This window comes from Pleurodeles waltl, chromosome 8 (assembly GCF_031143425.1).
Source record: "Pleurodeles waltl isolate 20211129_DDA chromosome 8, aPleWal1.hap1.20221129, whole genome shotgun sequence".
NCBI lineage: Eukaryota > Metazoa > Chordata > Amphibia > Caudata > Salamandridae > Pleurodeles > Pleurodeles waltl.
The window spans coordinates 647698426-647770514 of record NC_090447.1 but is presented as its reverse complement, the minus strand read 5'-3'; positions in this window follow the sequence as shown (position 1 = coordinate 647770514).

The following is a 72089-nucleotide window of genomic DNA, read 5'->3' as shown; positions in this document are numbered from 1 at the left end:
GCTTCCCAACCTCTTTGGAATCAGATCGAGGAACTCATTTCGACAATGAGGTTCTGAAATTGTTGTGTGCAGCACTGCAAATGGGGCATAGATTGCACTGTAGTTATATAGACCAAAGGCTTCGGGTCTTGTTGAGCAAGTGAATGTCATACTGAAATCAAGATTGGCAAAGGTGTGTGCTTCAACATCCTTGAAATGACCTGAGGCTTTACCCTTTGTATTCGCTATAAAAGTAAGGGAGTGTTATGTATGCACTCAATTGCCTGCTTCTGTTTTAGGAAGACATTGCCTCTCATCGTATTCCTGTGATTTATGGGATTTCATGTAGTCTTTTATTGAGTTTGTTTTATGGGACAGGACATTATCAGTATTGTATTGCAAACTACAATTTAGTTCTTTCAGAGACCCCTAATATTGACCATTTGAACAGAAGTCTAGCTCCCATGGAAATAAAAATGATTGCAAGATTTTTCAAACCTGTTTCCACTCTAGACACAGTTTATGCACATCAACACAAATAAACTTGTATGTATCAGATGCTGAGAAGAAATTCCTGAATTTAGTTGAGGACAGAAGAAGAGGGTTTGAAGCCAGCTCACAGTTAGATCAGCATTTTCGGAGTCAAAATAAATGGATGAAGGAAGAAAAAGAAGATTGGTTAGCTGGAAACTTAGCTGCCTTAGCCCTTGATTGGGGACACAAAGGGAGATTGTGTATCTGGATGGAAAGGTCTGAGATTGATAATGTGTTTGTGGGAAAGAGTGAAAGTGAACACACTTTTGAAGTTTGAGGGAACTATAAGAGGTATTTGGATGGAGAAGACGCGGTTATCCCTGAAGTTTATTTTGTTTTGGAAAACATGCTTTTTGCAGATTGCCAAAAGGATGGTATGGAACGTGTTATTTGGGGATTGTTTTTCCCAAACTTTATCAATTGGAACACTCTGACAATTCTGTTTGGACTCAAGGTTCTAGATCTAAGCAAGGTGTGAGTGCAGGAGAAGTGGTAGAAGACATTTTTGGCTCTTTGGTCCCGTCTGTAGGGGTGATTTTGAATGATTTGAAAATTAGAAGGCTGTCTACTATATTGGATAAAATAGCCACTAGTATTGCTGAAGCATTACTGGTCATATATTTTGGGATGATTGCGAACAGATCAATGGTTTTGCAAAATCGTCTTGCATTAGACATGTTGCTCACAAAAAAGAGTGGAGTCTGTTGGATGCTTAAGGTCCAACAATGTTGTACCTTTATTCCAGATAAAAGTAAGGATTTGAAGCAGCATATCAGGAATAGTTAAGGGTTGACAAAGGATTTGGAAGACTTGGAAGCAACTGGTGCATAGGAAGCAATTGGAAATGGATTTTCTGCTGTAGGCAGATGGTTTGGAAATTTGGAAAGTGGAATTGTAGGGTATGTGTTGAGAACATTGCTGATTGTTTCCTTAGTGGGAATAGTTCTGTTTGTTGGATACAAAATGTTCCTAGGAATGAGGGTTCAGCAAAGAAGAAAATGAAAGAGAGCAGAAGTTGAGTTGAAAGATATCCAGTGTAAATATTACGATTACATAAAGCATTTAGAAAAATCAAGATGAAAGCTGTTCAACCAGGTTTTAGAGAGTCCCATTCAAGAAAAAGGTGGGTTTGTAATGACGTTATACGTCATCAGAGGGAGGGTTAAAGGAGCATAACCTGGCTGCACCAGCATGCTTCCTAAAACATGAAGAAGAAGGGATGGTTATTTTCCTTACATAACGTGTAAAACAAATTTGCTAAACCTGGTGCACTGAAATACATTACTAAAGGCACGCAATGAAAGTTAGGGCCAAATGTACGAAGCAATTTTCAAGTCGCAAACAGCGAATCGGCCCGTTTGCGACTTGAAAAATGCTATTTGGGATGTACAAAGCCCAAACTGAGATTCAGTAACTTGTTACCGAATCACAGTTTGGGTTTTGTGATTCATTATTAGGAAGATGTGTGACAATGGCGTCCCTTCCTAATACAAAATCCAGATGGTATATATGATTGTTTTGTGGCTGCGAATGCTGTCGCAAAACAATCACAATTAGCACCAGTTTCAAACTGGTGCTAACCTGTTCGTAAATGGAAAGGGGTCCCCATGGGACCCCTTCCCCTTTGTGAATGGTAGCAAAAATATTTTTTTAGAGCAGGCAGTGGTCCCACAGACCACTGCCTGCTTTTAAAAAATGAAAAGAAAACTTTTCATTTTTGATTTTAAAATGCATCTCGTTTTCCTTTAAGGAAAATGGGCTGCATTTTTTTTTTTTTAAATCCTTTATTTAAAAGCAGTCACAGACATGGTGGTCTGCTGTCTCCAGCAGGCCACCATCCCTGTGAGGGCGGCCATTCCCAATGGGGTCACAAATTGCGACCTTCCCTATGAATATTCATGAGGTAGGTCATTTGCGACCTCATTGGGAATCGCAAACAGTGTCATTGACACTGTTGTACATCAGGTTTTGTGACTTGCAAATTTCAAGTCGCTCTGACTCGCATTTTGCGAGTCGCAAAACCTGAGTTTTGTACATCTGGCCCTTAGTGTTTTGTGCAAGCCATATTAATTCTCGCTTCCAAGAATGTCAATGTTCTAGTTTTTTAGAGTTGTCACTCTTTATAATCATTTGATATTCAACAAGTTAGACTTTTAAAACATATTTGAGCTAAAAGTATATTGGTGTTAATTTTAGCTGGTCAAAGTGAAGGCTACATTCTTTTTGTATGCTCTAACCTTCAAAGTGATGCTTGTTTTTCCAAAGCTCTAGGTGCTGAAGGTAACAAGGAGCTCTTTGTGTACGAGATATAAGTGGGTCTGTGTGGAACGCTACAGGACGAAAGGAGTATACTGGCACCTTTAGCTTTTGAGATTCCTAAATATGAGGGTGTATCAAGGATGGGATTCAAAGACTTTGGAAGACTGAATTGTTAATTATAAATGCCTTACAGTGTTGTTTTTCAAATTATAGTTTTTGTCATGATGTCATCACAGCTGAAAAAGAAAGATTTTAGAGTACTTTAGCTGGTGAGGGATTGGGACTCTCTCTGCCCCTTGCTCAGAGCGGACCTTTTTGAGCTATAGACCTAATATTTTCCATGTGGCTTTATGCCGTCTCAACTCTCTTAGACACAATATTCTACTGAAGTTGTGTTTGCTAAACTTCCTTAGATACTACTTTAGCATCAGAATATTTAAGAGCTAGATTCAATGCTTAGGCAAGAGAACTTAATTTTAGAATCAAGACATCAAGTACTTTTCCTGATTTTCTGCATTGTTGCTATTGAAATTTTGGTCTTCTTTATGTTGCTTTGGTTTAATATTGTGCAATGCTTTGACTCTCTACTGGTGATTTTGTAGCTCTATACTATGGTTTTGGGACTCAACAATGTAACTTTGGCTTCAGGTTTGTAATAAAGCCCATTGGAACTTTAATTTGGACTCTGAGGTTTAATGTGTGACTATTGAGTTACACTGTAATCGACTTGAATGATTTGATAAATTATTTCTTCACCCCTTGGAACAGAGAAGGAATGAATGTTTGGACCCCAGATGAAAAGAGAGAGCCCCAAGCTCCATCAAATACTTTGAAATATTACATGCACCATGTACAGACATTATGGGGGTCATTCTGACCCTGGCGGTCATGGACCGCCAGGGCCAACGACCGCGGAAGCACCGCCAACAGGCTGGCGGTGCTTCCATGGGCATTCTGACTGCGGCGGTACAGCCGCGGTCAGAAACGGGAAACCAGCGGTGTCCCGCCGGTTTCCCGCTGCCCCTGGGAATCCTCCATGGCGGCGCTGCAAGCAGCGCCGCCATGGGGATTCCGACCCCCTTCCCGCCAGCCTGGTTCTGGCGGTTTCCACCGCCAGAACCTGGCTGGCGGGAACGGGTGTCGTGGGGCCCCTGGGGGCCCCTGCAGTGCCCATGCCATTGGCATGGGCACTGCAGGGGCCCCCTAACAGGGCCCCACATAGATTTTCAGTGTCTGCGTGGCAGACACTGAAAATCGCGACGGGTGCAACTGCACCCGTCGCACCCCTTCCACTCCGCCGGCTCCATTCAGAGCCGGCATCCTCGTGGAAATGGGTTTCCCGCTGGGCGGGCGGGCGGCTTTCTGGCGGTCGCACGCCAGCCCAGCGGGAAACTCAGAATGACCGCCGCGGTCTTTCGACCGCGGTACGGTCTTCTGGCGGTTCCCGGCAGGCCGGCGGCATCCACCGCCGGCGGGGGTCAGAATGACCCCCTATATCATTATTGGTAGAGCTAAAGCTGTGACTCTGGTTCTTTCAAAGTTCAAGGAGAGTCTTCATACAAGAGAGCTGTGGCACCTTCCCATAAAACAAAATAATGTAAATTGATCTGTTAGCTGTGTTAAACCATTTCCGTCATTAGTACGCACCCTTTGATACTAGATGATGCTCTGTTTCAAGATAATTTAATTTTTGCTTGGTTAGAACTCATTGATCTCAAAATATTGATCCATACCAGATAACAAAAATACTGTCAATCTTCTAACACAGAAAGAAAGCACTAGAGCTCCAACTAACATATTCTATTTGCATGTCCATGAGAAGTCTTTAAATCACCGTCCCTCAAACCCAAATGCTTATGTTACAAACCTTCAAGCTGTAATGGCAAAAACCAGGCTCAGTTGAAATTTAAATTTCTCCTGCATAATTAATGCAATTTTGGGAACTATGTTTTATGCTTGTTACGCATAATTCCTGAAACTCTGCTACTACACCATGTTGCACATTTGGTGTAAAAATTTACAGCGAATGGCTGTTGTTCAGTGTTTTTTTTTTGCACTATTTTTTAGCACACATGCATTCTCATGTCTAAAATATATTGCTAAATGACCGATTTGCATTTTATGTAATTACAGGTATATTTGCTGTAATCTCTACAAAAACACCCTATTCTGCAGAATATGGCAGAGCTGAAACAGATGATTGTATGCATGCAAGAGACCACCCCTGTAGCTCCATTTTTGTGGGTGTAATGTCAAGCCACTTAAGTGGTCGAGGTTCACTTTTGCAGAATATACATGTTCTAGAGTTAATAACCTTTCTGAAATAGCTACACACAAGCGCTCCATTGTAGACTTGCATTTGTCTTTGCTGCACTAAAGCTTCCATTAGCATTTAGGGGCCTTTTTACGAGAATGCCACGCAGTGCAACACAGAAAGTCGCCTTGCTGCGCTGCACTACGTGACAGGGAAAGGGCAGGAATGCATTGTATTTAAGGCACTACTGTGTATTTCTGCCTTTTCCCCTGTGCTGGCACCCTAGTGCCAACCCAGGAACCCATGCAAGGGGGACTGTGTTGCATGCAGGATTGTTTTTGTACAGGTAGGGACACCTTCCTGCACCAGAACAATCCTAAGAGGTATATCCCTCTTTCTATGCGTGCTGCAGAGTGTAGTACACATAGAAAGAGGAAGTAACAAGCAGAAATAAATATATTTTTTCTTGTTACTCCTCACCTGAAAATGTGTATCTTTTTGGCATGTTCCCAGGTCTACCACTTCTGGAAAATCTGGTAATGAGTCAAAAACCATTGGAGTTGTGTGGGAACACCCATGCAGTGCCCATGGAATGCCTTCTTTGGGCAGAGTAAGGCAACACAGCAATTTGCTAAGAGGCATTGCTTGGCTTCATAAATCACACTTAAGGTTTGCGTTGCTCTTGCACCTCGTTGCATGGTGCAAGGGCAACAAAAATCAGCTCATAAATAGGCCCCTTAGTCTCTGGCATTTTTTTTCTTGAGAAATGAGATCTCTCAATGCAGGTTTCATCTAACTGCGACCTGTGGCCAGGAGAGGTGAGCAATGCATACTACCTGCTGATTTTGCTGCTCTAAACAAACTTAGGGCCTGATTTAGAGTTTGGCAGACAGGGTACTTCTTTATTCATGTGATTGAGCACCAGGCCCACCAAAACCTTGGTTCACTGCTCCATTTTGACTTAGGCAGGCCATCAGTTTTCTCCTGGCAGCGCTCCTGCTGGCTCCAAAAAACTTACTCTAATGACCTGATAGACCATGGGGCATCACTGAAAGTGCATCAGCCCACCCTCCCTATTTGGAGAGAACAGTATAATGTTCCTTTTTCTATCGTAACTACCTGGCGCTCGAAAACAGAAAAGAAAAAAATAACGATCCTCACATTCTGGCAGAAAATGCCCATGGTGTTGGAGGCTTTATTTTTTGTTTTTCAGAAACAAATCTCCACTGTGGGAGTTTGGTTGTGAAAATCAAAACATTTGGTGCGCAATTGCCTAAAAGCACTGGTGGTTATCATGTAATTTGTCGGGCAAAAGCCCACCCAGGGTAGTGGGGAGATGACCTCTGCCATCCCGATGGACGGATTCCCGCCAGGGTCTAAATCAGTCCCTTAATCTTCGGAGCACCTAGTAAAGAACGTAGCACCATTAAGACAGAAGGGAACCCTGATCACAATTCCACGGCTTGTCATTCACCATCTGTATTCCAAGAATTGATAATTGCAGCAGGTCTTAATTTATGGTGTCTTTAGGTGCCTCTTGATTGATTTGTGTGTGGCACTTATGACCAAGCGCATGGAAAGTGAGTGATGAGTTCATGGAGGGAAGCATCTACACCCTTTGTCTCATTCTTTCATTCATCCATTCACCCAAGCACAATATAACGTACACTCGTACATACAACACCCAAACACTCACTATTAAATAACGAAGAGGCACTTTCATTTAATTAGCCATCCGCCAACCGAATTAACATCTTCACTGTTTTCATAAGAATATAGGAAACGCTGTAGTATAGGCCCATTGGCTAAGTCATTCAGTCCATTCATTCTGTGTGATGATGTTTCGCACTTGCAGGAATTGTTTTCGAAACACTTAAGCAACCTTTATACGCACATATAGAAAGTTAGAAAACTATGCCTGATCGAAATTGTATTTTATAGTTGCCCCTGGTTTAACGTTTAAAACTGTAATATTCTATCCAGAGATTAAATATTGCTATTTTTTTCAAACGTAGCCTCTTGTGGAGGTACACCATATTTGAGCAGACTATTTAAACAATATTGCAGGCCATATCATAATAATAATGCAAGCGGCTTTTGTCAGAAAATATTAATTCAAGTTAAAATACTGACTGAACACTGTGAAAGATATTTGCAAAGCCGCTTATTTTTGCATTATTCCCACGTTTCATGCAAGTAAAACTGAAAGTCATTGGAATTACGTTAGAAAACCGACTTGATTTTCATCGCTGCACAGTTGGTTTATTGATGACTAAGAATCGTCATTAGGGAAATACGTATGGCAGAGTTTGCAGCCTCTCTTCGCAGTGCAATACACATAGGTAATACCGAGCTACAGCAAAAGGCTTCGCACAAAGCATCCCATGCTTAAATGCAGTGTTTTATGTTTTTCTGATGGCACTGTCTCAAGGATGCAATACTGTTCAAGTGCATCTTTCAATTAATTTGTAGTTTCCCCTACCCTTGAATTGTGCCCTCCCAATAATATGTTTCCAGTTTGTTGCCTAAAGAGTGGCTAGGAATGTGACTGTTTAACCAGAACACCCCGGGAATGTACAAACAAGCATTGGTAAAGCCAATAGGTCGCATTGGCTGTGGCTTTTCGTATTTGTCAATGTTTGTTTTGGGTTTTAATAGATTTTGCAAAAATGTTCAGCTAGCTGTTGCGTCAGTTAAGAGTGCTCATCCGGTACAACAACATGAGTATTATGGTCCACAGTAGTGTGGTCTGCCACATATGCCCAAACACTGGAACACACAATGAAGGGCAAGACAGCCTATCTCTGTACAGTTACAGCTTTCATGTACGTTAAAAATGAGAGAAATGACACAAACACAGTTAAAGACAGATATTTTGACGCAAATGCGTAAAAAAAGATGCATGTGCATCAAAATTTGCCGCATATGCATTGAAACTGTCTAAAAGAAAAATTTGAAGACATTGATTTTCTGCTTAAACATCCCTTTAAGCAGACGTATTCTGTCCAAAACAGCATTATACTGTAATTTTTCTAGTTACTTCATAATTAACCCTCAGGAAGGGCAGATGATGGTACAATCCAGACCCCAGTGCATAGTTATCAGCCCACAATCTTTCAACGCAGTTGTATTGACATTCTATGGCCATTGACATGAGACATACATCACTAAGCTCCCTCACGGTTGATGTATCACATTACACAGAGACAAAGTGGTTGTGTAAGTGCTATTTATTTTAAAGTGCTGTAGTGCAATTTATTTACACAGTCTAGGTTTGTGAGTGCCTTAGTGTGACGCCTTCTATTGTGATACTACACAAGTGCAAAAGGACATGTCATTGGACATGCTGGGGTGAAGTGTCAAACAGTGCAGAGGAACATGAATTGCCAATGAAGTAGTGAGAGACAATCACAGAGCATAGTGTCAAGGGAAACAGTGTGCTGGAGAACAGTGCATGTGAGCAGCTTTTGCAAGACTGGCATGTTACGAAGCACAGGACCTTGGTTAAAAGTGCCCATTTGGCATGTACTTGTGCTACCGGGTACTCTTATGGGTGAAGGTGATCTGTTCCACATCTTCATCTTCTGATGTGTGTGTCGTCTCCTCTGCCCTTGGTGGTGGTGGGTTTGAAGGGGCAACACACACTTCAGTGTTTGAAGACGTGAAGTCAGAAATCCTGGTAGCTGCCAACTGTGGGGCTATTAAGGGCAGTACTGCAGCAAAGAGTAGCTGCTGGTTCTTAAGTATAGCAGCTACATCACTGTGGTAGGCAGAGAGTTCGGCCCTGAGGGGGTCAATATTGCATTTCTGCATGCAGTGAAAGGTTTGGTGTGCGAGGTGTTGTGGCACCTCCCTTACTGCTGTGCTGATTTCCTTCACACTCTGTTGAAGTTCTTGCAATGTTTGCACTTGCAGGGCTGCTGCCTGTTCTGCAGATGACATCATGCACAAACGCACCCCCTTTAGGCTGGCTGCCATATTTTGCATCCCCACCCGCACATCCTTGGCCAGCTCCTGCTGTACTCCAACTACAGTCCTCTCAAAGCTGTTGCCAGTGTTGTCAGAGTCCTCAGCTGGGTTGGAGCTGGCAGGTCGTACAATTGGGGTGGTGGGTGGTTCCTCTGTGATGGCAGCTACTTCTGTAATCCTCCTTGTGACTAAAGGTGGGGTCTGGAGGGTTCCAAGGACATCTTGGAGGGTCTGCTGGCTGATGTTTGTCAACTCGCCATCCATGTCATCAGGAAAGTCCAGGGTAGACATATTCCCAGGAGAGCCTTCGTCCTCTGCAATGAGATATTGTACAATTAGTGTGTCTGTGTTGTGGCATTTGTAATGTGAGTTTCCTGACTTCCTATTAGTTGCACATTGTGCTCTTGGTTCCTGTTCATTCTTACTGTCATCAATATTAGCATTCTCCCAGGCCTATGCCTCACCTGCATGTCACATGTAGTGTGGGCAGTTTGGGGAAATGTCTGCGTCACATCCTCTAGGTGTAGGTTCTGCCCAAATTGTATGTTGCCACCTTCTTGTCCTATCTAACCCTCCGTCTACTTCCATTATCATGGTGTGGCCTTGCAATGGCTGTGGGTGTTCTGATGGCACTTGCACCACACTTAACAATCTGGAACTGACCCAGTCTCAGGTATTTCACATCTAGCTCTATGTTGCTGAGACCTAGCATATACTATGTATAGCATTGGCATGGCACAATACAGGTGTCAGCATTGGTAGTGTGTAATGTTGATGTTGGGGAATGTGTGCTACATTGGATTGCACTGATGGTCCTAGCAGTGTTCCATTTCCTCTTCTGACTGTCTTAGCAGTATGACACGTGAGATGTTGCATGGTGGCATTGCAGCTATTGTGACCCAGCCACAGGGTAGACCCTGACATGTGCAGCATGGGTATGACATTACTGCTGTGTACCTCATAATGGTTATGACAATGCCTAATGTTTGTAGCGACTATGGAAATTAACATTTGACAGGATTAGAATTTTTTTATTGATTACAGGGGATTGATAACGTTGTCAAACCGAACCCTCTAATTTGGGTGTGTTTGATCCATGGACACGTAACTGCCATTTGCTACTTGACCTGCACACAAAGCAGAGATGGTAGTGGCAACTGTTGTCAATGTTAAATTCCACTTGCGGATATTGCCTGAGACTGTTAATTGAGCCCTAGTTCATAAGGCTACAATACCAGCTGTCGTGTGACAGCATACCAGTTTTACGTTGTACCCTACCCTCCTGGACTGGCTGTGCTTTTCCAACATCCTTGGCATGGAAGCATACCCCCATGCAAAGGTTGTTGGTGTAGTGTTGTGCCGTGCCCCAGGTTTGCTCTGCACAGCCCATGCCCTCAGGCCGTGCCCCTTTGCCCTTTCCACTACCTGATTATTATGGCTTACATGCATTGTGTAGTAAGTATGTCCCCTCCACTGCTTTCAGTTTACAATTAGGCATTTTAGTTCCCCATGCCACTTCCGTTGCATCTGTGTTGTTTCCTGGTAGTCTGCACTGTCCTGTCCTTGAATCCCTGTGACGATCTCCTCAGGGGTGACGGCTGACACCATCTCCTCCATGTGGTCTAGGGCCTCCTCCTGTGCTGGACTCCCACCTCCAGTCTGCAGTGCTGCCTTCCTGTTCCTGGCCATCTTTTCCTTGGTCCTTCACTTGCAGTCATGCCAGCGCTTCTTGCACTCGGTGACTGTTCTCCGTACTTCTGCCACACTGTTGATCTTATCAACAATTTGTTGCCAAATTGCCTCTCTCCTCCCAATTGGCAATTTTGAGGTGACAAAAAGTTGGTGTTGGTGTTCCGTCACTGCTTTCACCAGTATTTCATACTCCTCTGCAATGAACCGACACTTCCTTTTCTTCTTTTCCCTCTCCTGGGTCTTGTGTGGGTTCTCCTGGCTGGTTCCTGGTCGGTTGTCATCTTCCTGGGGTTCCTCATAGCTTCTGGAATGCATTTTGGGTCTCCTTTGCACATTTTGCAGTGTTTGTGCCGGTTTGTGACGCTATTGCTATTGCGTCGTTTTTCTTTATGACGTGGCGCATTGGTTTGAGTAAAAAAAAAAAGACTAACCAGTGGTTTGCGCTGCCGTGCGTCAAAGTATAAATTTGACACCCGGGTGGTGCAATGAAATGCTGTTTGCCGGCGTTAAAAATTTTGACGCAAAACTGCATCTGTGCAGTTTTGCGTCAAAAAGTATAAATATGGACCTTAGTACTTTGAGAGTGTGGCAGCTCTCAGTGTTTTGTGCAGCAGACAATGGTCACAACATTCTTTATAAGGTTTGTCAGATTTGATTATGTCTTTCTCCACTATGCCACTGATATACTGGAGGAGCAAATTTGCAGTGTACAAGTTTAGTTTTACGAACTGTGCTTGAACTCTGCCCCCATCCTGACAATAATAGCAGTATCTGTGGTCCAGCAGAGCAGGCCAAGCTTTGCCCCTGAAGCAATTAGGAAGAAAACCATCATGGTGTCCATCCAAGATCGAAAGATCTGATACTATCCAGAATGTATCGTCTCTCATCAGAAGAACCTCATTGCATTACTTTGCAAACAATAAAGTTATTTTAATATAAATTAACACATTACTTTGAATAAAACACAATATTTAAGAAAAACTATGTACTGCACATACACAAAGGAAACTATAAATGCTTGGAGAGCTGTGATGAGGAAATGCACCATAACGTCCGACCACAAATGTCCTCTCGTTTCCAGTTTCACATAGTGTTCCTGCTCCCACTACAAAACAGTGAAGTCCATATGTTAACAAGGTACCTTTCCTCTGGCTGCCAGTCCGCCCCCGGAAGTCCCATCTGGGTGGTCATTATGTATGCTGGAATGTAGGGATGTGGGAATCAATAAGCACATTTGGTATATGGTTAAGAGATAACAAATGTAAGGGTCATTCAATGTTAGATTTACCATTTCTTATTAAAAATGGTAAGAATAAGGAAAAGTCTTCAAAAGATTACAGTCATCTCTGAAACTCTAAGGGACAGATCTAAGAGCCACTAGGACCTCCTTGAACCACATTAGTTTATTTTATTTACACTAATGTGGCTCAAAGAGGCCAAAACTGCTGTGCCAAATTTACAATGCATCGCACCACTTTGCAACCTTTTGCGCTACATTATGCCTGCGTCAGACATAATGTATGCAATGGGGGCGTTCAACCTGTTAGGTTGGTATAAAAAATAGGCTCAAAGAAATGTAAGAGATTTCTTCACATCATTTTTTTCGCCCCTTTAAAGCCTGCTCAGAATAGGCATTAAAAAGAGGCACACCATTATTTTTAATAGCCCTTAATGGGCTTTGCAGCATTAGTTTCAACATTTTTGGCACTAATCCTGCAAAGCTCGGAGCTAGCATCGAAAATGTTGACGCTAGTTTCCTAACTACCGCCATGGCGTGCCATATCTTAGATACAGCACACACATGGTGCCGTTAAGGGAGTGCTAAGAGGTGCAAGGAAAGTGGTGCTGCACTGAGTGCAGCACCACTTTTCTTAAATCAGGCCCTAAGACTTCCAAGGAACAATGCAGTGGAGCATTAGATGATAAATAATTTGACGATAAATATCAATAAAAATCAACATAAGGGAAATGTACGTGTCATTCGAACAAACAATAATACAGCGCTTATAAATCATACTTGGACATTAAAAAACACCCAACTAAGTTGCCAGTGATTATTGGTTAATGATACACCCAGAGAATACATTAACAACATGCAACCACAACTCAATTTCTAAATGTACTTTAGAAACAGACTCTGCTAGCTTGAAATGCACAATAATTAATGTTGATCTATAAATGTGAACACACAATGTACAGGTATCAAAAGAGGAATCCAAAACTCTACAAAAGTGATAGAAAAATATGTTATGAATATCATTGCGCTATTGTCAAGACACAGTACATTTAGGTCAGGATTTACTAATGTTTTGTGTCATGGTTGCACCACTTTCTTGGCACAACCATGACTTGAAATGGATTTTGGAATTTACTAAGGCACACAAGGCTCGATTTACATATCCCTGTGTGTTTTTGTCCTGCCCTGTCGGATATGTAACTCCGCCATCGCCAGGCTGCCTGGATGGCGGAAGCCTGTCGGTGGCAGAGTTACACCAATGGTGGTTTTGCCACGTCCATTATATGGCGGTCTGGGCCACCATGCCGGTGGTTGTAATTACCGCCCCCGCCGGCATGGCGGCCCAGACAGCCATGTTCATAATGACCCCCATTGTGTTGAATTGCTATACTTTGCATCAGGTTGGCGTTACCATGCATTCACACGTGTATTTTGTTGCAAACCCTTATTTACTAAGGTTAGAAAAGCTGGTTTTGGCCTGAAATGGTGTGGCACAGTGTTTAAATACCAACACAACTTTACTCCCTCCCATATGAGCACACATTTCCTGTCACAAATTCACATACTGGTTAAAATGTAACAGGCAATGAGACACATAAAAACAATGAAAGAGAACTCTTGGAAACAGGGTAGGATAGAGCAAGACCCGAAGCATACATTCTTAGAAAATCATGTAAAAACAGATAGAGCCAATGATGAATAGGATGGGAATTAATACAGACTCCTCCCTGCCCATACCTACACCAACACATAACCTCAAGGCTACAGACCTGAAACAACTTTTACCTGACTACAAGAAGACAACAGACGGTTCATTCAAGTTGAAGAAGTACACAGCTAAAGGTCTTGAAAAACAACAATTAACAGACAAAGGTGGTCATTACAACCCTGGCGGTCGGTGCTAAGGCGGCGGTAAAACCGCCAACAGGCCAGTGGTAAAAAAATAGGATCACGACCATGGCGGAAACCACCAACATAGACAGCCACTTTAACACTCTGACCGCCACGGCGGTACAAACAAACACAGCGGCGGTAACCGCCAACAGACAGGCAGAAGACAAGGTTCCACCCACAGTATTACAACAGTCCAATCCGCCACCTTTTCCGGGGCGGATTCACCGCAAACAAAAACACGGCGGAAACAGGACTTGGAAGAGAAAACACTCACCTCTACACACCCCACGAGGAACCAGGACGCCATGGAACCCGAGCTCCAGATACTCCCAGCCTTTGTCTTCCTGCTCCTCTACCAGGAACATCAAATACAGCGGCGAAGACCACGGTGAGTACTGCACCTACGACACAGGGGAGGGGGGAGGGAAAAAAGAGTGACACAGACATGCAACACGCAACCCCCCCAGCGCCATCCTCACCCACAACAACACACACACCAATACATGTTGATACATTACATTTACAACCCCCAACCCCCCTGGAAGAATGCAAGGACAAAATGAAATAAGTTGAACGTTGGTAACCTATTAAAATACAGTAATCAAAAATATATATATTTACACTATAAACAAATATATACACCAAGAATACAAGTCCAAGGTATTCCACCATTAAAGTCCGTGGACCTCTTGGCCCAAAATGGATGGGCGAGGCCCACACTCGATACCCGATCAAAATGGAGAGAACACTGCTGGGGCATCAGACAGAAATACAACAGGCACCTCAGGGGGAAGGGAAGGGGGCCACCTCAGCCGGATGAGTGCACAACGCCAGATCCACGAGGGGGCTCCATGCCCACTGCTGTATCCTGGGGAGTGCACAGCCACAGTCTCACAAGTCTTTTCAGTGGGTGGTTTGCCCACTGCTGTATCCTGGGGAGTGCAAAGCCACAGTCTCACAAGTCTTTTCAGTGGGTGGTTTGCCCACTGCTGTATCCTAGGGAGTGCAAAGCCACAGTCTCACAAGTGGATAACAGTCTCCACTGGTTCTGGAGGGGGCTTGGTGCCTAGAGTGCTTCATCCTGCCAAGGACTGAGGTAGTGGATGTCTTTCTCCACTGGTTCTGGAGGGGGCTTTGTGCCCAGAGTGCTTCATCCTGCCAAGGACTGAGGTAGTGGATGTCTTTCTCCACTGGTTCTGGAGGGGGCTTTGTGCCCAGAGTGCTTCATCCTGCCAAGGACTGAGGAAGTGGATGTGATACTCCACTGGTTCTGGAGGGGGCTTTGTGCCCAGATTGCTTCATCCTGCCAAGGACTGAGGTAGTGGAAGTGATACTCCACTGGTTCTGGAGGGGGCTTTGTGCATTGGAGCTTTCGGCGCTCATTGGCCTGCGGTGCTGGTGGTGGCGCTGTCCTGTTCAGCGGTGCTGGTGTCGGAGGTTGTCAGGAGGTCCAAGTTCTCGGGATCTGCATGATGCTGATAATGGGCCCACTTCCAGGCAACACCAATCAGATGCCGTTATGGCGCTGAACTTTGGAGGGGCCCGGCTGAGGGAAGGGGTAATCGGGAATGATCAGCCAGGAGGGAGATCTGAAAAGGAAAAGGTTAATGCAGAATATACAGGAATACAGTAAATGATTATGCAACAATGAATCACTGCCTCACAATGATCTCACTAATTTCAATTGCCAACAGAAGAAGCAAAATTCCTATAAAGAAAGTGTAGAATTAAGTTCTGCACCAGTCTTACACCAGAGATCCAAGAAAAGCCGCAGGACAATGTATCCCACAGAATAAGAACTCCATACGAAATAAGAATCTCTCTAGATAGAACTGGCTTGTCTTATAAATCATTAAACATAAAATGACACTAGTGTTCTTCAATGCCACGCATACTGCGCAAAATTATTATGTAATTCTTATCTCTGAATGAGATCACTCAATACGAGTCCCAACAAGAGAATATTAAATAAAGGCACAATGTCGCTTTCTTTTTGCCAAGAAATAACATGTAAACTCAGTTAACACTGTAGCTTGAATTAGCGTGTTCACAGCATGAGAAAATAACACAGTTTACTGAGCAAAATATACATAAACAATTAAGTAGCCGAATTCAACAGAAAAGTCACAGAGAAAATGGTTACTTTGAATCAAGAAGGAAAAAACAGCTGAGAGAAATGACGTTGCTAAGCAACATACTCAGATTGTTACATTATCCAAAAACTCTGAGTACGGAGTTCACAGCGAGGGCAGAAATGCCCAAAAAGGAAATCTCTCACCACCGCGAGCCGGCCGCTCGCAAAGGAAAAGCAAGTCAAATCAGGCCCAGGCAGCAGCGCGGGAAGACACCAGCTCCTTGCAGGTGCTCAGAATAGGCAGCGTCGGTTAAATGGGTGTGGCAGGTATTTATAGCCTGACCACACCCAAAATGGCTGTCATCAGGGAAGCTGGGAAATGAAGTCCTCCCTGTCTTCCTGGTTGTTTCACATTGGTGTCCATGGGTAATGGTGAGAGCAACGAAGCCCCAATCGTCTGGACAGGTGACGTTTGCCGCAAAGGGGTCGCGGCTTCACAGAAATGGTAGCTGTAACATATGAGCGGTTGCGCCCGCGCGCGGTGTCCTGTTCAGCGGTGCTGGTGGCGGTGGTGTCCTGTTCAGCGGTGCTGGTGGCGGCAGTGTCCTGTTCAGTGGTGCTTGTGGCGGCGGTGTTCTTGGCAGCGGTGCTTGTGGCGGCGGTGTCCTTGGCAGCGGTGCTTGTGGCGGTGGTGTCCTGTTCAGCGGTGCTGGTGGCGGTCTTGTCCGCCGTGCAGGTTTTCTGCGACTTGCCTGTTTTTCTGTGCCCCTTCCCCACCTTGGATGGTGGCACAGCTGTCTTCCCAGTCCCAACTTTACTCCTGGGAGAGGCTTTGGTGGTAGATGTTTTGCCTCTCTCCCACCGGGCAGTGGGCAACTTTTTGTGCTTTTGAGGTGGGGGACTGTCCGTGGTCTGGCTCCTTGGCACACTGGCTGTCCTGCTGCTTGGCGCACTCCAGAAGCCGGTTAGTACTGGCACCACTGTTCCAGCAGATATTGTGGCTGAGGTGCTGGGTTGGGACCTGGAAAGGTGGGCGCTAGGGGAGTGAAGGGGTGGGGGAGGTGAGGGTAAGAGGTCAAGGTTGGACAGGAAAGATTTTTGGACACACTGGGACGGGTAGATGGAGGGGGTTTGGGAATGGAGGTAGAGGTAGTGGTTGTAGGAGGTGTATGTTTGCTGACTTTCGGTGAAGGTGCATGGGCTGGAGGCTGTCGTGAGGTGGATGGCTGTTGGGTGGGTGTGTGGCTGCGTTTGTGTACCTTGGGAGGTGGGCTCACAGACACACTGGGAGAGGACACAGGGGATGTGTGAATGGTAGTGGGGGTGGTGAGTGCAAGTGAGCGGGGTGTGGTGGTGGGTGTGCTGGTGATGGAGGTAGTGGCTGAAGATGTAGTGCATGCAGGTGTGAGTGGAGACGAGACTGGGAGGGAGGAGGGAGACGAGGAGGAGGGGGACACAGTGGAGACAGTGGATGTTGGTATGTTTGCATTTGTATGATGCTTGTGTGAGTTCCTGTGAGATGTGTGATGCTTATGTTTGCCTGAGCTTCCCTTGTGTGTTGATGTGTGTGCATGCTGGTCTGATTGTCTGCTTGGGATAGGCTGAGGTACAGGGGTTTGGGTCTGGGTGGAGGAAGTTGGAGGGGGGAGGCTGGACACAAGGACAATGGCTGCCATCAGTGCTGAGGCCAGAGTCTGAAAAGCTTGCTGTTGGGCTGCCTGACCAGAATGAATGCCCTCCAGGTATGCATTGGTCTGTTGCAACTGCCTCTCTACACCCTGGATGGCATTCAACATGTTAGACTTCCCAACAGTGAGGGACCTGAGGAGGGCAATGGCCTCCTCACTGAGGGCAGCAGGGCTGACTGGGGCAGGGGCTGAGGTGCCTGGGGCAAAGGAGATGCCCACCCTCCTGGGTGAGCGGGCACGGGGCACATGCTGAGGAGCTGCTGGGAGGGCGGTGCTGGTAGGGGGGGTGGCGGCTGTACCTGTAGATGCGGGGGCACAGAGGGGCCCGCCACAGCAAGGGAGCTCCCATCAGAGGAGGAGTCTGTGTCGCTGGTTTCAGCTCCTGCCCCCGCCGTTGAGCTCCCCTCGCCCTCAGTCCCACTGGTGGCTTCTGACTCCGTTGTGTCGCCTTCCAGGGCCTTGTGGGATGCAGCTCTCTCCTGCTCCGGTGCCACTGCTCCTCCCCCTGATGATGCTAATGCACACAAGAACAGGGAGACCACAAAAAGGGGGGGTTGGCAGAAGAAAGACATGTTGAGTGCCTGCAAAACCGCTACTGTTGGAGGACACTATAGACACAGAAGCCGCCTGCACCACGCCGTGCACTTTGAGTTCCCTAATTAATCACAGGGGCATGGGGTACAAGGTCTTTGCCCGATTGTTGCACACATGGAAGTCACAGGAGCCTGACTAGGTGTAGTTGGCTCTGAACACAGGTGGGGTGGGGTGCCACATGGCCTGCCTTAATAAGGGACCTTGCCTACTAAACTCGCCCTGGCCTAGGGGAACCCACAGCCCACCTCCCCCACCCAGACACCTCCAATGCTCGCTGAATCAGCAGAATGAGAGTGTACTCACTCCCTTGTGGCTGCTGTGATGCCCTCAAGCGCCCATCCAACTGCGGATACACCACCCTCAGGATCCGGAACATCAGGGGGGTCATGGTGCGACAGGCACCCCTCCCATGTTGGGAGGCCATCACCAGCTGGGCCTCCGCCGTCTTCTTGCTCCAGTGGCGAATGTCCTCCCATCTTTTACGGCAGTGGGTGCTCCGTCTGTGGTGGACCCCCAGGGCCCGGACTTCCTTGGCGATGGCACGCCAAATATCCTTCTTCTGGTGGGCGCTGACCTACAGGAATAGTACAGGGGAAAAGAAGAAGATATAACCGTCTGCACCGTCACAGTCATTGGCCTGCATCCCTACCCTTGCCATGACGCACATGCACTCACCATCGTTTCATGCACGCCTCATTCTCCCCCCCCCCATCTTTCATCCACACCACTTCACACAGGCATTACCCATTCGGCATGCTCACAGTGTACTCACATGTTTGTCTGGAGGACCGTAGAGTAGCGTGTACTGGGGGAGGACCCCATCCACTAGTTTCTCCAACTCCTCCGTGCTGAAGGCAGGAGCCCTTTCTCCAGACAATGAGCCATTGTCTCTTCCAGACTGAGGTCACAGCAGCACTTGCAGTGTAGGTCCTCTCCTGTCGAAGATCAGGTATCAAGTGAGTGAACAGAGAGAAAATGGCGGTCACGTCTGCGGCGGTGCATACCGTCACCACCGGCGTACATCGTCATTGACTCTTGGGACCCATAGGGTCCAATGTCAACCAATGCTGGATTGTGCCGCGGTCTTTGACCGCCTACCGCAATGGTGTACAACGCCAGCGCAGTTACCTCTTATTCCCTTGTCCCACCTTACAGGTCAGGCAGCCGCCATTTCAGGGGGCCACATGGCATTAATTTTGTCTGCGTCACACATATCTAGGCCTTGCATAAACAATAATACAGGCATATATCGAATTCCAAAAAATGATGGAATTAAGTTGTGTTTACGTACCTTAGTGTTGGTTGACTGTCTACTCGCTGTTCTCGTCCATAGAGCACGTCCGCTGGGGCAGGTGAGGAGATGGCAGCATCCTCCGGTGTACAGACCGCTGGTGGACCTGTTGACAATGGAGGAGCGACATGTAATTGTCACATACAGACTTGATCGTACCACAATCCTGGAACTGTGTGTCCAGTTGGAGCCAGACCTGATGTCAGCTATCCGCCATCCCACAGGAATCCCCCCTCTAGTGCAGGTGCTGTCAGTACTCCCTTTCCTGGCAAGTGGGTCTTTTCAAACAACAGTGGCATTGCATCAGGGATGTCCCAGCCTATGTTCTCCAACTTGTTGTCCAGAGTGTTATCTGCCCTGCTGAAACAAATGTGCAGCTACTTCGTGTTCCCTCAGGTGGAGGATTTGCCTACAGTGAAAGGTGACTTCTATGCCCTGGGACATATCGCCAACATCATAGGTGCCATTGATGGGACACATGTGGCCTTGGACCGCCCACCGCAGGAGTAAACAGGTGTACAGAAACCGGAAGAGTTACCATCCGATGAATGTGCAGTTGGTGTGTTTGGCCGACCAGTACATCTCCCATGTGAATGCCAAGTTTCCTGGCTCAGTGCATGAAGCTTACATTTTGCGGAATAGCAGCATCCCTTATGTGATGGGGCAACTCCAGAGGCACCGTGTGTGGCTAGTAGGTGAGGACATGGACCCAATACAGTGTGACTAGGTGTCTGGGGATGTCCCTAAGGGTTAGTGTGTGTCTAACAGTTGTCCCTCCATATTTGCAGGTGACTCTGTTTACCCCCAACCTGTCATGGCTACTGACCCCAGTGAGTAATCCCAGGACAAGGGCAGAGGAACGCTACAATGAGGCACATGGGCAAACTAGGAGGATTATAGAAAGGACCTTCTACCTCCTGAAGGCCAGGTTCAGGTGCCTCCATATGACAGGTGGTTCCCTATCTACTCACCAAAGAGGGTGTGACAGATCATCGTGGCCTGTTGTATGCTTCACAACTTGGCTTTGCGACGACAGGTGCCTTTTCTGCAGGAGGATGGCCCAGATGGAGGTGTTGTGGCAGCTGTGGAGCCTATGGACAGTGAAGACGAGGAAGCAGAAGAAGAGGACATAGACAACAGGAACACGGTGATTCATCAATACTTCCATGGAGACACAGGTAAGAAGACAACACTGCCTGCTACATCTGATTTACTTCTTCTACCTCTCATCTGTCTGTCACTTTTACCCAGTGTATGGACCCTGATTTGTCACTTTACCTTTCAATTTCACAGATGTGGGTCCCACTATGTGACATCTGCTTTGGTTCCTCATGGACTAGAGCTGTGTGACATAGGTATGTTGACAATACATTGGATATAGCATTTTTCCACAGTTATTGCAAATACACATTTTCGAAAGCACAGACTGACTCCAGATTGTTTTGTGTTTTAAGGGTGTTTATTTAAGTGCAAAATAGTGGAGGGGGTTGTAAATTGGTCAGGGGTGATGGTGGAGGAATGTCCATGGCTGAGTCCAGTCCATTAGTCTCACAGGTGCATTGTCCAAAGGGGCATAGGAAGTGGAGCTAGGGCAGTTTAAGTATGGACAGGGTGACAAAGTGGGACAGAAGGATGACAATCAGGGTGGTCTAATTTCTTGGCGAGGGTCTTGGCATTGTTCTCTGTCTTTGTCCTGGATCTCAGGGACCGTTTGCGGGGTGGTTCTCCATCTGCAGGGGGTGGGGTGCTGGTGTTGTGGTCCTGTGGTGGTGCCTCCTGTCCACTAGCACCGGCGGAGGTGGTGGGCAGTTCATCGTCTAGGCTACTGTCAGGGGCCCCTTGTTGTCCCACAGTGTCCCTCCTGGTGTTGACAAGTTCCTTCAGCACCCCTACAATGGAGCCCAGGGTGGTATTGATGGATTTGAGTTCCTCCCTGAACCCCAATACTGTTCCTCCTGCAGCCGCTGGGTCTCCTGAAACTTGGCCAATACTGTTTCCATCGTCTCCTGTGAATGATGGTACGCTCCCATGATGTTGGAGAGGGCCTCGTGGAGAGTGGGTTCCCTGGGCCAGTCCTACCCTTGTCGCACAGCAGCCCTCCCAGTTCCCCTGTGTTCCTGAGCCTTTGTCCCCTGAACCGTGTGCCCACTACCACTGCCCCCAGGTCCCTGGTGTTGTTGGGGTGGTGGGTTAGCCTGGGTTCCCTGTAGTGGTGGACACACTGCTGCTTGACGTGTCCTGGTCACAGAGGTATGGGCCCGCTGGTTGGGTGCTGTGCTGGTGTTTCCAGAGGGGGGAAGCTCTGTAGTGGCCTGTGACTGTGTGAGGGGAACCGACTGTCCCAAGGTCCCAGATGGGCCGGGCTGGTCATCTAGATCCAGTTGGACAGACCTGCTGTCATCACTGTGGGCCTCTTCTGTGGGTGGAGTGGACATGTCTGGACCCTTCTGTCCTGTGACGTTAGGTAGGGTCCTGCAGGGGTGTAAAGGCATGATTATTGCATCTGTATGTGCCATGGTGTGCAATGGGTGGGTGACCCTGTACCTCAGTGCTTGCATTCTTGTGTGGGACCTTCTGTGATAATGGTTTAGGGGGGTGTATGGGTATGTGCAGTGGCCATGCATTGGTGATGGGTGTCCATGCTTTGGTGTTGCATGCAGGGCTTGGGTTTGGGATGTATGGTTTGTGAAAGTGGGACATGTGTGAGGAGTTGGAGTGATGGGTGTGAGGGCGAGGGTGGGAGTATGTGATAGCATGCAGGTAGGGTGGGGGTTGAAGTAGATAAGATTTGACTTACCAGAGTCCATTCCTCCAGCTACTCCTGCTAGGCCCTCAGGATGCAGTATAGCCAAGACCTGCTCCTCCGATGTTGTTAGTTGTGGGGGAGGAGGTGGGGGTCCGCCGCCAGTCCTCTGAACTGAAATCTGGTGTCTAGAGACCACGGAATGCACCCTCCCCCGTAGGTCGTTCCACCTCTTCCTGATGTCATGCCTAGTTCTTGGGTGCTGTCCCACAGCGTTGACCCTGTCCACGATTCTGCGCCATAGCTCCATCTTCCTAGCTATGGTGGTGTGCTGCACCTGTGATCTGAATAGCTGTGGCTCTACCAGGATGGTTTCTTCCACCATGACCCTGAGCTCCTCCTCAGAAAACCTGGGGTGTCTTTGCTGTGCCATGGGGTGGTGTGGGTGATGTGTGGGGTGGGGTGTGTTGTGATGTGTGGGGTGATGTTTAGGGGTGTGTGGTGTTTTGTGCGTGGATGTTGTGTGAGTGATGGTGTTGAGTGCTTGTGGATGCTAGTTTGTAGATGGTGGTGTCTCTCTCTGGCCTTCAGTCGCAATTGTGGTCATAGGGGTTTGTGGGTAATGTGGGTGTGTGTTTTATATTGTATTGAGTGTGTGGGAGTGGTGTGTGTATGTGTATCAGGTGTGTGTATTTCGATTTGTACAATGTGGATGTGTTTTGTAAATGTGTGTGTATTTTGAGCCCGGCGGTGTGTACCGCCAAAGGAATACTGTGGTTGAAAGACCGCCACGTGGATTTGGGGGTCGTGATAGTGTGGGCGTATTCCTGTTGGCGTGACGGTGGAGGTTTTGTTATCGCCAGTTTATCACTGACCTTTGGTGTGGCGGACTTGTGTGGGTGTCTAAATTTTGGCAGATTCCGAGCTGTGGGTCATAATAGCTGTGGCAGAATTCTGCAGCGGTGTGTTGGCGGTCTTCTGCACGGCGGTAAGCGGAATTTACCGCCAATGTTGTAATGACCCCCAAAATCTTCTGCACCCCAACGCAGGATAGCATTTCTAGGATGAAGACGGTCATCCTAGGGCAGCCAAAGTGGACAAATGCACATCTGTACCATTCACCACATAGTTCCTGGTCGTTCCTTGAGCAAATCTTTACCTGCCCAAATTGTGATGTGTTCATGGGTCCCTTCCTCACTTTGCCACTGCAATCATGCTGCACCAAACTAAAGAGTCTCAACTAAGGCAAAATCAGTCTTGGCTTGCTTGTGTACCAGTACGCAGACCTGGCTTGGCAATTCTGGGTGGACGGTTCATATTGGAGCAGTATTAATGCTGATTTGGATATGGTAGAGTGAATCTGAGGTGGGATTGTTGGCAAATACATGATGAACTGGAATGTATCCTAAAGTAATTATCAGTGACTGAGATTAATTCAAGCACCCCCATCACTTTTTTTGTTTATTTCAGTGCAGCACCCTAAGTGCAATGGGCAGGCCCAGACACGGGTCCTGTCCTCACTTTGTACCAGGAACCAAGTTGCACCTAACTGCAGAACCTCAGCTATGGCAAACTGGTCTTGCTTGCACATGTTCCTGTTTAGAGAGGCCCTGGTTTGGCATATATTTATACACGTCATTTTTAGGTTGAGCGCACAAATTCTTTGAGCTGTCATAAGTATTGTGGGTTTTTCATCACGCCCATCACTTTAACTCGTTCATGAACTTGCCTTTCAAAAATCACCTGATGTCATTGATAATTGCTTTACATTTGTCCCGCCTTGAGGCTGTTTCTGTCACACCTTGAAGATTGCCCCTGTTTCATGGATTATTTCATAATTGCCGAATACTTTAGCATGGGAGAACTATTTCTTTTGTCTCTCCCCTTCATGCTGCATGGCAATTCTTTAGAAGATTTACGCAGGGAACTCTGGTCAGGAGGGAACTTTGCAGAATTCAGGATGTAATGCAAAACAAGTGCGTTGTCTCCCATTCCGAGCTGAACAACTCAAGACACGTGCTGCAATTGCGCCTCATTGAAAAAAAATGAAAGATACAGCGGTGTGTTAAAAAAGTAATTCTCTCTAAAAACTGCAGGCTCAGAATGAGGGCTTTAATCCAGTGATTGGGTCCTTGTTTTAATCTCCAGGCTGTGCTCAGTAAGACAATGATTTCCCTTGGTTTTCTCATTGCAGATATGAGGTAGCCCGCAGGACCGTGGTTCTGGAGCCAGATTACAGGCGTGTAGTGCTATTGTCGTCACTAGTTGCCCTTCCCATTGGGAGATACATTTGCTTAGTAAGGCCTGTTTCGTTACTTGAACCTGGGCTCTCCTAACCTACACCCCTCATTTGCTTCTCTTCCATACTTTTTCCTCCTGAGTCATCATTGATATCTCTCTTTTGCCATAGGCGTCCTCACCTCTTCCATTCAGTTCCTCCCTCACCATCTTGCTTTTCCTCATTCCTCCTATCTCTGCCCAAGTCAACCCTTTTCTCTCACATTTTCCTCCCACCTGCACTCTCCTACTTTGTTTCTCCTCCTTTGAACAACAGTTGTTGCCTTTTTCTTTCTTTGCTCTTCTGCAAATTCAGTCCCATTAAGCGTCCTGTACCCATGTCGTCCTTCCTTCCACCTCACGTTCTCCGAGCATCCCAGCCCTCTTTCTGTTCTCATCTTCTCTATACCCCCATTCTTCATGCACCCTTTCATCTCAATCGGCCCCTTTTATCCCACTCTCCTTTTCTCAGTTTCTTACTTCCTTTGTACCTTATTTCTAGCATTCTCTTTTTCTGAGTCACTAATAAAATATAAACTACACTAAAGACTGCATTAGTGCCAATTTCTTTTCTGCACCCCATTACCTATTCTCCTTTCTCTCTCCGTGCCCCCTTTGAGTCCCTATGCATGATTTCTGCTCCTCTTCCTGAGTCAGCAAAACAAAAACGTACTTCACTTGTGAGAAGCTCATCTTCCTTTCCCACTCACACTCTTTCCCGCTCCCTAAATCATTGCTCTTTTCCTTCCCCTTCCCCTACCATCTTCTTGCTCTTCCTCTTCCTCCATCCTCTTCTGGCTCCTCCTCTTCCTCCATTCTTCCCCCACTGCTCTTTGATGTAATCACCACACCAAGGCTATTCTCTGTTTTTAGGCCGAGCACGCAAGAGCTCTGTTGTAAGTATTGTGGGCTTTCAACCACGCCCACTTCGCGTCCATCACTTTCATTCGCTCCTGGGCCTGCCTTTCAAAAATCATTTGATGTCATTGGTAATTGCTTTATGTTTGTCCTACGTTGAGGCTGTTTTTGTCACGCCTTGCAGACTTCCCCTCTTACATGGATTATTGCATGATTGCAGATTTACAGGCTCTTCTCTGTTTTTAGGCTGTGAGTGCAAGCACTTTGACCTGTTGTAAGTATTGTGGGCTTTTAACCATGCCCACCTCACACCCATCACTTTCATTTGTTCCTGGGCCTGCCTTTCAAACCTCATTTGATGTCATTGGTAATTGCTTTACATTTGTCCCACCTTGAGTCTGTTTTTGTCGAGCCTTGCAGACTACCCCTCTTACATGGATTATTACACGATTGAAGATATACTTCAGCATGGGAGAACTATTTATTTTGTCTCTCTCTTTCGTGATGGCCATGTCGCTCACAGCATAAACAGGCACAACAGTGTGAACTCGAACGGTGGCATCAAAGCGCTGGTCATATTGTTCACAGTTACCGAATCAGTCATTTCTTTTGGCTCTCCTCTTGAAATTGAAAGGCTTGAAATTGGTGAATGCTTTACTAAAACAGATATCCTCAAAGCAAAAACGGTTCTCCAGGCACAGCGGGGGAGCCAATACTACAATATTGACTGCACTCAGGAAATTTGTTACATAATGCTTTGCAGGCATTGTTTTTCAAAATATTTTTACTAACAGCTCAGCCTATGGTGGTCCTAGGACAATGCAACGACCCACAAAACATTCACCACAATGTGCTTTTTCTGTCAACATCATCTTTGGGTCCACACACTAGGTTAGTAGGGACCCCAAAATAATAACTCCTGCCACCATTCAGTGTCTGTTTAACCTTTTTCATGCCGGGAACTTTTGTTTTATTGTGGAGAGTAAGTTGTGCTTTAAAGACATTTTTTGGGTTGGGATTCCTGTAAACCTGTTGTTCCTGTATATGTGTCATGCACTGTGCTCCTTAGAAGCTAAATATATGGTTACATTGAATTGCTTTTGACCATTTTTTGTGGGGTTATGTTCTCTAGGAACTAACCATACAGTTACATGACCCTGTTTCTTATAAATTACATTTTCACTGTGGGGTCCTCTAGGGGTAGTTCTAAGCATTACAGTCATATCAACATATTAATATAGTCATTGCTTGGAAACTTGTCCCATAATGCTTTGCAGGGCATTACTTTTAGAAAACATTTTTGCTGATAACTCAGCCTGTGATGGTCCTAGGATAATGGCACCACCTTCAAAACATTGACCGCAATGTGTTCTTTCTGTCTACATCATCTCTAGGTCTTTTTAACTTTCTCGTGGCTACAACTTTTGTTTTACAGCTGGGAGAAGTTTTGTTTTAAAGGCCTTGTTGGTAAAAACATTGCAGTAGGCCTGTTAGCCCTAAAATGCCCTCTATGAGCCAAGTGTATGGTTACACTGCATTAATTTTATTCTATATTTTTTCATGGGGTTATTCTCTCTTGGGGCTAACAATATGAATACATGACCATGTTTCTTACAAATTATATTTTTGTTATGATTCCCTCTAGGGGTCGTTTAGAGCATTACAGTCTAAAGCCAAACATTTATTTCTGATGAAGGTTTATATGATAATTCTATATGTTTTAATAATCTCTCTTTATTACAATTATGATCATTATTCATGCTAATTTAACATCTTTATTACACTATGACTGTATGAACAATCTTGATATGTTTGGGTGACCCTTCTAGTTTATTTCTCTTGTTATTCCTCCATGGCTTTCTTGTGTCTTTTTTGGGGGAATTGTGTTAGCCAACCAGCAACTCTGATGGTGGGGTGGTGAAAGTGGTGTTCTATTTGAATTAGCATGACAGATTTTCAATTAGGATGCTAATTGGCAACATCTTCATTTGATGCTGGTGATAGAGGAAGAAGGTAAATGGAAGTGCTTTAGTTATATGCAGGGCCACTAGAATTATATTGCAGGAAAAGTCAAAATTCTGAGGCAGGGTTGACCAATTTTTGTGGCAAGAAAAGCCCAGTTATGAATTTCCAGTGCCAATAGCTCTAACTCAAGCAAATGGAAAACCTATCGCATTGCGACTGCTTGTTTTAATTCCCCATGTGTTCGCTTTTAAATAGAAAATCAACATTGACAAAAAAGACACATGCCAGTAGATTAAGATGCACCTCCCTCTGGGAACTCAAACTCCATCATTTTTCACATGCCTGAACTATGATTTGCTTCAACTGAATACACTGATTTTATCCAAAACATCTTTACATACATGTGGCCTGAGTGGGTCCTCTTTTTTATTGATCTGTATTAGGAGCTTTATTTCATAGATTTTATGGCGTTCTTTACTTTGGTGTTTTTTGGACATAATTGCCTACTAGCCTGCGATCCTGTCCGTGGGGTCCATTTTCACTTAAGCTCACTAGATCGGAGATCCAGCATAGGATTCTTCACTCTAAGCATGCACATAGTCACTTAAGCAGCTATATTAAAAATGGAAGTGTGGACTTCAGGTACGCTGCTATTCTACCCAAGGTCCTCCTAATGCAAGCCTGCCAGTGTTCATCCACCCCCCTACAAGTGGGTCTGTGGAAACTCTACTGAAAAGCACCCAAGAACATGGTGGGTGAGATGGTTGAATGAGCCCCAGCCGATGATAATTACTCTGGTTTCATCCCAGCCCTTGTTTTTTGTCCCCAATGCCACCTCAGATTAGACCCATTCATGTGCAAATTAACCTTGTCCTGTCCCAATAGGTCCAGTACACTCAAACTGTCAAACCATGTGCAGCTTCATTCTAGTGGCAAAGTGAGGTCGGGACACATGTTTAGGCATACCAGTCTCACTTAGGGTGTTGCACTGAAACAAACAAAACAAAGTAATGGGGGGATGCTGGAATTAATCTCAGCCAATGGTAATAACTCAGGACACATCAAAAGCCATTGTTTTTTTGCTTACAATGCCACCTCAGATTACACCCAGCCATATGCATATCTGCCTTTATCCTGCTCCAATAGGCACAGTCCAGCCCAAACTGTCAAGCCAGGTCCTCTATGAACCATATCACAAGTATCCCATCTATTTTCTCTGTTCTCCACAGTACATTTAGAGTCCATTGTGGAAAACATTGACTTGATTTTTGCCATTTGTGTAAACTAAAACGTTTATGAAGACTTACTCAGGGACGGCTCCAAACATCAAAAAAGGGCTCATCAGTGTGTGGGGACAAGAGGGAGAGGAAACCTCAGCACCTAATGGGTTAAAACCATAGTCAACACTTGTGATTCTTCCTGACTCTTAACTGTCCTTCTGTATGGTTTGTGGAAGTAACACAAATATAAAATTAGTACATACACCAAGGCCTGAATTTAAGAAAAGTGGAGGTGCATCCAATGCATCAACACATTTTTTGTGCCCCTTAGCACCCTGCTACCACCACCATATGTGTGCCGTATTTAATATGCGGCGCACCATGGTGCAGGATAGGAGCAATAGCATCAACATTTTTTACGGTATTGATGTACTGTTCAGGATTAGCAACATTTTGGCGCTAATCCTGCAGAGTACATAGGAGCCCATTGAAAATAATAGTATGCCCCCTTTTAACGCCTGCTCTGTGCAGGCGTTAAAAATAGCTGCTAAAAATTGTGCAGTGGAATCTTTTAGATTCCACTGCACCATTTTTTAGGTCCCCCTAATGGGGGAACACACCCCTTGCATACATTATGCCTGACGCAGGCATTATCTGCCACAAGGGGTTACAAAGTGGTGTAATGCATGCATTGCGCCACTTTGTAAATATGGTATGGCCCATTTGACCTCATTAGGCCACATTAGAGTCCTAAAACATTTCCCTGATGTGGCGCAGGGAGGCGCTACGCCCTCTTAAATCTGGGCCCAAATTTGCATGTGTAAGACACAGAGACTCAAGTACATAATTAAGAGTGCACTTCAAGCATGAATCAAGAGATGTTGCACGTGAATACCAATTGGATAGTAAACTACATGTTGCTTGAATTCCATGTCTAAATTCACACTGTGAATCAGGCTTTATGTATTTTAAGTCAGCCTGTGCAACAGCATGTCATCTACATGTCAATAACAATACCCGGTTATGATTAAACATCAAACCTTTCAAAATAGGTAGTCTTGCTCTCATCCACGTGCCACTTGCAAGTCTAATAAGAGTAAAAATGAAACAGGTGCAGTTATGGACTCATTTTAACTTGTCCGTTTCTTCACAAAAAAGGATAGAATCAGGGTCGTGCAAAGGGCCAATGTGTTCTATTTCAAGTTAATGCACCAGGAATGTTTCACTGCCATATAACTATGTAAATCATAGGGGCACTGTCCTGTGTCCTGTCCTCAAAGTCCTCAGCAGTGGGTTTCAATTGAACGGATCCAGTCAGATTTATTTACAGTTCCTACTTGTGTTGGCTAGCAAACGGGAAATCCGTAACAGATGGCCTCCTCTGGGTTTCCCTAATAACAAGCATCATTAATTTAGGAGATGTCGGCGTGCATCCCAAGCAGACTGAAAATCACTCTGCGCCTTTCAATGATATGCGAAGAAAAATGTAAACATCTCCTATACTGAGAACAATAGCCACACTCATCACGGATATTGTCCTTGGCATTTAGATAATTTCAAAATAAAGTAGGGACCTTTATGCCAATGTAACTACAGTTTGCTGCATCAACTCCCAGGAACACTAAACAACCATTTACTTCATAGATGCTAACGCCCATTACACACAACACATTGACATCTACATAATGCCCTTGTCCCACAATTCTGTGTAAAGCAACTGAGTAAAACAGAAAATGAACAACGTGAAGGCTAGACAACATATTTTTATATTGTGTCTAACCATCCATGACTAATCCCTGCTTTGCAAACTTGCCACCATGTCATATCACATACATGACAGCACACCACTACATTTTCTAGGGAAGCAAAATGAACTGTGCTGTCTGCTGACATTAGTATCAGCAAGAGTGGCAAATGTTCTGCAGAATATGTTTTTGTGGGAAAGACATGTAGGTCACAGGAAATGGCCAGGATGCCATGGCCACAGCAGGGTCCTTCCTGCTAAACACTCCACTCCACACTATGCTATTCCACTCTATGGAACTGGACTCTACACCACTCCCCTCTACTGCACTCCTCTCTACATCGCTCCACTCTATGCCAGTCCACTCTATGCTACTATACTGTATGTCCCTACACTGTATGACACTGCACTTCTGAAATGATACTCCACTGTACCCTACAACATGCTACTTCACTCTACACCACTCCATTAAACTATACAATACACCACTCCAGTTTGGTCTATGGCCCGCTATTCCACTCTATGGCACTCCACTCTATGCCACCCCACTGTATGCTATTTCACTCTATGGCACTCCATTCTATGCTATTCCACTCAACACCACCCAACAATATGCCACTTCACTCTACGCCACTCCGCTTTATGCCAATCCACTCTACACCACATTAACTATAACTCACGCTCTACTATGTAAAGTGTTCTTGTGAATGCTTTCATTAAACAATTCTGCTATAACTTATGTAATATGAAAGGGTATAAGTGGTGTATAGAGAAGATGTGAGTTATAGTTAATGTGTGGATTAGGAGTTTACAACAATGTGTATGGAGGTGCTCAAGTTAGAGAACGTTTTGAATGAGGCATAAGTTTTACTTGTGAGTTTTAACTGTAACTTTAAAATTTCAAATATGTGTGTAAGTTTAAGTTGGTGTTGTATAGAAAGCATAAAAAACATTTTTCTAACTATAACAATTTTAACTATATATGTTGGTGATGAACAAATGCAATTGCTTCCACCTTGTCAAAGCCAGTGCCTGTGTCAGGCGTGCACCCCTGTAAAATGTCCCCAACAGCAGAAATGATACTGAACAGCACTCTGTTGCATTACAAAGCTGTATATAAAAACACTGTAAATAAATTCAATTAGTTCCTTAGCAAAACTGTGATTACAATATAGCAAATTTAACTGACAAAGACAATAACAACATTGGCATTAAGTGCCACTTGCCACCATGCTGACAGCCGCCAACATACCGCAACCGCAGTGGTATACCGCTACCCGTATTATGACCCACACATAGAAATCTGCCACTATACAGACATACACACAAGTCTGCCAGCACAAAGGTCAGTGATAAACTGGTGGTCGCAAAACCCACACAGAAATACTCCCACAGCATCATGACCCACGAATCACTGCAGCGGTCATTCAACTAGGGTAAACCATTGCGGTACACACCGCCGCGCTCAAAATACACACACACACATACAAAACTACACCACATTGGACAATTCAAACTACACACACCTGACACACATACACACACCACACGCAGACACCCACACCAATATAAAACACACACCCACACTACCCACAACCCTTTACGACCCAAAGATTTTGGCAAGTGAGAGAGAGAGACAAGCCAGGAGCACCCACTGAATCTGAGCCACAAAACACCATCACCCATACACCATCCACACGCCTCACAGCAAACACCCCAACACATCACCCCACACACCCTCACACATACCACTTACACTACACCCATGGCACCACAAAGACACCCCAGGTTCTCAGAGGAGGAGCTAAGGGTCATGGTGGAGGAAATCATCCATATAGAGCCACAGCTATTCGGATCACAGGTGCAGCAGACATCTATTGCAAGGAAGATGGAGCTATGGCGGAGAGTCGTGGAGATGGTCAACGCTGTGGGACAGCACCCAAGAAAAAGGGATGACATCAGGAAGAGGTGGAACGACCTATGGGGGAAGGTACGTTCCGTGGTAGCAAGACACCAGATAGATGTTCAGAGGACTGGTGGTGGACCCCCACCTCCTCCCCCACAACTAACAACATGGGAGGAGCAAGTCTTGGTGATCATGCATCCTGAGGGCCTGGCAGGAGTAGCAGGAGAACTGGACTCTGGTAAGTCAAATCTTCACTACTTTATCCCCCACCCTACCTGCATGCCATCACAAAAAACAACCCATACCGTCACCCCCATCATCCCCCCACCTCCCATATACCCCACCATAACAACCCACCTATCCCAATACCAAGCCCTGCATGCAATACCAATGCATGGACCACCATCACAGACCTGCATGGACACCCATCACCACAGCATGCATACTAGTGACCATCACTTAGCCAAACAAATCACAACTCACACAAGCCAAAGCTACCTTGCTAATAACAACCATAGAGGGAAATATACCCATGCATAAGATGGCACACACAGAAACACTAACACTGCATTTACGTCCCCACAGGACCCCCACTCAACATCACCGGAGAGGAGGTGCCAGCCACATCCAGTCCCCCCAGAAGAGGCCTAGAATGATGACAGCAGCTCTGCATGCCTGGAGCACGATGATCAACCTGGCCCATCAGGGACCTCTGGACAGTCGGTTACCCAGGCACAGTCCCAACCCACCACAGAGCCTCCCCCCTCAGGAATCACCACCATACCACTGTCCCCAGGACACGTCAATCAGCAGTGTGTCCACCACTACAGGGACCCCAAGCAAACCCACAAACACAGGACGATCAGGGACCTGGGGTCAGTGGCAGTGGGCATATGGTTCAGAAGAGAGAGGCACAGGACAACAGGGAAGCTGGGAGGACAGGCCCAGGGAACTGACTCTCCACGAGGCACTCACCAACATCCTGGGGGCATACCACCATTCCCAGGAGACCATGGGCCAGATACTGGCCAAGTTCCAGGAGACCCAGCGGCTGCAGGAGGGACAGTACCTAGGGATCAGGGAGGACCTGAGGGACATCCACACCACCCTGGTCACCATTGTAGGGGTGCTGGCAGACATGGCCAACACCATGAGGGAGGCAGTGGCACACCAACGGGCCCCTGACACTAGCCACACCAAAGAACAGCCCTCCACCTCCGCTGACGCTAGTGGACCGGAGGCCCCACCACAGGAACAACAGGCCACAAGCACCCCACCCCCTGCAGAAGGAGAATCACTCCGCAAACGGTCCCTGTGATCCAGGCAGAAGCCAGAGAACAGTGCCAAGACCCCCGCCAGGAAAAAGACTCTCCTGATTGTCACCCTTCTGTCCCACTCTGTCACCCTCTCCACCTTTAACTGCCATTGCTCCCCTTCCTATGCCGCCTTGGACAATGCACCTGTGATACAAAAAGACTGGACTCTACCCTGGACTTTCCTCCATCAGCAACCCAGCCCGTTGCAATACCCAGTCCACTTATTAACACCTAAATAAACACCCTTGGAACAAATTCAAATACAGAGTCTGTCAATTGTTTGGCATATGTATTAGTTTTACAAACTGTAAACATTGCAATTCAAACATACTTTAATATTTACATAGGTATGCCCTGTAGTGGGCAGCAGTAAACACACCAGGAGCCAGAGTGGGGCACAGAGATCTGAAAATAGAGATAACAAAGGGTACTGTAAGTGGCCATAGAAATAGGGAAAGCAGGCTGCCATGTAGAATGTCAAACACAAAACTGCAATGGAAGGTGAAGTTACAGTGTCTTACCTGTGTGTCACTGGAAGTACTGTTGAATTAGTGTAGTTCTGTTGTCCAAATCTTCTTCCTCTGCCTCCTCTTCATCACTGTCCACAGGCTCCCCCGCTGACACACGACCATCCCCAGGCTCATCCTCCTGCAGAAAAGGCACCTGGCATCTCAAGGCCAGGTTGTGTAACATGCAACATGCATCGATGATCTGGCACACCTTCTTGGGTGAGTAGTACAGAGATCCACCTGTCAGATGGAGGCACCGGAATCTTGCCTTCAGGAGGCCAAAGGTTAATTCAATGATCCTCCTTGTTCACCCATGTGCCCCATTGCAACGTTCCTCTGCCCTTGTCCTGGCATTCCTCACAGGGGTCAGTAGCCATGAGAGGTCGGGGTAACAAGAGTCAACTGCAAATATTGAGGGATACCTGTTAGCCACACATTCACCCTTAGGGCCAAACCCACACCCATATACCTACATCAACTGGGTGGGGACCATGGGCTCACCTATTAGCCTCTGGAGTTGAGCCATCACATATGGGATGCTGCTATTCCTCAAGAGGAAGGCATCATGCACAGAGCCAGGATACTTTGGATTGACATCGGAGAGGTACTGGTCCACCAAACACACCATCTGCACATTCAGAGAGTGAAAGCTTTTTCTATTTCTGAATACTTGTTCATTTCTCCGAGGGGGGACAAATGCAATATGTGTACCATCAATGGCACCAATGATGTTGGGGATATGTCCCAGTGCATAGAAGTCAGCCTTTACTGTGGCCAAATCCTCCACCTGGGGGAATACGATGTAGCTGCACAGGTCCACCAGAGGTCTGTACATGGGGGATGTCTCAATCTCCTATTCATCATCAGTGGTTGAACTCTAGGGTGAAAAAAAGTGACCAGAAGGTCAAATTCATACATATTTAAACATTAATATGCAATATTTGCTTTACAGAAACAGTAAGTGAACTCAAAAGTCAGTTGATGTGCCAATGTCTGCTGTGACGCAGTTAGGTGCCATGGCCAGTGCCCACCTGAAATGGTGGCTGCCTGACCTGTGAGAAGGGACAAGTGGAAATGAGGAAATTCTGCTGGCGTTGTGCGCCGTTGCGGTCGGTGGTCGATGACCACTGTGCAACACCGCATTGGTTATAATTGGGGCCTATGGGTTCCAGGAACCAATGGCGATGTATGCCGACGGTGACAGTACGCACCGCCGCGGACGTGACCGCCATTTTCTATCTGTTCACTCACTTGCTACCTGACCTTCAACTGGAGAGGACCTCCACTGCAGGTGCTGCTGTGACCTGTGTCTGGAAGCGACAATGGCTCAAGTGTTTGGAGAAAGGGCCCCTGCCTTTACTTCAGAGGAGTTGGAGAGACTGGTGGATGGGGTCCTGCCCCAGTACCCTTTACTCTATGGTCCTCCAGACAAACAGGTGAGTACACTGTGAGCATGATGCGTGGGGAATGAATGTATGGACTGCTCTGTGTCTAAGCCTCATTTAGGGGGGGCTGAGGGGTCCTGAGCAGAGTGCTGCATGTATGGTGGTCAATGTATGTGCGTAAGGGGATGGGGGGAAATGGTGGGCCATGAGTATAACAGTCCGGATGGTATGACTAATACCTTTTCTTCTGTTTTTTTCTGCAGGTCAGCGCCTATCAGAAAAAGGGCATTTGGAGTACCATCGCCAAGGAGGTGCGGACCCTACGGGTCTTTGACAGGCGGAGCACCCACTGCTGCAAACGGTGGGAGGACCTGCGCCGCTGGGCAAAGTAGATGGCGGAGAGCCAGCTGGGGCTTGCCTCCCAAGGAGGAAGGGGTGCCCGTCGTACCCTGACCCCCCTAATGTTCCGTATCCTGGCGGTGGCCTATCCAGAGTTGGATGGGCGCTTGAAGGCATCACAGCAGCTACAAGGGGGTGAGTACAGATTCGGAATCATGACTTTGCATGCGTTTAGGTATTAACTGGGTGGGAGATGTGGGCTGTGGGTGCCTCTAGGCCAGGTCGAACATGGCAGGGTATGTTTAATGATGGGCAAACTCAGATGCACTCCAACCCCAATAATGTTAGTGGGCATCTGCTACTGGGCAGGGTCCTGTGGGTTTTAGGTGTGGAGCTAATGGCGTTAGGCATTGTACCCCATGGGCTGGTGACTAGCATTGTAACTGGTAGTGCATGGCCTAGTGCATAGGGCTGTTCCCTGTGAGTTGTGTACTCCAACGGTAGTGTTGTTGCTGGAAAGTGTATCATCTGTCCCCCCCCTTTTTGTTTTGTCACCCTGTCCTTGTGTGCATTAGTATCATCTGGCAGAGGAGCAGAGGCACCGGCGACGGAGGGAGCTGCATCCCACAGGGGCCTGGAGGCCGAATCCACCGACGGTGAGGGTACCAGTGGGACGGACGACGAGGGGAGCACCACGACAGAGACAGGAGGGGCCAGTACTGACAGCGAAACCTCCTCCGATGGCAGCTCCCTGGCAGTTGCGGACACCTCTGTGCCCACCCCAACTACAGGTACAGCCGCCACCCCCGTACCAGCACCGCCCTCCCAGCAGCCCCTCAGCACGTTTCCTGTGCCCGCTCACCCAGGGGGGTGGGCATCTCCTTCGCCCCAGGCACCTCTGGCCCTGCCCCAGTCAGCCCTGCTGCCCTCAGTGAGGAGGCTATTGACCACTTGAGAGCCCTCTCTGTTGGGCAGTCAACCATACTGAATGCCACCCAGGGTGTAGCAGGGCATTTGCAACAAACAAATGCATACCTGGAGGGCATTCACTCTGGCGTGGTGGCCCAACAGAGAGCATTCCAGGCTCTGGCCTCCTCCCTGATGACAGCCATTGTCCCTGTCTCCAGCCCCCGCTCCAACTTCCTCTACCCAGTCCCTATCCTCTCAACCCCAGCCTATCCCAAGCACACCCTCAGACCAGCAATCACCCAAATTAACACACAGAAGTGGCTCAGGCAAACACAAGAACCACACTTCATCTCACAGGCACTCACACAAGCACCATCCACATGCAGACACACCAACATCCACTGCCTCCACTGTGTCCCCCTCCTCGTCGTCGTCCACCTCCCTCCCAGTAGCATCTCCACTCACACCTGCATGCACTACATCCTCATCCACTACCTCCATCACCAGCACGCCTATCGCTACGCGCCCCTCACTGGCAGTCACCACCCCCACATCCATGCACACGTCCCCTGTGCCCTCTCCCACTGTGTCTGTGACCCCTCCTCCCAAAGTACACAAACGCAAGCACTCAGACACCCAACAGCCATCCACCTCACAACAGCATCCAGCCCATGCACCTGCACCCAAACACAGCACACTGACACCTCCTACAATCACTCCCTCTTCCTCCACACCCAAATCTTCACCCTCTTCCTACCCCAGTGTACCTAAGAAGCTTTTCCTCGCCACCATTGACCTATTCCCCACCCTTCCCCCCGTCCTTCACCTTGGGTCAGGGTGGCCAGAACCCAGCCCAGCACCTCAGCCACCCAGTCCACGGCCACTGTAGTTTCTGCAGCAACTGCAGGTGGGAGAGGCTCCAAGGAGTCACCCGTCAGCCCAGCCAGTGTGCCAGCACCACCTGCCAAGGCCAAGAAGGGTCCGGCACCTAGCAAGGGCAAGAATTGGACACCAGCCAGCAAGGGCAAGAAAAAGACACCAGCTGGCAGAAGCAAGGAGGTACCACCATCTGCCAAGGGAAGGAAGGGGCACACAACACCAGCCATGGCACTTCAGCCATCCAAGGCTGCAGGTGAAGGCCTGGAGGCTACCACCACCACTGGCAGCACCGCCACCTGCACCGTGGCCAGCACCGCCACATGTACCGCCGCCAGCACCGCCACCAGCAGCGCCACTGCCAGCAGCAGCAGCCCCAGTGGGCAGCCGTCCGAGGCTGCAGGTGAAGGCTTGGAGACTACCACCACCACTGGCAGCACCGCAGCCAGCACCGCAGCCAGCACCGCCACATACACCGCCGCCAGCAACGCCACCAGCAGCACCACTTCCAGCAGCAGCAGCCCCAGTGGGCAGCCGTCCGAGGCTGCAGATGAAGGCCTGGAGGCTACCACCACCACTGGCAGCACCGCTACCTGCACCTGCAGCCAGCACCGCCACATACACCGCCGCCAGCTCCGCCACCAGCAGCACCACTGCCAGAAGCAGCATCCCCAGGGGCAGCCATCCGAGGCTGCAGGTGAAGGCCTGGAGGCCACCACCACCACTACCACTGCCAGCACTGCCACATGCAGCGCAACTGGCATCGACTGAGCAGCCGACACCGACGGCGAGCAGTGTGTAGTGGTGACTACATGAGCTACAGTGCGTCCTGGCCCCTGCAACATCTGTCGGTGAGACACACACATGAAAGACTGTGACCTTGGCCCATCCAGGATGAAGCACACAGGGCACAAGGCCCCCTCCAGAACCAGTGAAAGAAGGCATCCACTCAGCCCCTCCTTGTCAGGATGAAGCACACTGGGCACAAGGCCCCCTCCAGAACCAGTGGAAGAAGGCATCCACTAGAGAGACTGTGGCTTTGCACTCCCCAGGACCAAGCAGTGGGCAACCCACCCACTAAGCCCTCCCCAGGACCAAGCATTGGGCAACCCACCCACTAGAGAGACTGCAGCTTTGCACTCCCCAGGACCAAGCATTGGGCAACCCACCCACTAGAGAGACTGTGGCTTTGCACTCCCCAGGACCAAGCAGTGGGCAAACCACCCACTAGAGAGACTGTGGCTTTGCACTCCCCAGGACCAAGCAGTGGGCAAACCACCCACTAGAGAGACTGTGGCTTTGCACCCTCTAGACCAGTGGCATTGTACCATCTTCCGGCTGAGGTGCCCACCAATTTTCCTTCCCCCTGAGGTGCCTGTGTGTTTACGACCTGATGCCACTCCAGTGTTCTCTCCGTATTGAGGCAGGAGCCAAGTGTGGCCTTGGCCTATGTGTTATGGCCCAGTGGGCCAGGGAAATTTTGGAGTGGGCATTGCCCTCCTTTTGTATATATTGGACATACTGTTTATTGCTTTAAGGACGTATTTAACTAAATTTGAATTATTACACTATATTTAATCAATTCCTTTTGTTCTTGCATTATTCCTGAGGGTTACAGGGTGTATATGTGATGTTGTTGCATCTGTTTCTGTGTATGGTGTTGGGGGAGGGGGTGTTGCGTGTTGCGTGTGTGTGTCACTCTCTTTTTCCTCCCCCCGTCCCTTGTGTGCTAGGTGCAGTACTCACTGTGGTCGCCGCCGCCTGCGTTCGTGTTCCTGGTGTGTGAGAAGGTACACCAGCATTGGAAAAAAGTGCAGCTCGGGCTCCATGGCGTCATGGTTCTTCCTTGAGTGTCGAGAGGTGAGTCGTTTCCCTTCAGTGTTTTCTTTCTGACGTGCTTTTGATGGCGTTGGTACCACCCTGGAAAAGCTGGCAGATAGGCGTGTTGTAATGCTGTGTGCGGTACATTGTCTTCCGCCTGGCTGTTGGAGGTTACCGTTGTGGTGTTTGTTGCTACCGCTGTGGCGGTCGGTGTGTTAAAGTGGCTGTATGTATTGGCGGGTTCCGCCTTGGTCATGATGAATTTTTTTTTACCGCCGGGCTGCTGGCGGTGTTACTGCTGCTTTATCACCAACCGCCAAAGTTGTAATGAGGGCCTTTATGAGTAGTCATAATATAACATTAGAATAGAATAAATAAACTCTCAAGAAGAAATGAGTAAACAAATTATGTAATGTGAGTTACTCAACAACCCTGCTGTCCTTGGTTGAAATTGCTTGAAGTAACCATATAACTTGTGTGAAACTAAGGTAGTGTGGACTTCACTTTCCAGAAAAATGTTTGGGCTTCTTTACAAGGAGATTGAGCCACCGTAACATCATTTTTTGATGCCTCAACTGTGCATTCTCTGCTCCATTTTGCCCCAGATTTACAAAACAACACACTAGGCCAAATGTATGATTTTTTATGGCATGCGTCACAAAGAATCCTACATTAGAACTGGCTGTGCCACACAATTTATAATGTATGCAGGGTAGGTGTTCCCTTTCAAAAACCCACTTAGAACTGACACAGTGATATTTACAAATTTTTCAAAGTGTGACGCATCTTTGAGATACGTCACACTGATCCTGGAATGCATCCAAATTCCTTCGGCTCAATAACCCAGGAATAGGAACTGACGCAATGGCTCTGTAACATAATTCTGACTATTTGAAGTTACTTTACACACTGAAACATGTCTGTTTTTCATATCCCCTCTACTAGTAGTGTTCTACACTTGTGACAATCATGTTGTAGGACACCCCGACCAACCTGGGACCTTGGCACCCATGATATCATCATCCACTGTAGCAAGGCTATGTGATGTTGTGTACTCCCTGTAATGAACAGGCCAGGATTGCCACTTCTCCATAGAGGAATGGGTCTCGAAGTCCAGGCCAGTGTATTCTAAAGACAACTGGTAAGTTCACACATAAGGTAGGTAATGCATGTATTGCACTTAACATTAAAACATATACTTGCATGCACTCAAATTACACTGTCACTCACTATGTCACACATACTCAGGTCTCTACCTACTCATAAGTAGACACTGACCACTGTAATGCCATACTGCATACATTTAATCTAGGATCAATGTAAGAGTGTACAAGGTGCTATTCCACCCTTTTACAGTATTTTGCATTGGTCACCACACAATAGGCTACTTGTGTCTTTCAGAATTGATGCAACGCCTCTGATTTTTGACGCATTGCTGAAATTGCGACAGTTATAAGGCCAACTTCAGCAATGTGTCACTTTTGTTGCTGATACTTTCCAGTTCCCTCAGATTCATCAAATGTTCTGGTGCATCATTAGGACCTTACACCATGGTGGCTTGTACTGGAAATTTGACACATCTAATGCGTCATAACCTGTCTTTCCGCAGTGCAAGCATTTTTGATGCATTACCACTGTAACGCAGCGATGCGTCAATCCTTGTAAATGAAGTCCTTTGTATTCTGTGACACAAAATTGTCATTTTACCACTTAAGCAAGGAGTTTCTCAGACATGACATGCATATTCTGGTGAAAAATGTATATCTGCTTGTGGTATGAAACATCCATTTTTATTAAATAGTAAACAATATTACATTCTCCTGAGAAAATTTGAGGTTATTTGTTTTTATTCACGAGCTAGACACTTTTTCTCATTGAATACCTTGACTTTGTTATGGTCAGCATCTTTTCTTTTATAAAGGTGACCTTATGCAGAAACCTTTGGAAAAGGGGAGTTTATAAGCCCCTTGTGCCACATCAGCGTTATTTCTTTTTACGCTAATGTGGCACAACAAGGCCAAAGTCCTAGTGCCATATTTACAAAATGGTGCAATGCATACAATGTGCCACTCTGTAGCCCTTACACTACATTATTCCTGCACCAGGCATAATGTATGCAAAGTGGACATTCCCCCGTTAGAGGGACTGAAAAAATGCTGCAAGGAAATCGGAGAGATTTCCTTACATCATTTTGTATGGCACTTTTGATGCCTGCTCAGAGCAGGCCTTAAAAGGGGTCTTCCATTATTTATAATGGGCTCCTGTGTACCCTGCAGGAGTAGCTCCAATATTTTGGCGCTACTCCTGAAGAGTACATTAATAGCGTAGTGAAAAAAGATGCTATTGCCCACTACCCTGCGCCATGAAGTGCAGTATTTTAAATAAGGCGTACACATGTTGGCTGTAAGGGGGCGCTAAGGGGCGCAGGGAAAGTGCTGCTGCACTTGGTGCAGCGCCACTTTCTATACGTCTGCTTCCTGGTGTGCATGGGAGAATGAACAGCAGCATGGTGCAGAATGTACTTGAAACTACAAAGCGTTAATGTATTACTTGGGTCATCACTTACCAACAGACATCAAAGTACAAGCAGCATCTGTTAAAACAGCTGCTTTCACTTAATTGCTATGTGTTCCTGTCCATTACTTACATGTTCTCATTGTAAGAATCTAACATTTGGGAAGGAATGAGTTGTACCCCAGTGTCTTGTGTGTGTTTCTTGTTTTCCATACGTATACTCCTTCTGCTTCCTTCTGTTGTTTGGCAACACCTTTTATACTGAGGGACCACAGGTTTAATCATTCTTTGGGACCACCGTGACTGGAGTCCCAATGTCATTACTGCACTTTGCTAGTGGACCTGGAGAAGGACCAACTCGCCTCAGCACTTCATCATCTGGAGGCTCAATAAATGTGATTGGGCCGCACAGTGCTACAGGACCACCATGGCAGCTGGTATTACACGGCATTGTGCCCAAAGGGAAATGGTCAGCAGCATAGACTGAAGGATAGCAGAACACTGGTAAGAAGACAGAACACATTTCTTTTCTAAGTCAGACATCACCTATAAGCAGCAGAGAAACAAGAACTGGGCCAAACACAGTCTGCTTTATTTACTCAATGCAGTCACACCCGACCAGGTGCCACACAGGTGTGACAATCTACTAGAAATGTAAGGAAAAGCACTAATACACCTAATTTTAACATGAGATTTATGTCACTTGGCAGGGCTACAGCTGCAATGCATGCATTATGAGTCTAGTTGTATTACTTTGGAGGATGAAGTTGTGGTGTCTAGCATATGTTTTTGTGATGAAATGGCACCCTTCCAATACAAAATATACAAAATACCTTGGTTAGACATGCTTCTCTCCAGCAATAGGCCTGCTTCATGGAGGTGTACATTTTTGGCCAAGACCATGTCTACCTTTTTTATTAGATACGGCTTTGCATGAAAAACCATGTGTTGTTGGTGGGAACATCCATGAGCCACCCGTAGAACACACTCTTCATGCAAAGTAGTGCAAACCAATAATTCCATTTACTTTAGGGCTACCTTCCAAGGCAAATCAAGATTTGTGCAGGAAAGTAAATACCAGTTCAATAATTTGTGCCAGTTTCATAATTGTTTATGACACTGCACCATTACAAAGCCTTGATAAATCTAATCCTCACATAATACACATTAAGCTAGTAATAACTTCTTAGCGAAAATCACTCTGCATACTGGAGCTAAAATTATGTGATTAATAATGCCAGTTTGTACTACAGGTAAACATTTCCCTCCCATGCTTCGTGTTCTCTGACTTTTAGGGCCTGATTTGAGGAAAGTGGTGCTGGACCCAGTGCAGAACCACTTTCCTTGCGCCCCTTAGCACCCCCCTACTGCCACCATGTGTGCGCAGTATCACCTGCTCTGAACAGGCATGAAAAGTGCCTTAAAAAATGACACAAAGAAATCTCTTAGATTTCTTTGCACCGTTTTTTCGGTCTCCCTAATGGAGGAATGCCCCCTTTGCGTACATTATGCCTGGCACAGGCATAATGTATGCGGAAGGGGTTACAAAGTAGCGCAATGCATGCAGTGCATCACTTTGTAAATTTGACGATGCGATTTTGGTCTTGTTGGGTCACATTAGGGAAAAAATAATTATGCTAATGCGGCGCAAGGATGTGCTAGGGGCTCTGAAATACACCCTGTTAGACTTTTCCTCCTTGGCGTGGTCTCCCTTAACTTTTTGCCTCTGTTCCCCAGGTTGTTGATGTGCGCTGGACTCTGATTTGACTGTTTTTTGTTACTCTGGGCACTTTACCACTGCTAACCAGTGCTAAAGTGCAAGTGCTCCTGTTTAAAATGTGTACGTAATTGGTTCTCCATGATTGGCATATTTGTTTTACTGTTAAGTCCCTAGTAAAGTGCACTAGAGGTGCCCAGGGCCTGTAAATCAAATGTTACTAGTGGGCCTGCAGCACTGGTTGTGCCACCCACACAAGTAACCCTGTAATCATGTCTCAGACCTGCCACTGCAGTGTCTGTAAGTGTATTTTTACACTGTAAATTGGACTTGGCAAGTGTACCCACTTGCCAGGCCTAAACCTTCCCCTTTCTTACATGTAAGGCAACCCTAAGGTAGGCCCTAGGTAGCCCCAAGGGCAGGGTGCAGTGTATGGATAAGGTAGGACATATAGTAATGTGGTTTATATTTCCTGACAGTGAAATACTTCTAAATTATTTTTTCACTGTTGCAAGGCCTGTCTCTCTCATAGGATAATATGGGGGCTACCTTTAAATATGATTAAAGTGTAGATTCCCCTAGAGAGTAGATGAACATGTGGAGTTTAGGGTCCCTGACCTCACAATTAAAAAATGCATCTTTTAGAAAAGTTGATTTTAAGATTGTGCGTTTGAAAATGCCACTTTTAGAAAGTGAGCATTTTCTTGATTAAACCATTCTGTGACTCTGCCTTGTTTGTGGATTCCCTGTCTGGGTCAGTTTGACAGTTGGGTTGTTTTTCACCTCGCACTAGACAGTGACACAAAGGGGGCTGGGGTGTAACCTGCATTTCCTGATTAGCCATCTCTGCTAGGAGGGAGGGGTGGAGTGGTCACTCTCATCTGAAAGGACTGTGCCTGCCTCTGACAATGCCGGCTCCAACCCCCTGCTGTGTGTCTGATGCCTTGCCTGGGCAAGGCAGGATATCACAAGTAGGTGTGAGTCCCCTTTGAAGAAAGGTGACTTCAAAGACTAAAATGGGTATAAGAAGGGCACCCAAATCTACAGACTTTAGAAACACTTCTGTAACCAAGAGGAACCTCTGCCTGGAGAAGAGCTGATAGCTGTGGAAGAAGTGCTGACCTGCCTGTGACTGTGCTTTATGGAGCTTTCCTGCAGTGCTACTTCTGCCAGAGTAAGAGGGCAAAGACTGGGCTTTGTGTGCCTTCCATCTTGTGAAGAAATCTCCAAGGGCTTGAGTTAGAGCTTGCCTCCTGTTGTTTGAAGTCTCAGGGACAGCAAAGACTTCTCTCTGCCAGCACCTGGAGTCTCTAGAGAGACTCCTGCCCCGACAAGTGGTGCCCTATCAAGTCCCTGGGCCCTTGAAAGGAAAGCTGGTGGAAATCCAAGGAAATCGACTTCGGACGACTTCGGACCGACGCCGCTGCTGAATCCGGTAACGCCGCCTGCACCTGACGCCGTGACATTCGCTGGAACACGACGCTCTTCGCAGGCCCGATGCCGCAGCAGCCCTGCTGAAGTCCACGACTCCGTGGAAGTCACCGCACCACGTCGTGACCGACGCCGCTCGAAGTGCACGGATTCAACGTTTCGCACAGACGCCGTGATTCCCGACTTCGCGCATCGGCTTGTTTTCACTCTTCACTAAAGGTACTGTACTTGGGGGTCTACACGACTCCATGTCCGGCGCCGCTGGTGTCGGCTTTTTGGGAACGACTCCATCACGACGCCGTGTTAACATCTCATCAAAGCATTTTTGTTTCTAAGCGCTATTTTTGAGTTTAATCTTTAAAAATTCATAACTTGACTTGTGTATGTCGGATTTTGGTCGTTTCGGTCTTGTTTTGTTTAGATAAATATTTCCTATTTTTCTAAACCGGTGTTGTGTCATTTTGTAGTGTTTTCATGAAGTTACTGTGTGTGTTGGTACAAATACTTTACACCTAGCGCTCTGAAGTTAAGCCTACTGCTCTGCCAAGCTACCAAGGGGGTAAGCAGGGGTTAGCTGAGGGTGATTCTCTTTTACCCTGACTAGAGTGAGGGTCCTTGCTTGAACAGGGGGTAACCTGACTGTCAACCAAAGACCCCATTTCTAACACACCCCTTAATCTTTATGGTAGATATAGAAAGTGAATCCACATGCTAAAGTCAGGTGTGGGGAACATTTGCAGGATCATGGTGTTATTTATGGTCAGGCTGACCTGTCAGGCCTTTTGGGAAACGCAAAGAGCTTTCACTCACACAGTTTGTATCCTACATGTCTTTTGGTGCAGCAATGATTGTGTAGGTGGCATGCCTTGCAACTCAAGGGCAGTAATTTGTGGTTAGAATGCCATGAGATAGGAGAGCTAAGTGACAGATGTGAAGCTCAGCACCAAAGGCAGCAGCTGAGGTTCCAGCCATGGGCCTTGGGGCACTGTCTTCATGCAGAAGAGCTTCATATAACTAGGATTCCCCTTCTTTCTTTCTTTCTTTCACTCATTCTTTCTTTCTTTCTTTCTTACTTTCTTTCTTTCTTTCTTCCTTCCTTTCTTTATTTATTTCCTCCTTTCTTTCTTTCGAGGAATAGAGAGGGATTATCACTACCATGTTCTAAACTATGGCCCTCTTTATGACACTGGTGGTAAATGCCGCTTACCAGTGCTGTGACAGCCGACAACATACCACTGCGGTGGCGAATTTCCGTTCGCCATATTATGACACACAAACACCAAACCGACAGAATAATGCCACATACACAAATCCCCCAGCCCAAAGGTCTGTGTTAAAGTGTCAGTACGAATACCCATACCGTTACGCCAGCAAAAAAACGCCCACCACATTAGGACCCATGAATCACCATGGCAGACATTCAATGGTGGTAAACCATTGGCGGTATACACCAGCACACTCAGAATGGCCACCCAAATGCAAAACAACAAAACACTGGACAAAACTAAAATCACACACCTGACACTGATACACACACCACACACACACACCCAGCACTATAAAACACACACCCATATTACCCACAATCCTTTACGAACACCACTAATTGCCACAAGACTAACATAAAGACCACTGAGACAACTACACACACACACTACAAACACCCATCCATCCGTCACGCACCCCACATCCCACACCCCACCACATCACTCAACACCCTTTGCACAACACACACCACACAACACCCATGTCCCAGCTAAGGCACCCCCATTTCACTGATGAGGAGTTGCGGGTCATGGTGGAGGAAATAGTCAGGTTAGAGCCACAGCTGTTTGGAGCACAGGTACAGCAAATATCCATTGCCAGGAAGATGGAGCTATGGCGGATGGAGAAATGTAGACAGTGTGAACGCTGTGGGGCAGCATCCAAGAACAAGGGACAACATCAGGAAGAGGTGGAACTACCTACAGGGAAGGTATGTTCCATAGCAGCAAGGCAACAGCTCACCATCCAGAGGACTGGCGGTGGAACCCCACCTCCTCTCCCAAAGCTCACAGCATGGAGGAACAAGTCTTGGCAATCCTTCATCCTAAGGGACTCACTGGAATGGCTGGAGGACTGGACACTGATGAGTCAATATTTACCACTTATCACCCCCCATACCTGCATGTCATCACACTCACTGACCCTCACTCCCATCACTCCACTCTATCCCACACACTGCACCTACAAATCTGATTAACCCCAATCCCAAGCTCTGCATGCTAAACCAATGCATGGACAGCCCTCCCAGCCCTGCATGGTCACCTATCACCAAAGCATGCACAGCATGGAAAACTAACAATCACACAGTACATCACCATACACAAACAAAGGTGGCAGGGCAACAGCAACAATAGAGTGGAAGCTAGGGATGTACAATATACTGCAGACATAAAAAATTATACATCACTTACATCCCCACAGGTGCCCCAGCCAATGTCAGTGGCGAGGAGGTGCCATGACTATCCAGTCCCCCAACAGAAGATGCCCCCAGTGATGACAGTAACTCAGGACTTCAGGATCTGGATGAACTACCAGGGACCACTGGTCAGTCAGCCACCCCAGCCCACTCACAGTCCACCACAGAGCCTCCCCCATCAGTATCCAACACCACAGCACCCATCCAATGTCCCCACACCTCTGTCCCAGGGCACGTCAATCAGCAGTGTGCCCACCTGTACATGGACCCCAGTCCACACCTCACCCCAAGACAATCAGGGATCTGGGGTCAGTGGGCACACCGTTCAGGGGACACAGGCACAGCAGAAGAAGGACACTGGGAGGACCGCTGTGTGCCAGTGGGAGGACAGGCCCAGGGAACCGACTCTCCAGGAGGCACTCACTAATGTCCTCGGGGCTTACAAACAATCCCAGGACAAGATGGGCCAGATCTTACCAACATGCAGGAGAACAAGCGGCTGCAGGAGGAACACCATCAGGACATCAGGGAGGATTTGCAGGCCCTCAACACCACCATGGTCTCCATAGCAGGGGTGCTGGCAGATATGGCCAACATCATGAGGGAATGGACAGCACACCAGCGTGCCCCTACCACTAGCCAGTCTACTGACCAGCCCACCACTTCAACTGCAGCTAGTGGGCAGGAGGCCCTGCCACAGGACCCACGGGCCACCAGCAGCCCTCCCCCTGCAGTAGGTGAACCACCCCACCAACATTCCCTGTGACCAAGATAGAAGCCAGAGACACTTGCCAAGACCAAGACCAACGCCAGGAAATTAGACCCTCCTGAATGTCCCCCTTGTGTCCCACACTGTCACCTTATCCACTTTGAACTGCCTTTGCTCCCCTTCCTATGGCCGCTAGGACACTGGACCTGTGCTACAAACAGAGTGGAACAATACCTTGAACTTTCGTCTACCATTACCCCATTACATTTCACTTTTCCGTCAATTATTTGCACTAAAATAAACACCCTTAAACACAACTTGAGTGATAGTGTTTTATGTGATGAAAATGTGCATTTCTGGAAACAGTCACATGTTGTGCAAATGATCTGAACACTGTGATAGCATACAATTAATGACCTGTAGCTGTTTGTAGTCGTCAGATCAGTACACAGTTGTTATATCGCCAACATCGGCAAAATGAGAAGCCACAGGTGACAGTCAGTTGAGATGCAAAGGAAGTGAATGCCATCCTGCTACAGCGACACAGAAAACATCAATATTCAGAGGAATAGTCAGGTCCACTGTCCCACCTGTGTGTCTTTGGAAGTATTGACGTATAACTGATGTTCTGTTGTCCACATCCTCATCCTCTGCCTCCTCATCTTCACTATCCTCAGGGTCCACTGCTGCACCAAGGGCATTTCCAGTCCCCTCCTCCTGTAGATAAGGTGCATGTCATGTGAGGGCCAGGATGTGCAACATGCAGCATGCCACTACTATCTGGCAGACCTTCTCGGGTGAGTAGCACAGGGATCCACTTGTCAAATGAAGGCATCTGAACGTGGCCTTCAGGAGGCCGAAGGTCCTTTCAATAATTCTCCTGGTTCTCCCGTGTGCACCATTATAACAATTCTCAGCCCCTGTCCTGGCATTCCTCACAGGGGTCAGGAGCCACAATAGGTTTGGGTAGCCAGAGTTACCTGCAAATATTGAGGGACAAACATTAGCCTTACACAGTGTTATTGGGTTAACACCAGAATGCATACACTGACATACATTGGGCGTGGAGTCAGGCTCAACAATTAGCCACACCCTGTGCGTCTGTAGTTGTGCCATCACATCTGGAATGCTGCTATTCCTCAGGATGAAGGTGTCATGCACCAACCTAGGATACTTGGCAGTGGCGTGGGAGATGTTCAGGTCTGCCAGGCACACCATTTGCACATTGAGTGAGTGGAAACTCTTCTGATTCCTGAACACCTGTTCATTCTGGCGTGGGTGGGGGAAAAGGCAATATGTGCTCCGTCAATCGCCCCTGATAATATTGGATATATGTCCAATTGCTTAGAATCCTACCTTCACAGTGGCCAAATCTTCCACCTTGGGGAAAGCAATGTAGCTGCACATGTGTTTGACCAAGGCAGACAAAACCCTTGCCAGCACAATTGAGAACATTGGCTGTGACATTCCTGCTGCCAAGCCCACAGTTACTTAGAAAGAACCAGTTGCCAGGAAATGGACCACTGATAGAACCTGCACAAGAGGGGGGGATCCCAGTGGGATGAGGGATAGCTGATATCAGATCAGGCTCCTATTGGGCACACAGCTCTGTGATTGTGGCCCTGTCCAGTCTATAAGTCAGTATTATGTGCCTGTCCTCCAGTGTAGCCAAGTCCACAAGGGGTCTGTATACGGGGACTTGTCTCCTCCTCCTATTTATCTGCAGTGGTAGGTATCTAAGGGACACAAGAGTGAGTAGCCTGTCACAATTTGAACAATGGAACCACCAGCTCAGTGTACATTGAGCATTGATGTGATGGGACAATGGGAATGTCAATGTATGTGCAAATTGTAGCAATGACGCAGTTATGGATTATTTGAATGTGGTCCACCACCATTAAATGTCGACCGCCTGTCCTGTATCTAGGGATAGGTGGATGTGAGGTAACTCCGCCGATGTTGGGCATCATCGAGGAAGGCGGTCTTGCACCGCCGTGCAATTCCTCATTGGCTCATATGGGGCTCTATGGAGTACAGTAGCCAATGGGGATCAGCGGCGTTGGTGACAGTGTACACCTCCGCGGATGTGACTGCCATTTTCTATCTAAATCCTCACTTGATTCCTGACTTTCCACAGGACAACACCTACACTAAGGGTGCTGCTGTGATCTGTGTCTGGATCCTGCCATGGCCTGTGTAACTGGGGAAAGGGCCCCTGCCTTCACTTCGGAGGAGTTGGAGCGCTTGGTGAATGGGATCCTACCCCAGTATGGACAGCTGTATGGGCCTCCAGACCAACAGCTGAGTACACCTTGGGCACGATGCATGTGACATGTTTGCATGGAGATGTGTGTGAAATCATTGTGTCATTTGGAGGGTATGTCTGGTGGTAATGTACATGGTGGGCGCTGGGTGATGTGTGTGCCTATGGAGATGGAAATGGGAAACGTAGGTTATATCTGTGATAGGTTGGATTGTATGTGTAATGGTGGCCTCCTTTCTGTGTTTCCTCTGCAGGTCAGCACCTGTCAGCCAAGGACGTGCAGACCCTGGGGGACTACAGCAGGCGGAGAACCCACTGTAGGAAAGGTGGGAGGACTGAGGGGGGGGCGAGGGCGGGGTGCCCATTGGAACCTGACCCCCCGATGACCCGCATACTGGCAGTGGCCTACCCAGAGCTGGACAGGCGCTTGGGGGCATCACAGCAGTCACAAGGGGGTGAGTACAGTGGAAGTTACAACTATAATTTGTAGGTGACATAGGATCCTGGTGGTGGGTGTCAGTTAGTGGTTGTCCCTTAATGCAAGTTCAGACATTGCAGCATGATCCAGTTCCAGGGTAATGAGTGTATTGCAAAATCTGGTAACCTAGCTAGGTTACATTCCATGTCAGACAGGGCTTACTGGCTCTCAGGAGGGGTGCAGTTGGCGGTGTTTGGCTCTCATCTTGCTGGGTACCTACCCAATGGAATGCCAGTGTGGTGCATGGTTCTCAATCCTGATCCCTGTGTGTGACAGTAATGTGTATGCCATCTGAGGTGTAGGTGATGTAATTGACCCAGTGCTCCTTTTCTCTCTCCTCCCCTTTTTTCTTCTGTCATCCTGTGCATGTGTGCATTAGCATCAACTGGCGGAGGAGCAGGGGCACCGGCAGCAGAGGGAGCTGCATCCCACAGGACCCAGGAGGCAGAGTCCACTGACGCAGAGGGAACCAGTGCGACGGAGGGCGAGGGGAGCACCACGGCAGAGACAGGAGGTGACAATACTGACTCCTCCGATATAAGCTACCTGGTGGTGGTGGACACCTCTGGGACCACCACGCTACAGGTACAGCCACCACCCCCCGTACCAGCACCGCCCTCCCAGTAGCCCCTCGCCGAGTTGCCCGTGCCCGCTCACCCAGGAGGGTGGACATCTTTGCCCCAGGCACCTCTGGCCCTGCCCAAGTCAGCCCTGGTGCCCTGAGTGATGAGTGATGAGGCTATTGACCTCCTGAGATCCATCTTTGTAGGGCAGTCAACCATTGTGAATGCCATCCAGGGGCTGGCATCCCAGATGCAGGAATGGAATGCAATGCATTCCTGGAGGGCATTCACTGTGGATTTGCGGCCCAACAGAGATCGTTCAAGTCTCTGGCCTCCTCTCTGATGGCAGCCATTGTCCCTGTTCCTACTGTCTCCCCTCCAACTACCACTTCCCAGTCCCTCTGTCCTCAAACCCAACCCATCCCATGCATACATACAGACAAGTATGCACACAAAACATCACACAAGAGTGGCACAGACAAAGACAGGCAGCACACTTCAGGCCACATGCACTCACACAAACAACAGAGAGATGCACACACAACAACATTCACTGCCTCCACTGTCTCCTCCTCCTCCGCACTCACACCTGCATGCACTGCATCAACAGCCACCACCACCGTCACCACAGCAATCAGCACACACACCTCACTTGAAGACACCTCCATAACATCTATCCAGGAGTCCCTTGTGTCCTCTCCCACCCTGCCTGCCCCCATCCTAAGAGACACAAACACATGCACTCAGACTCCCAACAGCCATCGACCTCACTTCAGCACACTGCCCATGCACCTGCACCCAAGTCCAGCAGACATACACCTCCAACATCCACTTCCTCAACCTCCACTCCCATCCCTCATCCCACCCCAACGCCCCTAAAAAGCTTTTCCTTGCCCAACTTGATCTCTTCCCTCCCTCTCCACCCCATCCTGCCCATAAGAGCAGGGTCACAATGACCCAGATCAGCACCTTAGCCAAACAGTCCATGGGGAGAGTGGAGGCACCACCTAGTTGTGGAGGCAAGAAAGGGAAGGATCCCACTCCACCATCCAAAAAAGCAAATGATCCCACTCCACCACCCAAGAGAGGGAAGGATCCTACTTCACCACCCAAGAAAGGGAAGGATCCCACTCCACCACCCAAGAGATGGAAGGATCCTACTGCACCAGTCAAGAGAGTGAAGGATCCCACTCCACCACCCAAGAGAGGGAAGCATCCCACTCCACCACCGAAGAAAAGGAAGGTTCCCGCTCCACCAACCAAGAGAGGCAAGAGGCCTCCTCCAACAGCAGTGGGCAAGGAGCCCTCACCCCCAGCAGAAGCTAGCAGGGTATCTCCTCCAACAGTAGTGGGCAAGGAGCCCTTACCTCCAGCAGAGGCTGGCAGGGTTTCCCCTCCAACAGCAGTGGGTCAGAAGCCCTCACCTCCAGCTGGGACACAGCAACATTCACCTCCAGCTGGGACCCAGCAGCCCTCCCCTCCAGCAGAGGGCATGTAACCCACGCTCCAGGGACTGTTGTACAAGAAGCCCCCTCCAGAACCAGTGGGCAAGTTCCCCACCTCGGAGACTGTGACCTTGCACTCCCCAGCAAAGGATAATGGGCATGGAGCCCCCTCCAGAACCAGTGGTCACGTTTGACACCTCAGAGACTGTGACCTTACACTCTCCAGCAAAGGTTAATGGGCATGGAGCTCCCTCCAGAACCAGTGGGCAAGTTCCCCACCTCAGAGACTGTGACCTTGCACTTGCCAGCAAATGATAATGGTCATGGAGCCCCCTCCAGAACCAGTGGGCAAGTTCCCATACTCAGAGACTATGACCTTGCACTCCTCAGCAAAGGATAGTGGGCATGGAGCCCCCTCCAGAACCAGTGGGCAAGCTCCTCATCTCAGAGACTGTGACCTTGCACTCCCCAGCAAAGGATAATGGGCATTAACCCCCTTTAGAACCAGTAGGCAAGTTCCCCACTTCAACTGAGGTGCCCCCAATACCCCTACCCCGTGAGGTGTCTGGTAATTTCCAACATGATGCCCCTGCACAGTGTAGTGCGGATTTCATCAGGGAACAAGTTGGGGCTTGGACTGTGCCCTGTGGCCATGTGGTCCTTTTGTACTTTGGACTGGCTATTGGCCCTTTCTGAACATTTACTCAAATTTCTCTTATCACATGGACAATATGGTGGCTGTTGGCATCAAGTTACAATATCAGTTAGGACTAAATGTTGTCCTTGCATTATTATGACGTGTGTCCTGTGAGATTGGTTTTCCTCTGCAGCTGGTTGTGTGGATGGTGTGTGTGTGCGGATGGTGTGTGTTGTGTATGTGTGTGTGTCACTCTCCTTTTCCTCCCTCCCTCCCTTGTGTGCTAGACGGCTGTACTCGCCGTTATCGTCTTCGTCGGCGTTGGTGTTCCAGTGGAGCATGGCGTATAGGAGCATCAGGAAGACTTGAAGTTCCGGTTCCATGATGGCGTTGATCTTCTCTGTGTCTCTGATGGTGAGTTATTTGTCTTCTGTCTTCTGTTTCCGCCAGGCTTTCGTTGGCATTGGTACCGCCCTGGAAATCGTTGCTGTTTACTATGTCATAATATGGTGGGCAGTATCTTGTCTTCTGCCTGGCTGTTGATGGCTGCCGCTGTGGTCAGTGGGGTTCACACCCTTGCGGTTGGTGTGGTACTTTGGCTGTCTATGGGAGTTACCACCACCATGGTCATAATTTGGCTGTAATTACTGCCAGCCTGTTGGCGGTGTTACCGCCAATTTAACAGTCACCACCATTGTCATAATGACCACCTATCTGTTGTCACCAACCGTTAGTTGTATTATGGCTTTAACAATGGGAAGTTAATCACCAATGTTAAAGGTAGTGTCACTTTTGGTGCAAGGCCTTCACAGGGGGAAGGCAGCAGGGGTTCTTTGCTCCACAACACACTTTATTTTTGGGGATGGACTCTCCTGTGATGGACTCTCCTGTTAAAACCTACAACTTGAATTTATGTAAGGTGAAAGACTAACCTCTTCATTTGTGATGGAGAGAACACTGCAATACCACAGCACAGCCCCAAATACTGTGTTTTGCCATTCCTAAAAATATCAAAGAACGATCGATCTAGAAGAATAAGCGTCAAAAAACAAAATTAAATTTTAAATCAAGTGGTAAAGGTGGTCAGGATGCTGCTATTTGGACTTTATTTGCATTTGAACCGCCCTTACAAAGCAGACACCTAAAGATCCTTTTCTTAACGGTTACAGTGATTTATTTTTTTGTAGTCGTGGGGCACACACCACCAACACCTGACCCATCTTGTAAATCAATAACACTGAAAAGTTTTAAGTAGCTTAGCCATTTCTACCTCGATAATTTGTGTAAGGCGTCCCTTGCATTAGGTGGTCTTTGCCCTTCCACTTTTCAGCATTAGTATAGATGGGTTTCTTGTCACTCCTGTCTGACTGCAGAACATGCTAATCATTTTGAAGCTATTTATATCACTGAAACTGCATTATTGTGCAGAGGTACTTGAAGGGCTGAGGGAAGACTAGGTGGCAGGGTGGTGTAAGGTGCCCTCTCACTGTACCTTGCAAGGGAGCCCCCTGAGGTTTTGTTACTCCACTGTTGCCAGACTGTTAGTCATTACAATAATCATATGCACCTGCATTAAAGATTTTAAAGCACATTTATAATACATCACTACACATAAAAGAAAACAAAATATGCTAATGCAGGCTTAATATATAATATAAAATATAGCAAAAACAGTTCAAAGATATGATCCTAGATCAGAAAGTGTATCAACCTAATAAGATTTCAAATTCATCCCTGCAAAAAGAATAATGTGCTACTAGTATTTTGACTTTATTTTAGTCCTATGTTCTACCGTCATTGATACTCTGAAGCTATTTATTGAGAGAAAATTTGCAACTGATCATACATGATCTCCACACTTATTCCATGACTGTCAGTAATATGCATGCTGGTAGTAGCTAAATAATTAGATTTCATGTCAATCTGAGGTGGGTTTCAACAACCAACCCACCATACAGAGCACAGGAGCAATGTATGCACACGTTGCTTCTCCATAGCTCAACAACATAGACCCACCATGTGCTCCAAAGGCAGGACCCCTCATCTCATTTGAAAATAGAGCTTTCTTCCTCGGAAGGGTTCTTAGTAACAAACCGTCTTCACAGTCACAGGGCAGGTTCTGCTAAACTGATGTTTTTCACCTTGTAAAGATTTACATCACATACAACAAGCTTTGCTCCTGTTGTCTATTTGATGTCACCCTGAGCCCTCAGTGCAAACATTCCCGTTATCCACAGTTACCCATTTATAATTCTATATTTTATTCCATGTTTCACCCAGAGCAGTAGGGGAACCAGCTTATTTCCTAATTCTTCCCTATTTAGTCCGAGCTCAAGTTTTCATGGAATCAAGGGTATAATACAATTAACCTTCGTTAGCTTCCAGAGGAATTTGTTTTCCGCTCTGAAATACCCTACTAATAAAAAACACCATAAAATGCTCAACTTGTAGATATCAAACACATAACTTGTTTTGAAATGTTTTAATGGCTTCTTTGATTGTTTAACTCCATCAGGGTTGAAAATTCAAAATGGCTATTGAATCTTCGACAAAAGCTGGTTATATCTTCCCTACTGGGGCTTTTGTAGCTTTTATCATACAAGTGTGGTCTTGCATAGTCCATGATTATTGGCCTTCTTGGAGCTCATAGTTTTTCCTGCTTTTTCTAAGCAGCCATATTCAAATTGGGGCATAATTATGAGCCCATAGCGCCACTGGAGTGTCACTTATCGTGACACTCTGGTAGCGCTATGCCCTGCGCCATATTTACAAGGTGCCATTATGCCACATTTTGTGGCTTAACGCCACCTTATAAATACAACCCCTTCACACGCAGCCCTTTGCATAGATGGGGCGTGCAACGGGTGTTGCAGTAGGTGTGCCACAGCAACACCCATTACATTTTGACGCTGCCTCAGATTTACAAGTTTTCATAAACCTGAGGCGGCCCCAAAATCTAATGCCATCCCAGGGGTGGCATTATCAAGGCGCACAGAGGAGGAATACTTTTATTCTTCCTTGTTTTTTGCTTTTTCTATTTGTGCTGCATTCTGAGCACGCATAGAAAGAGTAAAATGGCAGACATGATTGTTTATGTGCAGGAAGGTACCCCTTCCTGCACATAAACAATCATTTAAAAATGACGCTTTGGCACTTCTGTGTGTGCTGCATTGTGCAGCACACACAGAAGTGCCAAATCACCATTAGTGATTGTTTTATGTGCAGGAAGAGACACGTTCCCGCACATAAACAATCACACCTCTCAACGCAGACATCCTTGCACAATGGTGCAAGGATGCCTGCGTTGGCGCTGGGAGCTCAGTTTAGCGCCAGAACAGGGGATAACACAGGGGTGCACTGTATTTAATTAAATACAGCGCATCCCTGCATTGTGAAAATGACGGAGCTCGGTGCTGCCAATTTTGGCACAGCATCACGCTCCGTCCTTTTTCTATAAATATAGACCATAGTTTTCTCTTGGACGTGTTAGTTGCCAGTTAGATATACATAGAGGGTGGCTTTGAATCAACTTCGCCCTGGTAATTCAAGAGCATTTTGTAGTCAATAACCTGGTATGCTCAGCTTTTCCTTGTGAGTGATGCAACACAAACTACAGTCATGTACAAAATTGCTGCAGAAATTTGAATCTTCACCCTAAAGCCCCTCCCACTCTGCAGAGTAATATGTATTTTTTGCTTGATGTTTGTAGGGTTGTCAAGACTTCTGCATACTTTGCAAGGAAACACTATGCTACTTAGAACCCATCTATTCACCACTTGTGGGCCCTAGTATAGTTTCTCATTAGAGCAAATCTCTAAATAATCAAAACAGCCAACTCTCTATCCTTTCCTCCAATCATCAATCATGAACATCTTAGAATATTTCCCGGATCATTATCCTTGTTTTTTGCATCAAAAATTCACTCTCTTGTGTAAAACAACATTTTGGGATCTAGCTCAGATTACAGCAACACCTGATAATAGTGAGACATGTATGCTTTTCTGACCCTCCCAGCAACATCTTATTCCCACCGTTGCTAGATGTCCTATCAAATTAAAAATCAAAATATCAGATATAATAGGGGTCTAAAACACAGCTCAGCTGGGCATTTTAGTAAACTCTTCCATCCACAGAAATATATACAATGTTTATTCAAGTGCCTGAGGTAACATGAAGACATTTTCCACAACCTGCTCACGGTGAAAGATACCACATTGCCTTTTTATAATTCCTACCACTGTATTTCAGGGAATGACATAAGGCAAAAAAAGGTGTTTAAATAATTTCTTTGGAGAAGCAACAGTACTGAGTTTAAGTGCCATAGATGGAAAATTGCAACACATAAGCAATTTAAGTTCTGCTAAAGGGAAAGATGATAACAATGGTTTCCTTTCTGTGGTATGATCTATGATGACCAGTGGCAAATATTGATCCTACGTTCTATTAATAACCTCTTTGGGCAGCTCTGCTGCCATAATGGACATACAGAAAAATGAGGACTGTTTTGATTATCAGCTCATGATTATGAAGGTCATGCTTTGGAGTAGTGTGGTGGCACAGTGCTTCCTACATAATAATTGAAAGTAGGGGGAGATGATTTAGGGGGGCATACATACAATAATATTGACATCATATACAAATTAGCCTTGATTTTGTTTTGTCTATTTTAGGTCACTCGGAACCCCTCAGTGAAAAAGATTCACATTATTCGCTGTTATTCATCTATAATTCTATATGTCAACACTTCCTAAATGTCCATCTACCATGCTGTTTTCACATACATGCCTACTTTGAAGATTTGTTATAGTGTAATCACTTCTTCCTCACCTCACACTTCTGTGAAAGGTACATCTAGCTCCAGTATAAGACTAGGAGCAGCCTTTCCTTAAAAAAAGAGCCAATGTTCTCAAAAGGGCTATATTTTTCACAAAACACGTTATTACGCTTTTTGATTATGCTGAATTCCCATAACTTATTCAGTATCTACGTTTCCTTGTCTAAGGCGATTGATTAATTAAACTGAGTGTCACAATCCATTACCAAAATTCTGAAGAAACAGTCTTGGGGTCTATTGAAGTTTTCTGGTTTCAGGAAAAGCTGAGGCTTATATGTAAGATATATAATTTTCTATGCATGTGCTGCATTATAGTGAAATTAATGATCTCTAGAATTATCTACATCCATATTAACTTAAACAGATTGGGCCTCATTTATAAGGCCTGTGGTGCAGTGCGGCACAGCAAGTGCCTTGCGGCACCCCCCTGCACAACCGGGAAAGGACATATATGCACTGTATCAACAAGATATTGCACATTCCTGTGGTCTCCCCTGTCATGCTCCAGCACGGGCACCTTTGCACTCGGGTCCAAGGGTGCCTGCATTTTGGGGAATGATTGTGTTTCGTTGTTTTAATCTTTCTATGTGTGTTGCAGAATGCAGCACATATGGAAAGAGGAAACAACGGGTAGAAATAAATATATTTTTCCCCGTTGCATCACTCTTACACCACTCCTGAGGTGGTGTAGGAATCTGATACACTCCCAGACTTATAAATCTGGGAATGTGTCTGATTCCTTCGGGTTTCATGGGTGTTGTGTGGGAACACCCTAAGCAACACCCATGGAATGTCCCTATCACACAGTGTTGTGCATGAAAGGGGTCCATATTTACAAGACCATCAAAAGCCTTGGAAATATTGGCTGGTAGACTGCACCAACACAGCATTAAAACAAATGGTGCTTCCGTAGCGCAGTGTGCCGCTATGGCCTTGTAAATGAGGTGCATTTTGTTTTAGACATCTAGTGGATAGTCCATTAAACTCCCCTAGAATTTCTACACCCACAATGTATGGGATCCTCCTGTGGGTCTCTCATTGCTCGCTTTAATAGAAATTACAGGAAATGTGATACACCTTTGTAAGAATGAGAACATAATATCAAGTCTCATGAAAACATTAGACTTCATTGTTTAATAAGTACACTATCCCATCCTGATTCTCTAACTAGTCTTTCATTCCCTTTATGTTTGAGGAAACTATTTGGGTACATTTTTAATTACAAAACATTCTTGGCAAAATATCCCTGTCATGGATCCTGCCCATAGATAACATTTTCAGATCTAAACAGCAGAGGGTGTGTGTTTCTTTTCACCTCACCCATAAAACTTAGGCAATTAGTGCTAAAAGCCACCCGTGTGCTCCTACAACTACCCCCATTGTAAGTAAAAGGGATTAGTTGTGCGGCCTGCACAAGTATTGGGTACACAGTTGCCCTCCTCTGGGAGCCAAACACCTCATTGTAGTGCTTCACTCTCTCTCAGCAGCAGAGCAGACCAGCCCTAGGCCTACTCTACTCAAGGGAGCAGGTGTGGTTTAGTAAACACCATTATCTTGCATTCAGTAATAGCTCTCAATAAAATGATTTTCAGCCTATTACACAAACCTATGTGATTAGAGCTGATAAGGAGTACCTGGCGCTCTGTATCACAATATTTATTCTTGTAATAATCACTGGTGCTGCTATGCTAGGACTACACCCCCAGTTGAGCTCTACACAATAACCAATGTTATCCAATAATTACAATTTTAGCAGCACTCGCTATAAATGACTTCTTTAAGCATATGTAGCAGTGAGTAGGACAGAATAAATTCAATTGAATATATAGAGTCCTCATCCAATCAGTTTCATGAACAAATTCTTGTTTAATTCTTCTTGAGATTGTTCCCAACTCCCATCACATATTTTCCATAAAATTCCAAATTTCCTTCAAAGAGATCACAACTTCGCCCATCTCATCAACACGTGTTTTGTCTAGGGAGTGCCCATTGACTTCTTCAGGACTTCCTATAATAACATTTCCATTTGGTATAAATTAGCATATGTTATTGGTAACTCCCCTCAACTACTTTGATAGATATCTCACTATACATGCTTAGATGTGGAAACCGTGAGAATTAAAATCAAGCATTCTTGAACAAATGTGCCCTTACCAATTGTGATCATTAATCTACATTTAATATTGTTCCAAAATAGTTAATTACTAACTAAAGTCTCTAATACTAGTCCCAACAAGTTGTGTTCCTGTGAGAAGTGTGTGGAGTGAATAGTGTTAACAGAGTAGTGCTGACCAAATTAATACTGACATGACCAATAGAGTGTGATAGGAGGGTCAAAATGTCCCTATTACACACTAGTGCACAAGCTAAATCACCAGAAGCATACCTGCAATTTCAAAAGCTCAATATATTTCCTGCTAGTTCTCGAGAATATCGATCGTTAGATTATCCCCATTTTTGGATGCCGGTAATTCGTATTAACCTGGCGTATCCTGTCAATGTATCATAACTGTTAGTTCTCATGTACTTCAAAAGTTCTGAAAAACCACAGAAAGAAAGAATAATATCGTACACTATCCTGTATTTAAATCTTACCTCACTTCGAGCGTTAGTTTGCTGCGAGTACGTTGGAAATGCTAGTGGAGAACGCCGTTGTTTCCTTCGGAAGTGTATGCGCTCGGCAAAGACATAAAAATAGAAAGCGGATCGCCCCTGGTCAATAAACACAGAAGATGGACTAACCCCTTATGTATACTAGCATTCCACTTATGTTTCCAACTGCTTCGTATTATAAGATAGAGTAAAGCTTTCTAAACTGTAAGTGACTAACATGTTGAGATATGTTCTTCTCAGTTAATTGCGATGTTCTATTCCTCAATTCAACTACCTTGAGTCTATAACATATTATTGAATTACATCTATGCACACACAGTAGATATTCAGTCGCATTGTGACTTACATAAATAAATATTACCTATAGTTCTGTTCTAAATCCTTTAGCCTAAATATCTTATAATTATAAACCCATATATATGGATGAATACATAGGTGGTCATTCCAACCCTGGCGGTCCATGACCGCCGGGTTGGAGGACCGCGGGAGCACCGCCGACAGGCCGGCGGTGCTCCAATGGGCATTCCGACCGCGGCGGTAAAGCCGCGGTCGGACCGGCAACACTGGCGGGCTCCCGCCAGTGTACCGCCGCCCATTGGAATCCTCCAAGGCGGCGCAGCTAGCTGCGCCGCCGAGGGGATTCCGACCCCCCCTACCGCCATCCAGTTCCCGGCGGTTCTCCCGCCGGGAACCGGATGGCGGTAGGGGGGGTCGAGGGGCCCCTGGGGGCCCCTGCAGTGCCCATGCCAGTAGCATGGGCACTGCAGGGGCCCCCGTAAGAGGGCCCCTAAATGTATTTCACTGTCTGCTGCGCAGACAGTGAAATACGCGACGGGTGCAACTGCACCCGTCGCACAGCTTCCACTCCGCCGGCTCGATTCCGAGCCGGCTTCATCGTGGATGCCTCTTTCCCGCTGGGCTGGCGGGCGGCCTGAAGGCGGCCGCCCGCCAGCCCAGCGGGAAAGTCAGAATTACCGCCGCGGTCTTTCGACCGCGGAACGGTAACCTGACGGCGGGACTTTGGCGGGCGGCCTCCGCCGCCCGCCAAGGTCCGAATGAGGGCCCTAGTCTTGATATGGGCACATTACATATTATGAATTCTACCCCCATAGTCATTAGGAACTCCAAACTCCAAATCAGTAATCTGCACATAATCTAGTCAAATACCATGTTTAACATTTCTTACATTATTCAAATATTATGTGTCAGGATGCCAGCCACATGTCAACTATAGAGTCCAACCAGAACCAAAATCCTATCTACATTTTGGTATATTCCTACCTATCTGCCACCAAGAAAATATTAAATTTCATAATCTGAATTTAGGCCTCGTTCCACTGCCCTTAGTCGTATTATCCAAATGGATTCCTTTCTCCGTAGAGTTAATTCTCTGTTACCACCTTGTGGATTTTGTTCGCATTGATCAAACCCAAAGAATATGAATTCCTTATGAGTACCTTGTTTGTCACATGACTTCATATGGGAGGCTATTGGATATCGTTCGTCCTCCTGTCTAATTGCTCTCCAGTGTTCTGAAATTCTTATTTTGAGGGGACAAATACTACTACCCACATATATCTCTCCGCACATACAGGACAACATGTATACTACATATTTGGTGTTGCAATCTATGTGTGATCTAATGCTATACTCCGTATTACCAATGCCCAAAAAGTCCTTCTTTGCGTGCCACGCCCATTTGCACATAGCACAACAGCCACATTTATAGAAACCCAAATTGTGTAAGTGAAGCCAATTGGGTTTGATTGTGTTTGACAAATAACTAGGACTGAGAATATTATTGAGTGTGTTACCTCTTCTGTATGCAGCCTCCGACTTACTACCAATATATTTACTAAGTGTTCGATCTTGTGTAAGTATGGTCCAATGTCTTTTCATAATTCTCAATAATTTCTGTGAATTCTCAGTATAATCCAAAATTATCCTGACTTTATGGATATCGGTATTCTTACTCCCTGCATCTGTGGAACCATGATTCATCAGTGTTTTTGGTTGAGATATTTTGGAGGCTTTGCATTGAGATTTAGTTACCACATCCTCCGGATAACCCCAGACGATAAATCTCCGTCCCATATCCTTTATACACTCTTGAAAGTCACAGTTCCTACTGCAGTTGCATCTTGCTCTAACCATTTCCCCAAAAGGTATTGCTTCTATTTTTTGTTTTGGGTGTGCACTGGTCGCATGTAGTACAGTGTTGCAAGATGTTTGTTTTCGGTACAGTCTGCTCTCTATCTTATCGTTTACCACAAACAGTTCTACATCTAAGAAATCTACACAGGTCACACTGAACTTGTATGTGAATTTGATGTTAATCTCATTGTTATTGAGATATTCACAACATCTTGCTAGTTTCTCTTCTCTGCCTGCCCATAACATGAAACAATCGTCAATGTACCGCCCCCAGTACAGGATATCTGACTGCCATTCAGCTGCTTCTGGACCCCACACCCATTTCTCCTCAAACCATTCCATGAAGAGGTTCGCATACAAGGGAGAAAATCTTGACCCCATTGCGACCCCCTGTTTCTGTTTGAACCAATCTTTCTTAAATAGGAAAAAGTTATGATTCAAAATAAGATCTATCATTTGTATTATCATGTGTGTATGTTCCATTAGACTCACTGATCTTCTGTTAAGCATGTGTTCAATGGCTTGAATGCCACATTCATGTTGAATGCTAGTGTATAATGCCACTACATCTAAAGTTACCATAATCATGCCTGATTCCCACTGAAAATCCGATAATAAACTAAGTATGTGTTTTGTATCTTTAATATATGAAGGAAGATTATATACATAAGGTTGTAAGAATACATCCACAAACTCAGATAATCTCTCCGTCGGACCTCCTATACCTGAAACTATCGGTCTTCCTGGTGGAAATTCGCATTGTTTGTGTATTTTTGGCAGTGTGTATAAACAGGGATATTTTGGACGATTCACTAATAGATATAGATATTCATCTTCATCCAATAAGTTCTTGTCCCGCCAGTTTTTAAGTAATCTGTTTATCTTGCCTGTTAACCACATCATTGGATTACAAAATAATATTTCATAGCATTCAGTATCATGTAACTGTGTATAAATTTCTTTTTCATAATCATCACGGTTCATCACTACTATATTGCACCAATTTTTTAATGAGCTGCTTTCCCACTGCTTCAGGGAGAGCTGCTGCCTTCATTTTTCTGGTTTCTCCTCACCGTGCGGCCTCTGTTGCCTTTTCCTTTCTTTGAGGTGCCGCTTGGTCCCACCAAGACATCCTGCATAGTCTCCAAGATGGGGAGCAGCTCAGGAAACCCACCTCTGGCTACCCCAGCTAACTCCACACATGTGCATCAATCCCTTGAGCTGCTCGAGGAGCTGGCGAGTTTTCTCTGCCCTACCTGCTCCTTCAGGCAAAGCGCTAAAGCTTGTGGCGGCCTCTTGCTCCTCCATGACATGGGCACTGAGAGTGTGGCAGGCCACCCACTACTGGGTAGAGCACGGCAGTGCGCCTCCTATATCTTCTTTGTCCCAGGACCCTGGGATGGAGTCCTGGGACCCTCCTTCTCTCTCCTCTTGAAGGGATGTGAAACTGCACATCCCTGCCTTTGGCTACAATCAGGGGGCTGAAGTTGGAGTCCAGGACCTCAGAGCATAAACTGTCCTGGATTCCCCAGGCCCACTGGACACTGGGAAGGGGTCTTAGGCATGCCACCTCCTGGAATACAAAAACAGGAGTTGTCCTTGCAGCAACCCCCAGACAGTGGCCCACACTGGGAAGGTTTAAATTGTCAGGGCAGCAGAGCTTCATGGACTTTGGGATCTTGCTGGGGTCAAAATCCTTCTCCTGCTGATGTCTCGGGCCCGTTGGCCCATTTTACATGATCTTGGTCTTGTTTTGCTCCTGGTGGCTAGCCCTAGTCATTAGGAGCACTCTACATAGACCTTTTGGCCTCAAAGGTGGTGAACTTTGCAGGGAGCTAGTTTAACTTGCTCCCTACATTAGACTTTGTCCTTGGTTTCCTCTGGGCTTCTCTCCTCCTTGGCGCAATAGCTCAGTCTTTCCTCCAACTAAACCTCAAGGGAGTGTAAGGGGACCAGCTTCCCTGGCACGCGGGAAAACCCAACTCTGGGGTCAGAGTCCTTAGTCCAGATGGCCATCAGTGGATTCTTCCTTCCAATTGTCCTTGGATGCTACCTCCAGTCCTACTGTCCAATAGAAAGTCACAACCCAGAGAGCTTCCCCCCTTGCATAAGACTTTTCAAGTGGGGCAGTAGGTTCCAGGAGGGGGGGCACCTCTGGCCTATCCTTGGTAGCCACATCACCTCTCTGCCCCTGTTCTAACCATCCTGCACAGCCTGCTGGGACATTTCAAAATGGCATCACCCAGGAGTTACTTGCCACATCTACTCTGTGGGCTTCGGCTCTGGGCCTTCCTGACAGCACTGCCAGGGCCTTTCCCATCAAATCTTCAAAGGGAGTCCCCTCCTATGCTTGAGAATATGAAGTCCCTTCTTTGTTTAGTGGGGTTGGGCAGGCTGATCCCTAGTACAGTGTGAAGGGCAATTGATTGATGCAGATTATTCCATCCCTTTCCTCCTCAGGAGCTGAGTGAAGCACTGTTAATTGCTCTCTTTGTGTGGGGGTGCCTTTGTTCTTGCAGCTGGGAGTTGACAAAAGACCTGCGCTCGGATCCGAGGTGAGCCACAGAAATATGACATTCCTGGATGCCCGATAACCTGTACAAATATCTTTTTGGAGCTGACAGAATTGATTTTCCCCTACAGGTAACGCCCCAAGTTGATATGCCATTGGCCTCTGTTGGTCAAAGGGAAGCTAAGCTGCACTTTAAGGCAGCCTTTCTCATAGGTACATTTGTTGTGTTACTACAGACAGGACAGTAAACAATACCAACTTCCCTATGAATGTGCACTAACATTATGAGGCCTACCCCAAGTTACTATCCAAACCTAAAGAGTCCCCTCTGTGTCAGGCTACCTGTGCACATGTACGGAGGTGAGCATGACAGGAGTCTCCCATGAGCAGCCCTTATGTATGTACACACACATATGCACACGTGTACACGTATAACCAGTCAAATATCTCCTTTCCTTACTGCGCCTCAGCGACCTTGTCTTAAAAGGTAAACACTGACAGTAGACACGGACAGTCCATTTATCATGAGTTTACTGTGGGCGAGTCATATTTTTGTGATGCTTAGCCACAGTGAAAAGGTCACATACTCAGTAGTCAAAAACCCAAAAATTCTTAGCAGATTTGGTGGCAGAACCCATTTCCTCTCACCCACAACACTAAGGCCCAGATTTAAGAAAAGTTAGCATCTTGTTAGCACCATTTTTGTTTTTACGCGAAAGCGGCGCTAACTTAATAGCATATTTATATTTTGATGCTAGAGCAGTCTAGCATCAAACATTTTTGACTAAGCATTGTTTTTTCGGAATGCCACCTCACCTTGCGTCGTTTAATGACAATGATATGCAAGGTAGGCGTTCCCTCCTATACAAATACGCCTGCCCGTTAGCGCCAAATTTACAACCCATTGGAAAAATGACACATGCAACGGTCCAGGTCCAAAAAAAGATGCTAAGGCCCTCATTGTGATATTAGCAGTAAATCCCACTTACCGCCATGCTGACTGCCGTCAACATACCACCACCGTGGAGGATATCCGTTCACCATGTTATGACACACACACACACCAATCTGTCAGTATTCAGCCACACACACCAGTCCGCCACACCAAAGGTCAGTGATAAACTGGCAGTATCAAACCCCACACCTTTACGCCAGCAACGCCCATCACGTTATGACCCACGAATCACCATGCGGACATTCAACTGTGGTAAACCATTGGCGGTACATACCGCTGCGCTTAAAATACACACACACATACAAAACAACATAACATTGGACAATTCAAACACACACCTGACACCCATACACACACCACAACCACACACCCACACCACTATAAAACACACACCCACATTACCCACAACCCTTTATGACTACAAATAATTGCCAACAAAGAGAGACAGCAAGAGCACTCACACAACCAAAGCCACATACCACTCACACCTACACACCACTCACGCACCCCACATCACACACCCCAACACATTACCCTACACACCTTCACCTACACACCTTACACAATAACCATGGCACCACAAAGACACCCCCGATTCTCAGAAGAGGAGCTAAGGGTCATGGTAGAGGAAATCATCAGGGTAGAGCCACAGCTATTTGGAGCACAGGTGCAGCAGATATCGATAGCTAGGAAGATGGAGCTATTGTGGGGAATCGTGGACAGGGTCAATACCAATGTATGGACACCACTCACAGCCCTCCATGGACACCAATCACTAAAGCATGCACACTAGAGAGAATCAGCTAGCCCACCACATACCAACTTACACAAGTGAACGTTGCCAGGGCAAATACAGCAAAATAGCGCAGCCCACTGATGCACACAGAAACAATAACACAGCATTTACATCCCCACAGGTATCCCAGCCAATGTTACCGGAGAAGAGGTGCCTGCACTATCCAGTCCCCCAACTGAGGAGGCCCACAGTGATGACAGCAACTCCGGTCGCCTGGATCTGGATGACCAACCTGGCCCATCAGGGCCCCCTGGACAGTTGGTTACCCAGGCACAGTCACACACCACCACAGAGCCTCCCCCTTCTGGAAACACCACCACAGCACCCGCCCAGCATACCCACACCTCTGTCCCCAAAACAGGTCAATCAGCAGTGTGTCCACCTCTACAGGGACACCAGGGCACACCTCATACTCAAGACAATCAGGGCCCTGGGGTCAGTGGCAGTGGGCACATGGTTCAGGAGACAGAGGCACAGACCAACAGGGAAACTGGGAGGACTGCTGTGCGCCAGGGGGAGGACAGGCCCAGGCAACCAACTCTCCAAGAGGCACTCACAGCGATCCTGGGAGCATACCAAAATTCCCAGGACACGATGGGCCAGATCCTGGACAATGTGCAGGAGAACAGGCAGTTGCATGACAGACAGTACCAGGGGATCAGGGAGGATTTGCAGGCCATTAACACCACCCTGGTCTCCTTTGCAGGGGTGCTGGCAGACCTGGCCAAAATAATGAGCGAGGCAGTCTCACAGAAGCAGGCCCCTGCCACTAGCCAGACATCTGAACTGCCTTCTACCTTTGCTGCTGCTAGTGGACAGGAGGCCCCACCACAGGACCAACAGGTCACCAGCACCCGTCCCCCTGCAGAAGGAGAACCACCCTGCAAACGTTCCCTGTGATCCAGGCAGAAGCCATAGACTACTGCCAAAACCCCTGCCAGGAAATGAGACTCTCCTGATTGTCACCCTTGTGTCCCACTCTGTCACCCTGTCCACCTTGAACTGTTATTGCTCTCCTTCCTATGTCCCCATGGACTATGCACCTGTGCTACAAATAGACTGGAACAATACCCTGGACTTTCCTCCATCATCACCCCATCCCATTGCACTTGCCCCTCTTCTGCTTAGAACTTCAATAAACACCCTTGGAAAAAAAAAACGTATGGAGTGTGTGATATTTTTAGGTATGTATTCGCTTAACCAGGTTCAAACATTGCAATTTAACTGTACAGTAATTGTGCACATAGGAAAGACCTATATTTGGCTGCAGTGATCACACCAGGAGCGATAGTGGGGCACCAACATCTGTAAAATGAATTGCCAAAGGGTACAGTAAATGGGCATAGAAGTGGGAAATAACAGCATGCCAGTGCCCAACATATACAAATAATTGACAATGAAATGTGAAGTAACACTGTCTTACCTTTGTGTCATTGGAAGTATTGTCGTATCACTGCTGTTCTGTTGTCCTCATCCTCATGCACTGTCTCCTCATCCTCACTGTCCACAGGGTCCATTGCTGCCACACAGCCATCTCCAGCCTCCTCCTCCTCCTGCAGAAAAGGCACATGGAGTCTCAAGGCAAGTTTGTACAACATGCAGCATGCCACGATTATCTGGCAGACCTTCTTGGGTGAATAGCACATGGATCCGCCTGTTAGATGGAGGCACCTGTACCTGGCCTTCAGGAGGCGAAAAGTTATTTTGATTATCTGTTTTGTTTGCCAATGTGCCTCATTGTAACATTCTTCTGCCCTTGTCCCTGCATTCCTCACAGGTGTCAGCAGCCACAATAGGTTGGGGTAACCAGAGTCACCTGCACATATTGAGGGACAACATTTGGCCACACACTATCCCATATGGCCAACACCGTACCCATACACCAACACCTACTAGGTGGGAACCTGGGCTCACCTATTAGCCACACCCTGTGCCTCTGTAGTTGGCCCATTACATTTGGGATGCTACTATTTCTCACGATAAGGGCATTATGCACCAACCCATAATACTTAGCATTGACATGGGAGATGTACTGGTCCGCCAAGCACACCATCATGGAGTGAAAACTCTTACGATTTCGGTACACCTGTTCATTGTGACGGGGGGCACAAATGCAACATGAGTTCCATCAATCGCCCCAATTACATTGGGAATATGTCCCATTGCATAGAAGTCAACATTCACTGTGGCCAAATCCTCCACCTGGGGAAATACAATGTAGCTGCAAGTGTTTAGTCAGGGCAGACAACATTCTGGTCAGCACTCTTGAGAACATTGGCTGTGACATTCCTGCTGCCAAGCCCCCTGTCACTTGGAAAGAACCAGTTACCAGGAAATAGAGCAATGATAGAACTTGCACAAGAGGGGGGGATCCCAGTGGGATGACAGATAGCTGATATCAGGTCAGGCTCCAATTGGGCACACAGCTCTGTGATTGTGGCCTGGTCAAGTCTATAGGTGAGGATGATGTTCCTGTCCTCCATTGTTGCCAAGTCCACCAGGGGTCTGTACACGGGGGTATGTCTCCATCTCCTATTCATCCACAGCGGTAGCAATCTAAGGGATGAAGGAGTGAGGAGCCGGTCACAAACTGTACATCGGAGCCACAGCAGTACAATGCATGATGTCAATTTGTATTGGGTAAGTGGAATTTGTCCTGTATGTCCAAATTTTAATTGTGATGCATTTATTATTGAGGGCCGCCACCCCCCCAAAATGGCGTCTGCCTGTCCTGTATGGAGGGACAGATGGAAGTTCCGCTGATGTTGTACACCGTTACAGGAGGCGGTCGGGAACCACCGTGCAACTCCTCATTGGTTAACATTGGGCCCTAGGGGGTACAGTGGCAAGTGGCGATGTACACCGGTGGTGACAGTATGCACCGCCGCAGACGTGACTGCCATTTTCTATCTGATTCCTCACTTGCTACCTGACCTTCAACAGGAGAGGACCCACACTGCATGTGCTGTTGTGACCTGTGTCTGGAACCTACCATGGCCCGTGTGACTGGGGAGAGGGCCTCTGCCTTCACCTCGGTGGAGATGGAGCGACTTGTGTACTGGGCCTTGTGTGTGCAAATGGTGATGTGAATGGGTATGGTGGGCCATAAGTATAACAGGCAGGACTGTCTGACTGAAACTATTTTGCTGTGTGTATTCCCTCTGCAGATCAGCGCCCATCAAAAGAAGGGTATATGGCATGCCATCACCAAGGACGTGCAGACCCTGGGGTTCTACGGCAGGCAGAGCACCCACTGTCGGAAACGGTGGGAGGACCTGAGACGCTGGGCACAGAAGACAGCAGAGGCCCACCTAGGGATGGCTCCCAATGAGGAAGGGTTGCCTGTTGAACCCTGACCCCCCTTATAGCCTGCATACTGGCGGTGGGATATCCTGAGCTGGATGGGCGCTTGAGGGCATCACAGCATCCACAAGGGGGTGAGTACAGTGCCCATAATTACAACTTACGCATGGTAGGGTGGAATCTGGGTGGGGAATGTGTGTCAGTGGGTGCCACTAGTCCAGGCCTGACATTGCAGAGTAGGTCCCCTGTTGGCAAGGGTCCAGAAGGGATAATCATGCTACCTAGATCGTAGGCATCCACAACTGGTCAGGGCTGCATGGGTCCCAGGTGTGCTGCATTTGGCAGTGTGTACCCATTCCCATGACTTGGTGGCTAGCAAAATAACTGGAAGTGCAATGCATAGTGCGTAGTGCTGTTCCCTATGTGTGAGAGTGGTGTGGACACCAGCGGTGGTGTTGGTGCAGCCATTAACCAGGTGTATCCTTTGTCTCTTCCCCCCCCTTTTTGTTTTGGCACGCTGTCCTTATGTGCATTAGCATTATCTGGTGGAGGAGCAGAGGCACCGGTGACGGAGGGAGCTGCATCTCACAGGAGACAGAGTCCACCGACGCTGAGGGCACCAGTAGGACGGAGGGCGAGGGGAGCACCACAGCAGAGACTGGAGGGGACAGTTGAGACTCTGCTACCTCCTCCGATGGAAGCTCCCTGGTGATGGTGGACACTTCTGTGACCACCCTAGCTACAGGTACCCCGGTACCAGCACCGCCCACCCAGTAGCCCCTCAGCGAGTAGCCCGTGCCCACACACCCAGGAGGGTGGGCACCTCCTTCGCCCCAGGCACCTCAGGTCCTGCCCCAGTTAGCCCTGCTGCCCTGAGTGAGGAGGTTATTGACCTCCTGAGATCCATCTCTGTAGGGCAGTCAACCATTGTGAATGCCATCCAGGGGCTGGCAGCCCAAATGCAACAAACTAATGCATTTCTGGAGGGCATTTACACTGGCCTGGCAGCCCACCAGAGATCGATCCAGGCTCTAGCCTCCTCTCTGATGGCAGTCATTCTCCCTGCTTCAACCCTCCCCCTCCAACTTCCTCTTCCCAATCCCAATCCCAATCCCCTCAACCCCAACCTATCCCAAGCACACAGTCAGACGAGACAATACACAAGAGTGACACAGACAAACACAAGCACCACACTTCATCCCACAGGCACTCACATAAACACCATCCAGATGCAGACATACCAACATCCACTATTTCGACTGTCTCCTCCTCCTCCTCCTCCTCCTCCCTCCCAGTTGCATCTACACTCACACCTGCATGCACTACATTATCATGCACTACCAGCTTCACCACCACACCTAGCAGAACACAC